The following is a 72089-nucleotide window of genomic DNA, read 5'->3' as shown; positions in this document are numbered from 1 at the left end:
TTGTATCAGCCTTCATCTTCTGAATGATGGGCCGGATCACATTGCTCCCCACGATGAGCTCATCTTTTTGCCCAGGAACCACAAATGTTGGTACAAGAAACCTAGTCCCATATACTTCAATGTCCAAATCATAGATGCATTTCGGTTGTGTGAGAAGGCCACCGCAACCAACCAGCACCACATTTTCAGGGATATGCTGCGGAATCAGAGCAACACCAGCGGCTCTTAGCTTGCTATCAGCCTCTTCACTTAGTGTGCATGACATACTTCCTGAATCAAGCATGCTTGTCAGGGAACACCGGCCACTGACCGACACTGGAGTGTAAAACAACTCACTAGCCTTGCCAACTCTTTGTGAACCCATAATAACAGTCTTCTCATCAGAGAGGCTACTACAGCAGTTAACATATATGGCTTCTGGGTCTGTTGCATTTCTGAGGGTTTCATCAACACTGCCCATGCTACCCCTCTCGTTACATGGGCTGGCTAGTTTAAAGCAGCATCGGTGGGAGGAGGGACTGAAACGCTTGGTTTCTGGTGCAACTGTGGGCATTCACGCCTCATGTGTCCAGGGTCAAAGCAGCTGTGGCATAGCTTGTACAGCCTACAATGCACATGGGTTGTGTGTTCATGTGAGCCACACACTCTGCACGAAGCACGATGAGCATTGCGGTGCCCATCGGAATGACCTGTGGGTTGTGGGCACCTAGGACCAGTGGCTAGTGATGCAGTGCACATGGACAGAACCTTGTCAAACAGTGCTACCATCTGTTGAACACCTGGCTCAGCTGGAGGAGGGCCAGAAACTGGCAAAGATGGGGGCATGACATGTAGAGTCAAAGGAGGACAAGCAGAGGGCTGCTGCACACTTACCATGCCATCAGAAGAGAGAGGCTGACATGTGGCTGCAGAGGGAACAGAGGGCATAGGATACGAGGCTGGCTCATGTGTTACTGGGACTGCTTGAGCACCGCTGGAGTGGGGCTGGCTGTTAACAGCGACAGGGCTCTGATGCGGGATGGACAGACTTGCTGTATTATGAGACAAAACACTAGACTGTCTCATTTTCCTCACATAGTTGTCCAGACGGCTCTGAACCTCAGCTGCAGTCCACTCCTCAGGGGCCTTCAGTTGAAAAGACAACGTAAGACTGTGGTCAGGACAGTGATTAATGAACATCGAAACAACCTCACTACTGGGGTCCTCTACCATCTTGCCGCGCCTGCGGAGACACTCATCAGCAGCATCAATAGACTTGTTCAACCGGATCCAGTAATCCATGGCGTTCTCACCTGGACGTGGCACAGTACTGTAGAAATCTTTCATGGGCAGGCTGGAATATGTCAAGTTGCTGAAGTTAGACCTCAGTATGTCAAACACAGCAGTAATAGGATCATTCCGATTCAACTCAGGGCGGCAACGAAGTGACACCTTGACCACATCTCTGGCTTTGCCAGTTAGTCTAGACATTAATATGGCAAACATTTCTTCATCTGTGTCACAGCTGATTCTGTGCAGATAACATCTCATCATGTCCTCCCATTCACCGATGGGAAATAGATCTGTGTTGTCACCCTTGAAGTATGGTGGAGCTTTGGTGTCTGACTGAACAACAACCTTCAGCTGGGACTGGTCATTGCAGCTCGAGGGCACATTCTGGGGAGACTGTGGCTGGGTGGGGGCTGGCTGGTGCATAGAGTTAAGAGAGGATGTGATATTTTCCCCAATTTGCTTTGCTAAGTCAGTGATCAAGCTGCTCAACATGTCACTAGTGACAGCCTGGGTGTGTGTTTGGCGTTCGCAAGCAGCTGGTGTGGAGCTAGCTGCTGGCATTAATGGTGAGTGCATCACTGGCTGGTCTACAGTGTGGGCACCAATACCCGGGACTACTGGCCTACCCCTCCCAAAAAACTTTGGAGCAATCTGATGACCCCTCCCCAAACCAAAGGTCATATTACTCCCCGTAGAGAACAGATCAGGCAAAGCGCTATCCACAGTTTCCTCACTTAACATGTTGGCCCAAGTGAGATATCACTGTTCAACAGCAAAAAAAAAAACGAGCCTAACCCCCACACACAATTATGCAAAACTTCACAAAACAATAAAATGTGGGGAGAAGAAAAAAAACATCAAAGAATCAAAACACCATAGAAAATAAAATGTTGTTTTCTCCTCTCAATTAAAACAGGCTGTAAAAGCCAATATCAATAGAGAAAAAAAAAATTACAATCCGTGCCTGTATAATTTGAGGCAACAATATGAAACAGTGACAGAAATGATCACCTACGTATTTGCCCTTTAAGTTCACACGTGACAGAGATGCCTGCAAGCCAAATTACGGGGCATCGATCACACACGCGATATAAAAACCTGTGAGTCAAAGCGCAGGGCACAGGATTCTGGCACACAGCTGCAGAGAGGAGGCGGGAAAACAGCGGCAGCAGAAGGAGGAGGGGTGGATCGCGGATTGGCGATGTGACGGGTCACGGCACCAAGTGTAACCGGTGTGATTCTGCGTTGTGTCTGATAAAAAAGGTAAAAGAAAGAAAGACCTCCAAGTAAATAATTTGCCCACTCCAGCTCCTCTCCCACAGGGGAATTGTAGAAAAAGGGGCGTGGCATTTATTTTTACATTAAACATAAAATATGCATTTACACGTAACATATTTGACATAAGATAAAACAAAAACAACATGAAATCTGACATACCTGATAAAAAAGGTAAAAGAAAGAAAGACCTCCAAGTAAATAATTTGCCCACTCCAGCTCCTACGACCAAATACAGACAGTGGGGAAGAGGATTAGCTCAACCCACCACAGCTCCCAAGCTAGCAAGGAATACATATTCATGCTATCATTTATGGCGCCTAAAACACATTTATGACACACATACTACACACTTATAACATCTTACAAAAACAGGCTCAATAATGACAATAACTGAATTAAAATCGCAATCATAAACATCAGGGTGGTTAAATATGAATTATGTGTGCTTTAAGGTGCTGGAAAGAAATGACACCCACCTCTCCCACAGGGGAATTGTAGAAAAAGGGGAGAGGCAAAAGGGGTACACTGTATTTATAGTATTGCACCAAAGAAGAAGAAAAGAATGAGGAGGGGCTCTAACTGATAATGAACACAACTACAGGCTTGGAGGTCCTAAAAGTCAGGTATAAAAGGAGAAGTTTGGGGGTTTAGAACACATTTTGTGTAATTATAACAATGTTATTTATGACTCTGTTACATCAGCTCCTCGGGTGGAGACAGCAGCTGCCCAGCCGTTGACCGTGCCTGTCCCGGCTCCCAGGGTGAGGATGACCGGGAACCAGTTAGCTCCTGCACCCGTACCTTCTCCTCGGGTGGGAGTGGCTGGTGTCCGGCAGGTACCTGCACCTGTTTCTGACCTCGCTGGAGGCTCGGGTGAGCCCGTCCAGCAGTTTTCTGTAGAATCCATAGGCTCAGACAACCTAGCCCAACCATATGCTGATCCACCACCTCACGCACCATTACTACCATCTTTACAACAGTCGATACATATTAGACTTCTCTCCATAGCTCAGACATTAGCTCACCTATCGGCTCAGTCCCCTGCTCAGTCACCGCCTCAGTCGTTTGTTCAGCCACCTGTCTCCGCTGGAGGGTCCGAGGAACCGCTTCAGCCACCTGTCTCCGCTGGAGGGTCCGAGGAATCGCTTCAGCCACCTGTCTCCACTGGAGGGTCCGAGGAATCGCTTCAGCCACCTGTCTCCGCTGGAGGGTCCGAGGAATCGCTTCAGCCACCTGTCTCTGCTGGAGGGTCCGAGGAATCGCTTCAGCTGTCTCTTCCTGCTGGAGGGCCCGTGGAGCCCGTTCAGTCTCACGCCACCTCAGCTGGAGGGCCCGAGGAGCCCATCCAGCCGCCATTAGCCTCTGCCTCGGCTACGCCTGGTCCAGCTTCTGCCTCGGCTTCTGCTACACCTGGTCCGGCCTCCGAGTCTGCAGCTCCGCCTGGTCCGGCCTCTGACTCTGCAGCTCCGCCTGGTCCAGCCTCCGAGGGTTCAGTTTTGTCTGCCCCTGAGGTCTCCAATCTGTCTGTTCCTGCACGTCCTGCCCGGCCTGCCCGGCCTGCACGTCCTGCTCGTCCTGCCCGTCCTGCTCGTCCTGCACGTCCTGCCCGGCCTGCACATCCTGTCCGGCCTGCACATCCTGTCCGGCCTGCTCGTCCTGCTCGTCTTGTCCGGCCTGCTCGTCTTGTCCGGCCTGCACATCCTGTCCGGCCTGCACATCCTGTCCGGCCTGCTCGTCTTGCACGTTCTGTCCGGCCGATGACTGGACGTCGTTGCCGTCATGGACAGCCCTCGGAACTACGCCGCCGTCATGGACGGCCCCCTGAACTACTCCTCCGCCAGTGCCTCCCGCCCGGCCGGCCTCCTGACCTGCTCGGTCGCCGTCGCTGCCTCCCGCCCGGCCGGCCTCCTGATCTGCTCCGTCGCCACCGGTGCCTTCTGCCTGGCCGGCCTCCTGAACTGTTTTCTGGGCTCTTGGACCATCGGCCTCCGGGCCGGCCCCCCTGAACTTTTTTGAGACTATTGCCTGGGCCTCTGCGCCTTTCGTGAGCTCTTTTGTTTGTTTGCTTTTGGACTTTGCCTGGGCCTTGGTGCTGTTGTTTTGGACTTTGTTTCTGTGTTTTGTTCTGTTGCTTTCCGGGCTCCAGTGTTTGCACTTTTTTTTGTTTTGTTGTTTCTGGCTCCTTGTTTTGTTTCGAGCCCTCCATCCTGTTTCCCCTGCCGCCCACCCTGGTTGGGTTGTTTTTGTTTTTTTTTGGTTTTGATGTTTTGGTTTGGGCTGTCTGGAAGCCAGCCCTTAAGGGGGGGGGGGGTACTGTTAGGATGCCTGGGTCGTCGACCCAGGGTTTTTGAGTTTATATTATTTATACTGTCTAGTTTTTGGTTTCTTTGAGTTCTATCTTATGGCTTAGGTCTCTGTCTTCTTTAGTTGCTCTGTCTCCCCTATCACCTGCATCCCCTTGTCTAGTTCGCGTCTATGTGTATCTTTAGTTCCTATATCCCCGTGTTCAGTCAGTGTTTGTGTCTGCCCTGTTCCCACGTCTCTGTTCCCTTTGTTATAGTGCCTGCCCGTGAGTCTGTGTTATGTTTCCTGTTTTACTTTGAAAGTCCATGTCTGATGTTAATGTGTCTGGTTTTGCTTCCCCCTTGTCTCGTTAGGCCTGATTTGCCCCAGCTGTGTTTCCCTCCTGTTACCCATTCCCTGATTGCTCCCTCTGTGTATTTAAGCCCTGTGTTTCTTGGTGTCTGTGTCGCGATCTACCGTTTATTTTGCTGTGTGTTTTGCCTGTCCACCGGTGTTAGTTTATTTTTGACATTTTACAGTTATGTCATGTTTGCGTTCAGCATTAAAGCTGTTTTTGTTTAAGTTCTGTCTCCGGAGTCTGCACCTTGGGTCCTATTCCTGTCTGCACACAGCTACACCTAACAAAAACGCTGCAAAAAGAAAAACGCTGCAAAAGGAAAAACGCTGCAAAAGCACACACAACACAACGGAAATGTTTCTGGGGAGACAATAACCGGACGTTTTAGCAACTATTGTCTCAGGAAGTGCTGTGCTGGACTGGCATCCGCTTCCGACCGATTCACAAAATGCGCCCTGCAACATAGAGGCTGTATCCCAATTCAGGGTCTGCAGCCTTAAAGTACGCAGCCTTAACGGTCGTCAATGGCCGCGTACTCAAAGACCGCTGAGGCCGGAAGTGCGAGGCTTGTAGGCTTGTGAAATGGGATGGTCAAGCCTCCGTCCCGCTGCCCAGGTTGCCTAGCAACCATGATACTAACAGCTGGAAACGTTTCATACAGCTTTGTTTGACAGAAGTGAAGGAGAACATATTTTGTACATTTGTTTCTACAAGAGCTTTGTGTGATTTGATAAGTATCTGAGGCTGAGACCACAGGACTGTAAAACATGACTTTTGGTCTTCATTTCTATACTGAACAGTCATTTAAGATTAGCTAGTAAATAACAATTAGCTAATGTTGTTCATGAGACTAAAGTCATCTCACTTTGGTAATATGGCCAATATTATAGTCATTATATTAATCATTATTAGTTATTACAGCAGTGAACTTGAACTCTGTGCCAAACACTTAGCTTCAGTAAAGATTCAAGTTGCATTTATTTATATTTCCTATCACCCTAAATCTTCACTTAAAGACAAGTATCTGTGACAGTGTATCTATAGATGTATTAACTATGTAAAGCACTTTGTGCTACATTTTCTCTGTATGAAAAGTGCTTTATAAATAAAGATTGAGTGATTATATATAAGAGACAAATATTGTTCTTTTAATATGTTGGCATTACTAAATTTGGTGCAATGTTTATATATGTGTGGAAAAAGCAAATGTACGAGCTGTGAAAACTGTTTCTGATAGAATGAAGAGTAGACTGATGATAGGTTTGTAGCTTGTACCTATCCGCTGGAACATTGAAGACAATATAATTACACCGCAAAGCAAGACACGAAGTAGGCAAAGTTCTTCATGTTACTCGTGCACGGGAGAGAACTGAACAGACGCCGTTCTCTCGTCTGACCCCAGTTGCTCTCGTCCGTTCTCCCGTACCACTGCCCTTTTATTGAGGTTACATGAATATGCATGGGTTCATTAACATATGACGTCTACATACAAACAAAGAGTACCTTGCCTGTGTGTGTGTGTGTGTGTGTGTGTGTGTGTGTGTGTGAGGTCAAGATGTGACCCTGTGAAGACTCCCTAAAGCTGGTGCCAGGATGTCTGAGTCCGTCTAACAAAAGGCTCTTATACTTAAACAGATATACGTATGCTTGCTATACCATAAATCAAAGATAAGCTCTCCTAGGGAGTATGTGATTTATGCCAGAACACACTCTGTACAGAGGAGTGAACGCACCCCCTCTTCAGCTACACAGAGTTCTTACAGACCTCTTTAGGATGAGACATTCTTTCAATCTACAAATGATTATATACTTCTAAGCATATATGAGTAAATATTTCTAAGCATAAATGACAATCAACAATACAAAACCTATCATTCCCCCCTTTTGACCTTTATGCTAGAAAAGTACCCAGTTATGAATACCTCATGTCTGACAGTTTCAATGCAAACATTGTTATATTCAGCATATGTCAAATCACCCTAAATTACTGAAAAAATACACAGTTTAACAAATGTATTAGCAGTTATCCCATTCATTGATCTCATCTCATGGCAAACTGCATCCTACAAGCAAATAAAGAAATTGTTAATTTAATAGTGAAAATAAGAAAGTAACATTTTCAAAAACATCTCAGCTTGGTAATGCTTCCTCCGGGTGTGCAAATCACATGTCTCTCTGCAGAGTGGTTTGAGTTCTGCAGGGCGTCATAAATGTCTCTTCCAGTTGTTTCATTGTCCATAGGACCAGAGTCCAAATGTATGTAGAATATACATTCAAACATACCAGTTGGTTTTGTTGTCTGTCAACATGGGTCTCAGCTATTTCCAAAGCTGCAGACCTCTCAGCACTCTAGTTTTATGGCCTCTACCCATCACCCCATTCAAGCCTTCGTCCTGTGAGGGGGATATTTATGACTCCTTAATTGTCCACGCTCTGCAGAGAAACACCTCTGTGGAAAGGGTGCAGGGTTCAGTTGTCTTACTGCTGTTATGATCCCACCAGCCTTCAGAGTGTCATCGTATGCACAGTATAGTGGCACAGCATTAGGTGATGTTCATAGGAAACTGCTGTCATCACCACCATAGCTTCTGGTTCCTGTGCTTTCACAGAATAATGATGTCATCCTCCAACTCCTTCTGCGCTGTCGATGGAGCTTGGCACGCTCCCCTCATCCCTCGAGTTTTCCTGTCCCAGCGCTGCTGAAGATGATCTCTGATCCTCCTGAAGTCTCTGTCCTGGCCTCAGCTCCCATCCTGTGGACGATCCTCTCAGGCACTCCTTCTCGTCATGCATAGTCCTGATTTTGGGCCTGCTGGATCTGTCTCAAAACACTCAGCTTCTCTGCCTTCCTCCTGGTTCAGCTGATTTCATGATGGGCCCCAACCAGCTTGACCTTTGACCTCAACCACTGCCTGGGCTGTCAGCTATGCCTGGAATGTTTCTCCTCACTGCTGCACCTATATTTCAGAAAGGCTTCTATTTGGAGAGCATGTCAACAATCATCAAACCACATTCTTTAGTTCAGTGAACTTCACTTATAGGCCATCAAAGCCTCATCTGAACATGGATGCACCACTTGCATAGATTTAATACTTGTAAATAAACAGCTAATCACACAAATCACTGCAACAATAATAGTAAACATTGTTTAATATTAATTCTGGACCCCACCTCTTGACGCATGGACAACCATGCGTCAACTCACCAAACCTGGATCCCTGTCTTAAAAGCTGGCTCCACCAGGAGCCTGCATACACACCATCATGGCCTGGAAAACAAGATCTGGAAATAAAATCAAACTTTACACGTATAAACAATTATATCAAAAGAGTAATAAGCATTCAGCACGGGCAAGACAAGTGTCATGTGCAGGTTTTCTCAAATCATTAAATCACTATTATTATCATAATCTGCCTCAGACATGGATCATCCCATGTGCTCAGTTAACATCAATGTAATCTCTTATTTGTTTTACTCATGTCACTTGTCCGCTTCTGCCGAATCCTCCACAGCATTCTCAGAGAAAACAAACATAAGCAATACACATTGACTGTGGTCAGACGGAGGTCAGACACAGGTCAACAGGTTCCAGAGGTGCCATAAAAACACCATAAAATCAACCATCCATTGCTGTGGAAAATATGTTATTCATATCATCAAAGTAACCGTCACATTTTCCCAAAACACAATGTAACAGCATCACCACTCATAACCTGTAAACACAGTTTTCCTCACACATAAACCCAAAAATCCTGTAGTAGGAAAAACATCAACCAGTTGTCCTGGTATAAATCATGTGATCAAACCACATGAAGAACTGTAATGCTGTAGAAAAGAAAATGCAAATGTTAGCGCTGCGCAGATGTATACAATTTCTCACAGTTTCTTTTACCAGTCAGTCAGCTTTCTTTTTTATTTCCATTCATTCATGCATTCATTCATTCTTTCTTTGCTGATAGTGGAACCTGTCGTCGCATTTAGTTTCCACTTCCAGCAAAATGACGTCATTTCAAAAAAGAAAAAGAACTTTTAGATGGGATTACCTCGCTGAATCCTTTTTTAGGCTGGGACATTCATTTAATAATTGTCCCAAATAAGTGGCTTTCTCCTGAGCCCATTTTAATGTGGAGAAAAGTCACTTGCAACGGCTTTCTCGACAGGTCGTATAGCACTTTCAATTCCTGACGTGCAGATCTGCTTAAAGAAAAGAAATAGACAAACAAAATCAGTGCCTGTTCAAAAGATAAAAATGGAAAATAACAGAGATTATCAAACAAAACTCTCAGTGCACTGTAAAAGTATCAAAATAAAAAGGCCTTGTTAAGTCATGACACAAACTTCTCATCAACTTCACAACAGGAGAAGAATCATCAGCTAGATTCACTCCAAACCAACCATCAGCTGCACAACACACAACAGTCTAACCCTAATGTCATATTAGCTATGAATTTAATCACCAGGTCTGTGCTCTTCACTCATTTAGGCCACAGATCTATTGTATTCAATTTTCCTTTTTTCCCTTCATCATAAAACATGTGACATGCTGTCATGCACTTCACAAAAGACGTTTGTTCTGACGTATTCAGAGTTGTGTATCTAAATACAGGATTCACTCGCACATCAAACAGGAAACTCAGTGTTTTAGAGTTTCCACTTGTTAGGGAAAATGTTCTAAAACACTTCTTCAGTAAAGACTCAGAGAAGAGAAACACACAGAACTTCTTGCTAGCAAGGGCAGCCTCCACTCTAAGAGACTCCAGTGAGAGAACTGCCCCGGTCTTTATTTATACTCCATTGAGCGTATGTGTGTGTGTGTGTGTGTGTGTGTGTGTGTGTGTGTGTGTGTGTGTGTGTGTGTGTGTGTGTGTGTGTGTGTTGATCAAAGGGTCATATAACATGAAAGCACAAAAGGTACATCCTTGGTCATAAAGAGGGTAGTCTCCCCCACCCTAGATGGCACGGTGAGGAAGTCCAGCAGTTAAAGCACTTAGACTAAAACAGACATAGCTACGTTAAAACAATAAAACAAGGTACGACCTCTCCCATGCTCCCAGGATGTGGGGGTGAACCAAGCCTGTTAAAAATCACACATCCTGTCACTACCAAATAACTACAAACAGCATCCTACCATAAGCAAACTTATATCACTAAAAGATTATACTGACTACTAAATACAATTTTCCATTGACATTTCCTCCTGTTGTCAGAAAAAACTTTTAAAGTGAGATATCAGTTTGTAACATCTTGTCGTACAAATGAGTGTTGGGTGTAGTTTTTACCACCCAGCCTAGTGTGTATCTCATGCACCCTGTTCTTTTACCCTGTGCCCAACCCTCTTCTTCCGTAGGCGTATATTTATCATTTTCTACTTTTTGCAGGATGTCACCTAATTGGTTCCATTGTGTACTTGTCGTTTTTGCAACTGAGACATGGGGTTTTGTGATCCTATTCAGGTTTTTTATTTGATCTCGTTGTATCACGGAACATACTGCATTTCCGCTTTTTGTAACATATAAGTGTTGCAAAGTCAAATATGGGCTTTTTAGGCTGTGCACCTGTTTATCATACAGAGGGTCTGGGCCTGGGGTTTGTTTATAGCGCAGGGTGTTGTGATACTCAGTTGGCTTCATTTTTTCGGCACTTGCGGGGAGATGTTTTTCAGCTGCTTCTTTGAGCTGCATAAGCGGTGGCAAATCTAATGACCAATAGTAGTTTGGCTCTCCCTTTCCTTCCCTCTGATAGGGGTCTCCCTCTACTAACATTATTTCTGCCGTCATACCTGTTTCTGTGGGGATGACTCCTATCCCTAATTTTGTCATCGCGTCTCTTCCTAGTAAGTTCACTGGGCAGGTTGGGTCTATTATACATGGCATGTTACAGGAGCGTTGACTGGGTTTATGCAAAAATGTCAGTGGCATTGTTAGTGGCTGGGTTTTTACATGCCCTGACGCTGTTTTCACCATTACTACTTCTCTAGAAAAGGTTGTGCATGGGGGCTCTGCTTTAAGCACTGTTTTACAAGCTCCTGTGTCACACAACACTTGCAACTTTTTGCCATTTACATAGATCGTAAGCGTTGGCTTCCCGTCCAGTAAACTTACTAGTTGATGAACATTATATACTTCAGTTTCATCCTGTTCTGAATTATTTTCCGCATTTGTTAAAACTTTTACTTCTTTTTCATCTATGTGGCTCTCTTTTTCAGCCATCTGGGTGTTTACAGCCACAGTGGTTGCAGCTAGTCATTCTGTGTCAAGTGTTTTTTGTCTCTTACAGTCACGTGCAAAGTGTCCCCTTTTCCCACACTCCCAGCATGTAGTGTTAAAATCACTGTTTGGTGTTTGTCGAAACCTGCCTTTACCTCTTGCTTCTCCTCTATGCATTCCTCTCCCTCTCCTTTGACCTCTGAAAAGCCACCCCCACTAAAAGCCGTAAAAACGGTGTCAGTGTCTAGGGCAAAGACTGAGGCCTTCTCTTTGTTTTTCACTACTGTTTGTGCATGATTAGCATATTGAAGCGCCTCATCTACTGTGCCTGTATCTTGTGTTACCCAGTATTTTTCTACGTGAGACCTAATGCTTGGCAGTAATCCTTTAATAAAAGCACGTTTAAATTGTTGCTGGTATGGTGATTGCGGGTCATCAGCATAATTTAGACCTGAGTTCTGTCTGAAAACTGGTCTCAGCCTGTCCATGTATTCATGTGGGTTTTCCGTGTTACTTTGTTTAACTTGGTCTATTTTACCATAATTGGCCTTTGGCGCTAATTGTTGACGGGCCCTATCAAACACAGGTATTAATGCTGCTTGGAGATCAGCATGACCTGGGGGAAACGCTCTACCATCTGGTAGGGAGCCAGTAAAGTCTCCCCTAATTCTTCCCCAGGAGAGCCCTAGGCAGTCTTGAAATAATTGTATCACCTTGTGACCGTTTAAATGCCACTGGGTAATTACTTCACGCACGGCAACTTGCCATGGTTCGTATCCTTCCTGTATTAGTGGAATGCCTTTTATTACATTCTGCCTATCTTTATGTGTCCACAGGCGGTAAACAAGGATCGTGGGTCTGTCATCCCTGCCTCCTCCATGACTATCACCTAGGAGTGTGCCATATCTGGGGTTTGCCACTTCAACTAATGGACACGCTAATGTAGATGATGGTGGTGGTGGGTCTGGGTGTGAACCACGACTGTTGCACCCTTTTTCAGAGCCATGATCAGATCTTCTTGGATGAAAATCTATTTCATGCTCAGCTAACAGCGTTTGTGCATCCCTGTATGCATTGTCAAGTTGAATTTTCCTATGTCTTAGCCACATGGGAGATCGTTCAAAATGAGGTTTTGATGTAATGCTGGCTGTTTCTCCTACAGTTGGTGCGGAAAATTTAACAGAGGGGTCTAAAAGAGAGTTATGTGGGTCTGTTAATGGAGGTCTTTGTTCAGTACATGCTTGTTTTGTAGTTTCATCATCAGGGGTTATTAAAGCTGCTGCTAGTTGTTTTTTCTTTTCCTCTTTTTTTATTTTATTTTCAGTTCTCCTTTCAGTTTCACTTTTCCATGCTTGGAAAAACCTATACTCTTCATTACGTTTTAATTTCTTTTTTGGGTCTTTCGTTAATGTAATCTCTTGTTTTAAGGCAGCTCCCAGCTGGGTAACAGCTGAGGGGCTGCATTTCCCTTTCCAGTTACAGCTTTTTGTTTTTCGTGGATTTCTCCACCTGTTTACACTTATTTGTCCCGCCCCTGTCTTTTCCAGCCACTGCTCGTCAGCAGTGAGTTTAATGGGCTGATTCCCCATTTTCACAGAACTGCAAAGCTTTCTCTGGGACGCTCGACTCAGGAATGGTTTACTGATACGGCCTTCGACTTCACCCTAACGGTGAAGCGGTATCAGTTTTATGAGATGAAACTCAACCTTTTTCCTTTGTCACCAGTACATGGGCTCTTGCAGGATACACAATAATGGAAGTAGTTCAGCAATTTATTGTGCTGTAAAATCAACTTACTTCCAGACACACACACATATGGACATTTGCGCGCTTTTACAATTTGTCACGAAGTAATTTCAGCTACTTCTAAAACTAGTCAAAACACAGTTCCTTTTTGCAAACTTAAACCTAATTTGTCACGAGATAATTTCAGCTACCTCTAAAACTGGTCGAAACACAATTCTTTTTGGCGAACTTAAACCTAATTTGTCACGAGATAATTTCAGCTACCTCTAAAACTAGTCAAATTCGGCTCCTTCCGGCGAACCCAACCTAATTTATCACGTTACTTAAACGTATTTTTAATTTGTCACGTTACTTTAAATCTTTGCGGCCGTCTTTAAATACCAAATAGTGTTTCTCACCCCCGATGTCCCACTGACGGTTCGGATCACCAGACTGAATCCCAGCGCCGTGGACCTGGTCACCGGCCCAGACTCGAATTCACGCTCTGGGACTCTCTCCTCGTCTAAGAGGGCTGTGCACAGACTTCGGTGCCGGCTCCCCACGGCGTCAGGAATCAGTGCTGGATCCTGGAACAGAGTCACAGATAACAGTTCTGATATATTCTGCTCCGGCTACGAAGGACCAAGTAAATGTTAGGGAAAATGTTCTAAAACACTTCTTCAGTAAAGACTCAGAAGAGAAACACACAGAACTTCTTGCTAGCAAGGGCAGCCTCCACTCTAAGAGACTCCAGTGAGAGAACTGCCCCGGTCTTTATTTATACTCCATTGAGCGTATGTGTGTGTGTGGTGTGTGTGTGTGTGTGTGTGTGTGTGTGTGTGTGTGTGTGTTTTGATCAAAGGGTCATATAACATGAAAGCACAAAAGGTACATCCTTGGTCATAAAGAGGGTAGTCTCCCCCACCCTAGATGGCACGGTGAGGAAGTCCAGCAGTTAAAGCACTTAGACTAAAACAGACATAGCTACGTTAAAACAATAAAACAAGGTACGACCTCTCCCATGCTCCCAGGATGTGGGGGTGAACCAAGCCTGCTAAAAATCACACATCCTGTCACTACCAAATAACTACAAACAGCATCCTACCATAAGCAAACTTATATCACTAAAAGATTATACTGACTACTAAATACAATTTTCCATTGACACCACTTAACACACAAACTCCAACACATCTCATTCACTCGTGCTAGAATTCAGTCACCTTTCATTAATCTAAGAACCGATCAACTAATTTGCATATCAGTTATTAACCCACTAAGTTGACAGGACGACAGAAAAGCATGTTCAAAATAGTATCACAAAAGACAATGTCCCTCATACAGTAAATTACTTATGCTGCATTAATCAAGCAGGAAGCTTCTCCCAATTTACCATTTTAACACTAAATTTATTGTCTGATCGCTGGTTAGTCAAACCAGGATTTTTTATTTTATTTTTTTTCCCACAAAAGTTAAATTGTTGTCCTGCAACCTAGAGAGTCAATTTTTTTTTCTTTAGGATAAATTCAGTATTTGATAACAAGTGTCTGCTAAATTGACACTATTTTACACTGATGAAAGATAACAAGCTAATTTTCATTGCATGGGTGTTTGTGTTATTAGGCAGGTCTAATGCATGTCTGTGGAGCTGCATATCCAACAGAGCATGTTCTTAAAGCTGCCTTTCCTACACACTTCTCTGCTATTATTTGATCATTTCTTAACTAATGTGCTATGAGTCTTCATGAGTCATTTTGTGTTTGGAATTGTTAGTAGGGTTAATTCATGTTCTGCTTGTGTGTGATTTTGTATATGTTTCTATTTTCGCAATGTTTCAGACTCCGTCTCAATTTTCCAACTTAAGCAGTCAGTTTCCTTTTCCCAGGTTTGCTAACCCAAATTTTGATTTCCCACATTTAACACTAGGAGTCCCAGGCTTCTACCTTTCTACCTTTAAAACCCGGAGAGCAGCCAAATGGCTTTTAGCTAAGCTTTAGCTTCAGCCAAGTGGAAGCTAAATTGGCTAGTCATTCATATGTATATTAGGTTGTTACCTGGGAATTCTGGAGGGAGGGGAGTGGGGGTGTGTGGATGAGGGGGTGCTGGAGCTGCTAAAAGCTGTGAACTTTCTTTTGTGTTTCATCTTGATGCATTCTCAATCATCCAGGGAAATAAATCTCCAAAAGTCACCAACTTGGAGTGTTTCAGTTTGCCATCTTAGGGAGAAATCAACACACATGGGTGTAGGTCCTTTGTTGCTGAGATTTATTGATAAAAACAGTACAAAAAACCAACCATTTGTACACATATTTACAAATAATAATAAAAAGTGAGTGAGTACATTTCAACATTTTCAGCAATCACTCACAATCCTGGCACTGCCATGGTATCTGTAGTCTGCATTTACCACATGTGTATCTGTAGCAGTGAACACATCGCACAGTGGCATGATTGTTCTTGCATTTGTGTTTGACCTGACACATGGCTCTTTTTCCAGGGCTAGGTGTGGAGGGTTGTGTCCAAAGCAACTGTTCTTTTCTTGCCTTCTTCGCAGCTACATGAGAGTGAGCCAACTCTCTTGCAAGCTCCACCAGGAAGTCCACCCGTCTTTCCTTCGTCCCGGTGCATGCTTGATACAGCACATGTGCATTCAGTGCTGCCATGTCAATCATGTTATAAAACACGGCAACTGGCCAGCGCCGTGTTCCTCTGCGGACAGTGTACTCCCGAACCATCTGGTCCATCACATCCACGTCACACTTTGTTTTGTTGTAAAGGGTGACAGTGTTTGGCTTCCTTTTGGTAGTGTTATCAGTCTGAACCACGCTGTGCATGCTGCTCAGAATATAGACTGTCTTCTTCCGTTTGGCCGCATACGCCGTCAGCGTGGCAGCAGAGGTTGAAAACACCTAAGAAATAAGATAAATTGTTATTTCCATAGCCCTTTTACACACAATGAAACACATAAACATAGAACCACAAAAGACCTGCAACATACCTGAGTGGTGAATTCATTGCGATCTGTCTGTCTAGTGGATTGAGGAATTTCCCTGTGAATCTTGTTGACTGTGTCGAGGATGGATTCTTCACCATGTAGAATAATCCAATCCAATACCTATGTGCTGTCCACTGCCAAACTGAATGCATCAGGGTGTCGATGGGTAGCAGAACTGGCAGATTTCCACTTAACAATTAAATATCGGCCCGGTAAGGAAAATGTGGATGCAGACAGCCTCTCCAGGATGCCGATAGACATGAAAACATTTATCTACACATGTATATTTATTTTCCACAAAGCGCTTTAGAAAAAACTTTCGAATGTCATTAAAGTGGTGCTTATGGCTAGGGATAAGGTTTTAGTTTGGGATAAGGTTAGGGTTAGGTCTCAGCCAGAACCCAGGATAGGAACGCCGGATGTCACCTTTCGCGTACCTAAGGAACGCCTCGGGACTGAGAACTGGCTGATTCTCTGTCCTCTTTTCTCATCCAGGTTCCTTCCTCCTTCATTCTCGCCCCCAGTTTCCCTTCTCACTCACTTTTCCTCTTCCGACATCTCCATCTCCCTCCCCTGTTCTCTGTCCTTCTTCCCTCATCCCGGGTCCACCTTTCCCTATACCCATCCTCCCATCTCCAACTTTCTCATTTATTTTCCCACATTCCTGTCTCACTTCTCTGTCCACCTTTCCTGTCCCCCTGTCCCTATCCCCGATGTTCCCATTAGCTTTCCCCGTTCTCCTTTCCCTGTCCTTTGTCCTCCTTCTTCCATCCTCTATCTCCCTTTCTTTTCTTCTCCTCTTTCCCTAACGCCGGGTCCAACTTCCTCATCCCACTTTTCCATTCACCTTTCCCCCATCTGTGTCTTCCTTCTATGTCCAGCTTTCCTGACAGTGGATATTAAGGTCAGTGCCATGTCATTAATACACTTATAAAGTAGTAACTGACCCTGCATATCCAGAGAGTGTGCTGCAACTTTCTGTCTAAAAACTCCACACTGTTAGAAAGAAAGCATCACTGACAACCAGTCAATATAAATACACACTGAGCTCTAATATTTCTATTTGTATAGATACTAGAAATGTCAGTGGTCTGATGTTGGCCTGTTGACATGATTTAAAATAATGCAATTGTATTGATATAGCCATCAAATCACAACACTGCTTGCCTCAAGGTGCTTTATACTGTAAGGTAACGATTCAAAAATAGTACAAAGAAAATGGAGAAAACCTATGACCCCTTTTGAGCTGGTGCTCTGGAGAGGTGAAAAACACTCGACCACTTTCATGCTCAAGCTGATTTTTAAATATGAACAAATCTGACATAAAAACATCCACAAATAACGTTTTACATCAGTTATCCTGTCTGTAGAACACGTGATGTTAATATTCATTAAAATCAAATTGACGGTACTGATCTTCTTGGACTAAAGTCTGTAACAAAGGGACTCAAATTAAGTTGAATTTAGAGTTTTGTGGTTCCTAGTGAGGCTGTGTGAGAGAAAACAGCTGATCAGATTTTCACTTTTACCTCCACAAATGTCCTGCTCAGAGCTGCTGTTCCTGTTTTTCCACAAAGAACAGAAACAGAAAGTATCTGCAGAATCTTTTTCTACTCAAAACAAACTCATGATTCAACCTTTAAGAATCTAAAGAACATTGTCTGAAGGCAGATTCTGAATGTTAAAAATAAGATAATATTGTTTTTATTCATGTATTTATTTATTCACTCATTTACTTTTTTAATGAATGATTGACTGATTGGTTTTTGTTAATTAACCCTTTCTCTTCTTTTTCTCTATTTTAAATTTCTGAGACAGATGAAAAAAAATCATCATTTGATCAAAATAAACCTGCTGAATAATTAATAAACATGTCTTAAAAAGACAATTTAAAATGTTTAAAATTTCAAGTGTGGAGGTGGTGGACCAGACTCAGTTCCATTTAAATATTCCTGTTTATTTTAGTGGATCACAAATCTGTCTGAGTAACATCAGAATAGTTTTTCTTTGTTTTTAATTCTTTAGTTCTTCACACTGCCTTGAATGAGCCACAGATCCACAGTTAGATGGGTGACATGTGTGGTGTTTTATTTAAACAGTTTATGTCATTGAGATCAACACTTTTCAAGTTAAACCTGTGTACAAACTACAGTTTTTAAACTCTTCTCACCTGTGAGCCATGCTCTGAATAATCCTCATCACTCAGGTCACAGATGAACTCTAAGGTCAGACTTCTGCACTGCTTTCGAGCGCTTTATTCTCCAGTGTGTGCCTTTATGTTTTTTGTGTGGCATGAATTATGTTCCCATTAATTTTTTTCCTCCGTTCTTTGGTTTTTATATGTGTGCACGGTGCATTTTCAGGCTATTATCAGTTCAGAGTGAGAGCAACATTCACAGCAGTCTGTCTGTCAGTTAGAAAGTTTCTAGCATTTATTCAGTGATTTTGAATCTTCTGGTTACATAACGATGTCTACATGTCTCTCTTGGATTAACAGAAAAATGCTGCAGGTTTTCCTTGTTAAAACTGGAGAAAAACAAACAAACAGTTTTTTTACGATAAAAAAGCTCAACAAATTGAAAGTGTTCAAAACTGAAAGGTCTGATTTTAACCCTGTGAGGCTGCTCTGATCAACAACATGGACTTTACTTGCCTTTACTTACCAGTTGACTGACAGGAGGAATCTCTGAATGTGGAAACATTCATCACCTCTGACACACGTGCACGGACTAAAAACATGCTTTATTTGACTGAAATGCAGTTCAGCAGGTTTTGGATGAGCTAGTTTCTGAGAGGTTTCTGAGCTGCAATGACATGTTTTTGTTTTTCAACACCTGATTAGCATCGCTGTCATCATCCTGCCTACCTCTAAATATTTCCTCTTTGCATCATTTTTCTCTGGACAATGAATCACCTGTTTCACTTTTTCTGAGTAAACTTTAATGACATTAGACTTGCACAGCGCTCTATCATGAATGAAACATGCAACTAAAGTCTTTCAGGTCTGTGTTCACTTCGTTAACTTAACTGGGATGTTTGTTTGGAAAAGTGCGACAGAACTGAGCTCAGTACTTACAAACAAAGGCAAACTCACAGTGCTTTTGTGGAACGACTAATAAAATGTTAAATATGTCAATTCTGTAATTGTAAATTTTTCTCAGTTGATTTATTTATTTTTATTTTGCAGTTGGAAACTGTTTTCTCTGACTGAGCTCCATCATGTTTGTCTTCACTGACTCTTCATCCCAGATGTTTTGAACAAGGCCCCACATATTTCTGCCCGTTTCAGGCACTTAATAAAACCAGCATCAGACCTTAATATGAAGCATCAGAGAGAAGGAGACAGCTTCAGTTTATTTCAGTGGATCACAGCCTGTGAGATAAGAGCATGTGTGGATTGAGTGGCATCAGGAATGTTTTTGTCAATTTGTTTTCATACATTTGACTTTGACCGACATAATTAGCTCACTTGCTCATGAGCTCAGGTATAGCTACCGTGAGCAAAAAATGTGATTTATTTATTTTTTACATTACATGATTTATTTCATTAAACAGTTAATGCCATTGGGATTAGAATTTTTTAAGATAAACCTGTGTACAAAACAAGCAAACAAACATTAAGAGTTTTGTTATAAACAACACATCTGTGGTTGATAAACCCAGAGAGCTGACTGACAGGAGTTCAACAGCTTATTAGTAAGTTTGTTTCTCAGAAGCACCTGAAGGTGACATCATATAATTTGGATTTAATCAGCCAACGCTACTTATCGTTTCCCAGCTGTGATAGTGTGAAAAGCAGGAAACATCCTGGACAGGTCATAGGTCTGTTGCAGGGTCAGCACACATTCACAGATATTCAGCTACTTTAGGATGAACGGTTAACACGTGTGCCTTTGGACTGTGGGAGGAAGCTGGAGTGTCCACACAGGGAGAACATGTAAACTCCACATTGAAAGGCTCGATAGATTCAAACCCCAAAACCTGTTGACTGTGAGGTGGGAGTGCTAAACACTAAGCAACAGCAATCTCTGCAGCACCATGTCCCTTATTCTGTGCACACATGTGTATAATATAACATCTTAAACACCCATTCAGAAAGTGGGGATTACAACAGCTACTTCACCTTAAATATCTTAAATCTTAAAGACTTAATTAAGAGAACTTTATCCATCCATCCATCTTCATCCGCTTGATCCGGGGCCGGGTCGCGGGGGCAGCAGCCTAAGCAAAGAGGCCCAGACCTCCCTCTCCCCAGCCACCTCCTCCAGCTTATCCGGGAGAACACCAAGGCGTTCCCAGGCCAGCCGAGAGATATAATCTCTCCAGCATGTCCTGGGTCTGCCCCGGGGCCTCCTCCCGGTGGGACATGCCTGGAACACCTCACCCAGGTGGCGCCCAGGGGGCATTCTTGTCAGATGCCCGAACCACCTCAGCTGGCTCCTTTCGATGTGGAGCAGCAGCTGCTCTACTCTGAGCCCCTCCCGGAACTTCTCACCCTATCTCTAAGGGAGAGGCAGCCACCCTTCGGAGGAAGCTCATTTCTGCCGCTTGTATCCGCGATCTCGTTCTTTCGGTCACTACCCACAGCTCGTGGCCATAGGTGAGGGTAGGGACGTAGATCGACCGGTAAATTAAGAGCTTCGCTTTTACACTCAGCTCCCTTTTCACCACGACGGACCGTTGCAGCGTCCCCCTACAGGGTGTGTTCCCCCTGTAGTTGAAACACACCCTCCGGTCTCCCCTCTTAAAGATGGGGACCACCACCCCGATCTGCCAGTCCAGGGGTACTGCCCCTGATCTCCACGCAACATTGTAGAGGCGTGTCAATCAGGACAGCCCTACAACGTCCAGAGCCTTCAGGAACTCGGGGCGGACCTCATCAACACCAGGGGCTCTGCCACCAAGGAGTTGTTTAACTGCCTCAGTGACCTCGCCCCCGGAAATTGGCGGGTCATTCCCCTCATCCCCAGACTCTGCTTCCTCCTCGGAAGATGTGTCAGTGGGATTAAGGAGGTCCTCGAAGTATTCCTTCCACTGCCTGACAATTTTCTCAGTCGACGTCAACAGCGCTCCGCCAGCACTATACACAGTGCAGGTAGAGCACCGCTTTCCCCTCCTGAGACACCTGACGGTTTGCCAGAATCTCTTCGAGGCAGTCCGAAAATCTTTTTCCATGGCCTCTCCGAACTCCTCCCACACCCGAGTTTTTGCTTCAGCCACTGCCCGAGCCGCATTCCGCTTGGCCTGTCGATACCTGTCGGCTGCCTCCGGAGTCCCACAGGCTAACCAAGCCCGACAGGACTCCTTCTTCAGCCTGGTGGCTCCCTTCACCTCTGGTGTCCACCATTTGGTTCGGGGATTACCACCACGGCAGGCACCAACCACCCTGCGGCCGCAGCTCAATGCAGCAGCTTCGGCAATGGAGACGCTGAACATGGTGCATTTGGACTCAATGTCCCCAGTCTCCCTCGGAATGCTGTTGAAGCTGTGCCAGAGGTGTGCGTTGAAGATCTCGCGGACTGGGGCCTCTGCTAGACGTTCCCAGCACACCCTCACTACCCGTTTAGGTGCACCAGGTCTGTCCAGCGTCCTCCCCCGCCACCTGATCCAACTCACCACCAGGTGGTGATCAGTTGACAGCTCAGCCTCTCTCTTTACCCGAGTGTCCAGAACATATGGTCGCAGGTCTGGTGATACGATTACAAAATCGATCATCGACCTACGGCCTAGAGCGTCCTGGTGTCACGTGCACTTATGGACACTCTTATGTTCGAACAAGGTGTTCGTTATGGCCAAACTGTGGTTAGCACAGAAGTCCAATAACAAAGCACCGCTCGGGTTCAGATCAGGGAGGCCGTTCCTCCCAATCACACCCCTCCAGGTCTCGCTGTCGTTACCCACGTGCGCATTGAAGTCTCCCAGCAGGCCAACAGAGTCTCCAGGTGGAGCACCTGAGTAGAGGTGAGCCCGACTATATCTAGCCGATACCTCTCAACCTCACGCACTAACTCAGGCTCCTTCCCCACCAGAGAGGTGACATTCCATGTCCCTATTGCCAGTCTTGGCAGCCGGGGGTCAGTCCGCCAGGGCCTTCGCTCCTGGCCGCCACCCGGCACACAATGCACCCGACCCCTATGGCGCCTCCTGCGGGTGGTGGGCCTGCGGGAGGATGGGCTCATGTCTCCTCTTCGGGCTGTGCCCGGCCGGGCCCCATGGACTAAGGCCCAGCCACCAGACGCTCGCCCTCAGGCACCCTCCCCGGGCCTGGCTCCAGGGCGGGGCCCCGGTAACCCTATCCAGGGCAGGGTAAACTGTTCCCTCGATGTGCTTTTCATAAGGGTCTTCAGAATCGCTCTTTTCTTGCTCCTCCCCTTTTGTGAGTGTGGACGCTTCATCTCTTTGCTCTTTGCTTCTTTTATTGATTTTTATGCTGATTTTTTTCCCTTTTTTCCTTATGAGCTTACCTGCGATAGCTTCTGGACACTTATAGATCATTAGGACTAAAGTGTTCTTAACAGAAACAGCAACATTTTTATAGTTACCTTATCCTCAGCGCTCCGTGTGTCTGTGGCCTAGACACAGCTGAAGCCTGATTACAGCGTCTGGGCACCGAACAGCCTCAATAGCCTGGAAAGGGGCTAACCGCTAGGCTAACTAGCAACAAGATGCCTTCCCTCTCCACAGATAACTACCACAGCCTCCTGCAGAAGATTGCAGTACTGGAGACAAAAATTCATCGCTTAGAAGTAAACGTGGAGGTAAATGGACTGTGTGGAAATGAAACAACCTTGCCTTTGATTCAAAACAATGGCGATGAGCAAGCTAGTACACAGCTAAGGAGCACAGATAACATGACCAAGAAAGTAGACTCTGTGCATTATTATAAATCCTCAAGTGATAATCCTCCCTTGGACTGTCTTGGTGCAAAACCAAGACATAAATCATGTCTCCTGGAAGGGGGAGGACGTACCACAGGCAGGGCACAGCGAGCTGAAATCTCTGAAACCGACTGGCCTTCACTTCCTACGAGACAGAGAAGCTCTTCTACCCCTGTATACGGGAGGAAACGGGACTGGACAACCGTGAATAGGAAGAATAACAGCAAACCTCCAAAACAACTGAATGTGAAACTGCAGAACAGATTTGCTCCACTATCAAAGGACCCTGGATCTATATCGGACAACCATCCATCTAAAAGCAGCGAAGTAAGGTCTGAAAATCTGTTGAAAAGTGAAAGGCCACAGGGAAAGCTAAAGGCTAGGCCTGAAACTCTGATTGTGGGTGACTCTGCCGTAAAGGATGTACAAAGGATGTGCGGTAAGAACACTAAAGTCCTCTGCTTTCCTAAGGATATGGTCAACAACCTGAAGGAGAGAATTCTTCGAATTGCAGATGAATATCCAACTGTGACAAACATTGTTCTGCATACAGGGTCAAACGATGTGTCCAAACAACAGTCGGAGGTTCTGAAACGGGACTTTACTGGATTATTAAATACTGTAAACTCTCTGAATGCAGCTGTATTCATCAGTGGACCTGTACCGCCGGTCAGAGGAGGAGACGAGAGATTCAGCAGGTTGTTTACACTGAATAAATGGCTTATATCAGCATGTGCCGACCACTCAGTGCATTTTATCGACAACTTTAATATTTTTTGGGAACGCAGGCATCTGTTTAAAGCAAATGGATTTAATTTTAACAAGTCAGGGGTGAAACTGTTCACCTCCAACTTGTTTTATTCCATACGTCATCCATCTGTGCTTGGTGCCAAGGCTGAGATAAACGAGGAGTTATCTCATAAAGAGGAACAAACAGTACTCCAAGAACAGACAAAGCCCAGCAGAAACCTTGAGGAGGAGCTCCATTTGCCCCCACCCGGGAAGAGCCTCAGAAAGGAGAGACACCTAAGGCATCTGAGGAAGAGCCTCAGAAAGGAGAGACATCTAAGGCAAGAAGAGGGGTCCCTATTTGCCTCCAACTCTCTCAACAACACCAACGACCAGGACAAGGGACCACGACCTTCCCCAGTCCCCAAAACCCCTGACAGGCCATCACCCTCCTCCCCCTCCCTTTCTCCCTCCTCCCCACACCTGAAATTCACTGAGGAGATGATGGAGCGGGTCAATGCTGGGCTCAGATCTACCCCCCGTCCCAATCCCTTTTTGTCCCCCATAAACCCCCCACCAGAGCGGCCAAAGGTTCGCCATCGAGCCCCACCCTCAACAGAGCAATCGAAGTCACATTGCCCAGCCTCGCCCCCCTTAGTTCCTCCTTACCATCTTCATGCTCTGTCTCCGCAGTCTGATGTGTGATGTGTGAAGGGTCCGGGCTGTGAGGATTATGGCAGTGGTGACTTTTCCCAGGAGAAGCTGGGACCCTGTTTACTAGAAGGTTTTAAAATCTCTGTACTTTTAAGTGACAGAAGGAGACATGTGGCCTGGTCAAAACACAGAGAGATGCACTCTAAAAGATCTTTAAACATAGTAAACATACCTTGTGTGCCACAGACTGCTCCCAAACACGAGGGGACAAGTAATACCTCTAAAACACTTAAGTTGGCTTTATTAAACGTTAGATCTTTAGCTGGGAAAACAATTTTAATTAATGATTTAATCACTGAGCACAGCCTTGATTTTATGTTTTTAACTGAAACTTGGTTGGACCAAAGTAACAGTGGAGCTGTTCTCATCGAGACGACCCCTCCTAACTACAGTTTTATCAGTGAGGCCAGGGTGAGCAGGAGAGGAGGGGGGGTTGCTGTCTTATTTAATGAATCATTTCAATGTAAGCAGCTATCTCCTGGAAGTTTTCAGTCTTTTGAATATGTGGCTTTACAGCTGAAGGCCCCATCCAAAGTTGTGTTTCTTAATGTTTACAGGTCTCCCAAATACTGCACAGACTTTTTTAATGACCTCAGTGAACTGCTGTCTGTGATCTGTGTTGATGTTGACTGTGTAATTATTGTTGGGGATTTTAACATCCATGTGGACAACCCTCAGGACAAAGGGACTAAAGACCTGAGTAACATTCTGGGCAACTTTGGGCTGACTCAACATGTAACAGAGGCCACACATAATAGAGGACACACTCTTGACCTACTGATCTCCAAAGGCCTGAGCATTTCAAAGGTTACTGTGTCTGATGTGGGCATGTCTGATCATTACTGTGTTTTCTTTGAAAGTAAAATCTCAGCCCACACAAATATATCAACAACAGTGATCACAAAACGGTGTATAACTGAACACAGTAGTGCAATTTTTAACCAGGTCTTCCCATTAACACCTGACCTGTCCAGAGGGTCAGTCAATGAGCTCGTCAATAGCTTCAATGCTAACATGTTAAATGTAATGGACACTATTGCTCCCATTAAGGTGAAGGTTATCTCTGGAAGGAAAAAGTCTCCATGGAGAAACTCCACAAACAGCAAACCTCCACAAAAATGAAAAAAGAGAGTGTAGGAAAGCTGAGCGCAGATGGAGAAAAACAAACCTCCAGGTTCATTATGACATTTATAAAGAGAAACTTCACAATTATAATTTACAACTGAGGAGTGCAAGGAGGTCCTACTTCTCTGACATCATCACTAAAAACAGCCATAATGCTCGGGTCTTATTTTCTACAGTTGACAGGCTAACAAACCCTCCTGTGTCAGTGGCAGCTGAACTTCATTCGACCATGGCCTGCAATGACTTTGCCAAATTCTTCACAGAAAAAATCCAAAAAATTAGACAAGCTATTGGTACATCAACAGCAGATCCAGGATATGTACTGTGTCCACCAAAAAACTGTTTAAACACCATGAAACAGTTTCAACCTATTAACAGCAAAGACCTGGAGGACATCTTAGGTCAACTGAACTCCTACTCCTGCTGTTTAGATGTCCTGCCAACAAGTTTTTTCAAAAAGGTCTCAAAGACTTTAGAGTCAGACATGTTACAGATCGTCAACTTTTCTTTATTATCAGGTGTGTTTCCAGAATCACTAAAAACTGCTGTAATCAAACCTATACTGAAAAAGGACAATCTTGACAAGACACAAATGAACAACTACAGGCCGATCTCAAATCTCCCATTTTTAAGTAAGATCATTGAAAAAGCAGTTTCTCAACAGCTCAATTACTTAAAACAGAATAATTGCTACGATGCCTTCCAGTCAGGTTTTAGACAGAACCACAGCACTGAAACCGCTCTGACCAAAGTGTTTAATGACATATGTCTGAATACAGACAGTGGAAAAATGTCAGTCTTAGTTTTACTGGATCTCAGTGCAGCATTTGATACAGTTGACCACAACATATTACTCAAACGACTGGAGAACTGGACAGGTCTTTCAGGAACTGTACTAAACTGGTTCAAAACATACTTAGAAAACAGGAAATACTTTGTATCAATAGGTAACTTCACATCTGAGCAGACAAGTATCACATGTGGAGTTCCCCAAGGTTCTATCTTGGGACCCCTTCTGTTTAACATTTACATGCTCCCACTGGCACAGATTATAAACAACAACAAAATAAACTATCACAGCTATGCAGATGACACACAAATATATATCACAATGTCACCAGGAGACCAAGGCCCTGTGCAGGCTCTTGGTAAATGCATTGAGGAAATCAATGACTGGTTGTGCCACAATTTTCTCCAGCTAAACAAAAACAAAACTGAGGTAATAGTCTTTGGCGCCAAAGAAAAACGATTACAGGTCACCAGAGAACTTCAATCTATACATCTAAAAACCACAAACCAGGCGAGAAATTTGGGTGTAGTGATGGATGCAGACCTAAACTTAGAAAAACACATTAAGACAATAACAAAGTCAGCATACTATCACCTCAAGAATATTTCAAGGATAAAAGATCTGATGTCTAAACAGGACCTGGAAAAACTAGTCCATGCATTCATCTTTAGTAGGCTTGATTACTGTAACAGCATCTTTACAGGTCTACCTAAAAAATCAGTCAGACAACTACAGCTCATTCAGAACTCTGCTGCTCGAGTCCTCACTAAGACCAAAAAAGTGGACCACATCAGTCCAGCTCTGAGGTCTTTACACTGGCTGCCTGTCCGTCAGAGGATAGACTTTAAAGTTCTGATGCTGGTCTATAAAGCTCTGAATGGTTTAGGACCAAAATACATCAATGACCTCCTGACCCAGTATGAACCTTCCAGATCCCTCAGGTCATCTGGATCCGGTCTTTTATCAGTTCCCAGAGTCAGAACCAGACACGGAGAAGCTGCATTCAGCTTTTATGCTCCTTATATCTGGAACAAACTCCCAGAAAGCCTCAGATCAGCTGAAACACTCAGTTTATTTAAATCCAGGTTGAAGACTCACCTGTTCTCAGCTGCATTTGAATAAAGCACCAAATCCACACTTTTAAGCTTAAATTTCAAAACTTACATTTAACTACTGATTTTATCTACTGTTCTGATTTTATCTGTTTTGATTTTATATACTGTTTTGTTTGTTTGTTTGTTTGTTAATTAGTTAGTTAGTTTATTTGCTTGTTTTAATCAATTTTAAATCATGCTTTTTATTTGTTTTTGTTTCTAATGTCTCTGTAAAGCACTTTGAATCACCTTGTTGTTGAATTGTGCTATACAAATAAACTTGCCTTGCCTTTGTCGGGTCCCTCACCCAGGACCAATTTGCCATGGGAGACCCTACCAGGGGGCAAAAGCCCCCAGACAACATAGCCCCTGGGATCCCTGGGACACACAAACCCCTCCACCACGATAAGGTGGCGATTCAAGGAGGGGATAAAAAGTGTTTGTATCTGTAATAATCAGAAAAATGCATCATTTGTGGCCTACAGCATTTAAACACTGAACCAGCTAATGTGTGTCATATTGTGTAATGTGGTGGGACTGGTGGAAAACTTCAGTGAAGAGTAGCTGACCTCTGGCTCTGATGAAAACTCAGAACACACACACACACACAAGTAATTGTAAGAAGACAGGCCTAAAGTCACAGTCTGGCTTTGCTGCTGGGCATAAGAAATACATACGAATTTCAACTTTATTTATTTCTCTATAAAGATTATAAAGATAAGTAGTTTATGTCATTGTTGGTAAGATTTTTAATGATAAACCTGTGTGCAAAACAAATAAAGGAACATTAACAGTTTAAGTAGCTCCTGTCTTAAACATTTATTTATGTGTTTTGTTCTCTTCCACCCAGAGAGCTGACTGACAGGAGGAATGTCAGGATGGGTGTGTACTAATGGAAAATGTAAAGAGGAACGCGGAAACTTTCATCATCTCTGAAACACAAACACAGTAAACGTATCTGTTTGACTGGCATGCAGTTCAACAGCTTATTAGTGAGTTTGTTTCTCAGAAGCATCTCAGGGTGACGTCACATGATTTGGATTTCCTCAGCCAACGCTACCTATCAACCTATCCCAACTTTGATGTGTGAAAAGCAGGATACATCCTGGATAGGTCACAGGTCTGTTACAGGGTCAGCACATGTACACAGATATGCAGCCACTTTAGGAGTAACATGTGTGTCTTTGGACTGTAGGAGGAAGCTGGAGTGTCCAGAGAGAATTGTCAGGGAAAACATGACAACTCCACACTAAGTGTTAAATATAATGTCCAAGCCTAAATTCAGTGTTTAAATGTGAATGGGATTTGTTATTACATAAACATACAACAATTAGCAGTAACTCACATTTTATCTTTTTTATTTTATACAAGAAATGCATAATAACTGTAAGTTAAAAATCATATTTATAAAAACGAGAAAGGACCATTTTATCTCTTCAACAATTGCTTTTTAATTTTAGTGAACATGTTTTGTAACCAAGGCAGCACTGTGGTTAGCACTGTTGCTGCACAGCAAGAAGGTCCTGAGTTCAATTCCAACATCAGGCCGGGGTCTTTCTGTGTGGAGGTTGCATGTTTGCCGATGGGTCAGTGAGATGTCGTCTTTCTCACCCGATGACACGGTCATGGCTGAAAACTCACTGATTCTGATCCGTTGGCGGGTCCGCGCTTTGTGTTTACGCTCTTCTTGTGATTATGAAGCTGCAGGTTTGATCTCTCTCCAAACAATATTGACTGAACCAACAGCAAAAGAAGATCCAAACTACACTTCACATAAACATCGTCATGAATTCCCTTAGTTTCGCTGTTTTGCTTCCACCACGGTAAAAATCACTTCATGCACAGCTTTCTCTCTCTCTCTCTCTCTCTCTCTCTCTCTGTATACTCCAAGAACAGTTTCCCGTCTAAAAATCTGTTTTCTGCATTATTCACTTGCTTGTTACGCACAAGTTGTTTACAGCTCTGTCAGACACTGTTTTTTTTCCTTTTACTTACTTCCAAAAAAAGCCCCATTTCTGCTGTTCAATGGGCTTCTCAACAAATTTAAACTTTTTAAAATTATGCAAAATTGCAAACGCTCAGCTGTGTCTCTAATAAAACCTTTGTAACTTTGCTCTGCTTCACTTCAGCAGCATCAGGTAATGTTCATATGTTGATTAATGGTTTTCTTTCGTTTTTGATCTACTGCAGAATATTTTTACAAAATCCCAGGCCAGGAAAATCACCTTCATGTTTTTCTCTGTTTTATCCTCTTTGACACAAAGGCATCTGCTGTGATGCTTATACACCTTTGCTGAAGTCTTGCAAGTGTCAGATTTCTATTTATAGATATAAAAATATAGAAATGTACTGAATGTGTCTGAATTATAATATTTCTGACTGTCTGAGGCAAAATTTTCCTGATTCAAATCAAATCGAATTGAATTGAATCCTAGATTGAATCGATTCGGGAACTTGTGAATTGGAATTGAATCGATTCTAGAAATCAGTGACGAAACCCAGCCCTACTTAGGAACACCTTGCTGGTGCTGGCTTGCACCCAGTACAGAGGACAGGTCAGAGCTAAAGAGAAACGACATCCAGATTACCTCAAAGTTTGACATTTAACAAAACAATAGAGAAAAGCAGTAACTTCCAGGACAGACTGATGGGGTTCAAGCAGAGAAAGGAGGAAACAGCTGTCTTGTTTACCTCCTACGCAAACCGGATGTTTGATATAGAGAAACAAGAGAGAGAGGACCATTACAGAGTTCCTATGAGCAGCCACAGCAGACATGATTTCTCCATCATGCTTCTTGTGTTCTTGATCCATTTCTTTTTTTGAACAGTTCAGTCACATCCAGTAAAAGCCCTCATCCTTCTTTCTCTGTGAGCGAGTGTTTTGATTGCCTCCACTGTTCTGCTTCTTATATTTCAATACATGAATAAATAATAAATAAAGCAATCAATTATACTGTAAATGATCATAATTATACTGTATATAAATTTTGTCTATAATTCGTAAAATCTGGATATTTTAGAAATCCCAGTAAGTGCCTTTAAACCTTTTATGGACTCCATCAAACTAACTGAACCTTCAGGGGAGAAAAGTCAATGCAGATAAAAACCTAAAACTGGATTTCAATAAAGATTTAACTTCTGGCAAAGCTGCTAAAGCAAATGAAAACCATCAACAAAACTTCATTGCTGATGAAAAGGAAACATTAAAGAATTGCTCGAAGGAAAACCATCAACTACAGCTGGTACAGTCCTGCACACTTACCAATGAGAGAGTCCGAACAGGTTGAATCTCCCGTGGTAATACTAGGTATGGACCGATCCGATATTACGTATCGGTATCGGTTCGATACTGACCTAAATTACTGGATCGGATATCGGAGAGAAATAAAAAATGTAATCCGATCCATTAAATATCCCATAGCGTAACTCAGCTCATAACCTTAGCAGTATGCCTCACGTGATAGAGCAGCTGTGGCGTGCGAGACCTGTCGGCAGTCGGGTTGAGCATTTGGAGCCTCGCTACCAAACCAATATTTCATCTTCCAGAAAGTTATCCCAAGAACTAAAGCAAGTTTGTCTAGCAAAGTTTTGCCAGGGGGGCAGGTGGGGCATCAACAGGGAAAGGGGGGCACAAAGAAATATCTTTCTTTCTTATTTTCATTTAAAATGTCTAGCTTTTAATAAATAGTTATCTGAATCTTACAACCAAAGTTTTAATCTGATGTAAAATGTATAGAAATCCATTACTGTATATAGTAACTATTAAGTCTAATATACCCTAGTAAGCTGTAGTACTTTTTCCTTTGGGAAGGTGCCATCTGTGCAGTCTGCAGTTCTGTTGTAGAAAGATTTTGAATCTATTTAATTATTGTAGGAATATAATCGATTTCGGTTCAATTTTTTATACATGCATTAAATTAAAGTTGATTACGTTGATTGAGCAGGTTGCTGGTTCGAGTCCCGGCTCCAACAGTCTCGGTCGTTGTGTCGTTGGGCAAGACACTTCACCCGTTGCCTACTGGTGGTGGTCAGAGGGCCCGGTGGCACCAGTGTCCGGCAGCCTCGCCTTTGTCAGTGCGCCCCAGGGTGGCTGTGGCTACAATGTAGCTGCCATCACCAGTGTGTGAATGTGTGTGTGAATGGGTGGATGACAAAATGTAGTGTAAAACGCTTTGTGGTCCATAGTAAAGCGCTATACAAATACAGGCCATTTACCATTTTTTTATACAAAAAGCAGCAAGATTTTAAATAAACTGTTTTATTGATTGAAAAAACACTATATCGGATTCATATCGGTATCCAAATTTATGATATCAGTATCGTCTCGGACATGGTATCGTGCCATCTCTAGTTAGTACTGGAGGGTCGAATGACTGCAGAGTGGACCCAGATCTGTACCATAGAGAGTAAGTGACACATTAAGAAAAAAAAGTTTTATTTTTCTGATTCTCCTTTATAGATGTGCACTAGCTGTACAGGAGAAAAGGGGATGACAGTTGAGTCAGTGTCACAAACACACACAAAGTTGTGTATTTAAGGGAAATGTAAAGAGAAGCGCTGAAACATTCATCTTCTCTGACACACACAAATAACAAAAATGTCTCTGTTTCACTGGCATGCAGTTCAACAGTTTATGGTGAGTTGGTTTCTCACACACACCTGAAGATGAAGTTGAAGTTGATGAAGTCAAATGCATTGATGAGTGCAGCACTCTGACATCCCAAAAGCTGTACAAATGTGAGAAAATGAGCCACATCTTGTCCAGAGAGCACGACTGTGACTTCATGTTAGACCCTCCTCAGCACTCCCTGAAATAAAACAGAGACACAGACTTTATGATCAGTTTATTTGAACATTTGATCAGGGCCTCAGTCGCAACTGTGTACTTATGTAAACCTGTGATTGTATATTCTTACTCTTTTCTCATCAATGCTATGTTGTGTACGTGCTTGGCTCTCTCTCTGTGGATCTTATCATAAATAAGTATGTCTGTGTTTCATTGTGTGTTTTTTTTAAAGGAGGATATATATTTAGTTTCTTTTCTGTGAAAATGTGATAAAGGTTTGCAGCATTACCCATGATCACAGTAAGTTCACTGGAATCCTGCTCATCCAGTTTGTTTTGTTGTTGTTTGTTGATTGTAGCTGATGTTAGAAAAGCTTTAGAAAGGAGTTCCACCTCCACTACATGCTACATCAACACGTTCTCACTCCTAACTAGTCATATACACGTAAAATCTCTGTCTTGTTCCTGTTTCTTTCATTTAAGGAATATTTCTAAACTGCAACATATGGTCTCCTTAGCTGAACTGGAAAAAATTGTCCATGCATTTGTGTCATCGCGTTTAGATTATTATAATTCCCTGTTTACCAGCTTGGATAAATCATCACTTTCTCGCCTCCAAGCTATACAAAACGCAGCAGCCAGACTACTAACTTGCTCTAGCAAGCGAGCTCACATCACTCCTATTTTATGTTCTTTACATTGGCTCCCAATAGATTTTAGAATTCGTTTTAAAATTATTGTTTTAACGTACAGCGCACTAAATGGCCAAGCCCCAGATTATTTATCCAAGCTTCTCACAAAATACACTACTGCTCGCCGTCTCCGCTCACAGACTAAGAGTTTGTTTGTTTCTCCCAGAACACGTCTGAAGACGAAAGGGGTCTGTGGCACCAATGCTGTGGAAAAGTCTACCTCTACAACTACGTTTGGTTGACTCTGTGGAATCTTTTAAAAAGCAGTTAAAAACTTTACTGTTCAAACAAGCTTTCTGTTGACCAATGCTTTTTACATTTTTATATTTTTAATTTACATTTAAACTCTATATTGTGTATATTGTGCAGCTGATTGACTGAGCAATGTCATGACGTGTGTGTACTGATGGAAAATATAAAGAGGAACACGGAAACATTCATCATCTCTGACACAGTAGAAATATCTGTTTGACCGGCAGTTCAACAGCTTATTAGTAAGTTTGTTTCTCATTATTATTTGTAAATATGTATACAAATGGTTGGTTTTTTGTACTGTTTTTATCAATAAATCTCAGCAACAAAGGACAAACACCCATGTGTGTTGATTTCTCCCTAAGATGGCAAACTGAAACACTCCAAGTTGGTGACTTTTGGAGATTTATTTCCCTGGATGATTGAGAATGCATCAAGATGAAACACAAAAGGAAGTTCACAGCTTTTAGCAGCTCCCCCACCCCCTCATCCACACACCCCCACTCCCCTCCCTCCTGAATTCCTTTTTAACTACCTAATATACATATGAATGACTAGCCAATTTAGCTTCCACTTGGCTGAAGCTAAAGCTTAGCTAAAAGCCTACCAGCCATTTGGCTGGTGGCGGGTTTTATAGGTAGAAAGGTAGAAGCCTGGGACTCCTAGTGTTAATAACAGCATTCCTCTGTGTTTCCACTTACTCTCACTCTGTTGTCCTCTCCCACTTTCAACAGTCCCGGCAGTTCTCCTTCAGCTTTGTCCTGTGTTCCACTGTCTCTTCTTGCCATTTTACTCCACAGGTGGCAAATGTCAAACTCCAACAGTCTCCTCAGTTCTCCTCAAAAGTTTTCTTCACATGCATAGTGAAGTTGCAGCTTGTTGTAAACACAGTGCCATTCATCCGATCAGTCAGGATGATGGGTTTGCTCTTCTTCTCTGATGCTGTTTGTCCACATTGCTGCTGCTTTGCTGGGACTCTTTGCTCAGGACTTGCTGCTGTCTCTTTATCTGCCATTTTACTGCTTTGGAGCTGCATTCTTCAGGGAGGAGTGAGCACTTGGTTGTGAGGTTGAGAGACACATACACATTGCGCTGTAAATAAGTCAGCCAGAAACTTGGCCTGCATGTTTCCAATGATGTTTAACTATAAATTTCTTCCGACCGCTGCATGTGGAAAATTGATTCAGGTCTGCTTTTTCACCTGAAAGTGACAAACTAAAACATTTTCATTATTATCATCACTGCTTAATCAACACACATCTCTCTCTCTCTCTCTCTCTGTGTTTTTGTGAACAATCCTTTCTTAAAAGCAGAAAATGACATTGTAGTTGTTTTTCGGCTGATCAACACAAAACCTTTTTCCTATGATTATTTTTCTTCGTCTACAATGTAATTTGTCTCTTTTTCACTCTTTTTTTTTTTTCCTTTACAATAGCTTGTGATCCGCAAAATCACCGCTCTCACTCACAATCAAAGGCAATTACTTTTGCACAGTGCACAAAAACACTGTGATGTCAGACACATTCACACTCAAATTCAACTCTTTTTCATCTGCATAAATAAACCATATGGCTGGAGATATGTGCCATGGTGATCCATAGGCATGATCACACGTTTATTTAATTATTTTCAACCCAACAAACCAAATAAACAAAAACATGATGCTGATGCTATGAACACTCCACACACATGAGTCAAGATGCAGGAAAACTGCTCATGGAAACGCTGCACACTCCAGTTATCATAGTTATCATAACTCTGTTTCTTTCATATTCAACACAGCTTCTCCATCATGGACTTTTAGATGTTTCATACAGGGTTCAGCATATTAGTTGTTTTCACAGGTGTGCTCTATATCTCAACAATGGCTCATAATAAGACGACAGTCTTTCACACAGGTCAAGTGCCTCTATGCACTTCATTAGTTTAAATATTTACCTATATCACTTCACCTCACATGTCATTATACTGAATTTAAGCAACCACAAGCTTAATGTAGATTACTTTTAACAACTATCCACCTCAATTACGTCTATGGTCTGGCACACAAGCTAAAGAGTTAACATTTTGTGTCAGCAAGGGGTGGGGGGAAAGCCACCCACCAGAGCATAGCTGCTGATGTGGGCTGGCCTTTTCCACACACTCCTGGCTGCTTAGGAAACCCATGATAACAACAACAGCTGCTGACGTCACACACCACGCGGTCTGCTCCGCACACACAACAACAACAACGAGACGACGACGAAAATGACAATAACACAAAATAGGCCTACTCCGGACTCACACCGGACCGCTCGGGACCCTGACCCAGTTGTGGGACGCTCACCCAGTCGCGCGACAAAACCCAATGAAGGGACGCTCGGGACACACACCCAGGGCGATTTCAAAACCGGACACACACCGGACGCTTGGGCCCTTGGGCGATTTAACCAAAACTTCTTTTTCGGGACACTAACCCAGTTATCGCTCCACAAAGCAGCGAACTTCTCAACGCCTCACAAAATGGCGGAGACTGCACAACGACACGGTTATAGAGTCGGCCTCTTTAAACTTACTTGGCGTTGCTTAGCGTGTAATATCACCCTCGAATCCCGCCGATCGCCATTCATCGAGGAGAAGGACAGACAGCGAATCCACAGGAACTTCCTGGCTGACGTCAGTCTTTCAGCGTGTCCTCCTCCCCTCGGTGAATGCGATTCCAGGGATCCAGCATTGAAGGACCAATTAATGATAGGTTTGCAGCATAAACCTATTCGCTGGAACGTTGAAGACAATATAATTACACCGCAAAGCAAGACACGAAGTAGGCAAGTTCTTCATGTTTCTCGTGCAGGGGAGAGAAAACCGGACAGAGCGCCGTTCCTTCGCTTGTCCCCAGTTGCTCTCGTCTGTTCTCCCGTACCACTGCCCTTTTATTGAGGTTACATGAATATGCATAGGTTCATTAACATATGACGTCTACATTCACACAAAGAGTACCTTGCCTGTGTGTGTGTGTGTGTGTGTGTGTGTGTGTGTGTGTGTGTGTGTGTGTGTGTGTGTGTGTGTGTGTGTGGGGGGTCGGTCAAGATGTGACCCTGTGAAGACTCCCTAAAGCTGGTGCCAGGACGTCTGAGTCCATCTAACAACAGGCTCTTATACTTAAACAGATATACGTGTGCTTGCTATACCATAAATCAACAAGAAAAGATAAACTCTCCTAGGGAGTATGTGATTTATGCCAAGGACACTCTAGAGGAATGAATTCACTTCCTTCTACACAGAGTTAATACAGACCTCCTTTAAGATAAAACATTCTTTCAATCTACAAATGATTATATACTTCTAAGCATATATGAGTAAATGTTTCTAAGCATAAATGACAATCAACAATACAAAACCTATCAACCGTCCTTATCTCAAAAGTTGACCCTAATGTGACCGCTAAGCAACTTGTGAACTCTGCAGTCTGCATTGAAGGTCATCCTCTGGTTCATCTCTCTACCATCAGGTCTCGGAGTGTCTCATTTTACTGCATTAGCTCAAGTTCAATCGTGACAGCAACAACTGCTGTGAGTGCCTTCTGAAGTCTGCGAACTGGTTCACTTGACAATGTTTGTGCGTTTTTTGCTCTTTACAGCATTTTAGTGCAATTATCTAACAAATGAAATGGATTTATGTTTAATCGACGATACCATCCAAGAAGGTTTTGTTTCAGCTGATGTGTAAAATTCTATTATATTACATGTGTATGCTACATACCACCGGTTATACACAAAGCCTGTCCTTTGTTTAGCTTTAGAATGGCTACACAAGACAAAAACATTAAATGCACTCATCTGCAATCTTTGCTATTTGCCACTCAGTGTCCGAGCAAGGTGTCAATTAGGGATGTGCTGATCATGTTTTTTTGCCCTCGAGTCCAAGTCATTTGATTTTGAGTATCTACCGATACCGAGTCCCGATCCGATACTTCAATAATACATAAAAAAAGAATGAAGCAGAACGAAGAAACAGATCCTGGATGTTCCTCATTTTTTTATTTAATTCACTTTATTTTAACGTTCAACAACTCTGTTAACAAACAAAGCACTTTTGTGAGGTAGCTTGAACAATCAAGTAATAAATAACATAAATTCTTCACTTATGGACTTCAGTGCAACAGTAAATATAAAAAAAGACTAATATAACAACAAATAGCACCTCAACTAAAAATATCCGGCAGGCATGTAAACAAATAAAAAAAATAAAAGTGCCACAGTGTTTGCAAAGCTAGTAATGTGGTTTTAGAAACTGCACTCCTAACTCTTACTGTCATCATAGCAGTAAGTTTCACAGAAGGAAATGTGTGTTTTCTCTTAATGAAAACTAACATCTCTACCTTGTCAGGTTTGAGCCTGTTTCTGTTCTCATCAAGGATGTTTGCAACGGCACTAAAGTCTCTCACTGTCCACAGAGCTACAGGGGGCACTGAGATATTGGGTTGCAGCCATAGAGGGAAACTGGTTAGCATGTTCTTTCCAGTACTGAAGTGGGTCGCTTTTCCAAGTTTACATATCTCACAGTTTGCTATGGCAATGTTGTTATCATCAACTTTATAATACCTCCAGACTGCAGACGAAAAATGTTGGAACACTGAGTTACTAGTTGTTTCGCCGTCATTGTGGATGTTGGATATCGAAGAATCCATAGGTCTCTCATCCTATTCATGTAACCCCTACCTTGTTGATCCGGGCGACGTCCAGCGACGTCCAGGATTAAAAAAAAATGCAGTCAGTACCCATATGGAAAAGATATATATAAATCTTCTAAGGTTTGTATCTGTCTTGTGTGAAACTTGTATGAAAAGCATACAAGAGTGAAAACAGATGTAAGATCCCTTGAAAAGTTATATAAATGAAACTTGTATGTTTTGGATACTTCCTAAAACAATATATGAAAGTAATGAGAAAGTGGCCACTTTCATGAGTACCGTAATTGTCGGGCTATAAGCCGCTACTTTTTGCACCAGCTTTGAACCCTGCGGCTTTTAGTCAGGTGCGGCTTTTCTATGGATTGTCCATGATTTTTGTCATATCGTAAGACGATTTGTTTTGTTTGTTCCGGTGTTGTACGGCACTACGTTGCCTGGCGGAAGGGCATGGTATCAGACACACAGTATCGGGTTCAAGAGTGGTATGTTGGTCACATGTCCATCCGCCAGGCAACATAGTGCCGTACAAGTAGCGCGAAAAACAAACTTCAAAGTAGTGCTATGCGTTCAGCGGGAGGCGTGGATGATGTGCGGCGATAAGCGTGCGAAAAGCAAGTTATGCTCAACTCCACCGGTGGAATCTGACAGCGTGGAAAAGTGTAAAAACATCCATGATCACCAACGGATTTCGAAGGGCTGGACTGCTGCATGATGGAGAGGAGGACACCGCCACGGCCCTTCAGAGGGTGTTCGACTCTGACACTGACAACAAAGGAAAGAAGCTGAGAGTGGATGACGTAGCCATCCTGAGCCTGTTCGTATCCGACACTGGAGAAGAGGACTTTGGTGGTTTTAGTGCGCAGGAAGATGGTGGTGAATGACTGACTTTTCTTCTTGTTAAAGCCATGTCACTGCACCTGAGCCTAAAAGGTAGTCCGAATCTATTTTTCTGGTGTGCCCTAGGTTATTGTTATGTACTACATTTGTTACTCATTTATGAAGCACAGTACGTTTCCCACTTGTAATTACCGCTACTTGTACATATACCTAAAAAGTTATGCAAATATGTACCCATAACTTGTTTTTCAAAATATTAATAAAAGTGATGTCTCCAAACAGCCATCTCTTTCCTGACAATTCGCTTTGTGCATATTCTCTTACATATGATAAGTCAATATTGAAACACCTGCGGCTTTTAGTCAGGTGCGGCTAATGTATGTACAAAACAGGATTTTCCCCTGATTTTAGCTTGTGCGGCTAATATTCAGGTGCGCTTTGTAGTCCGGGAAATACGGTAAATCATATTAAGCCTTATATGAGTTTTCTCTATTTCTTTTCCATATGGGTAGTTTTAATAGTTTGGGAAAAGGTTTACCCTAATTATTGGTGATTGGCACATAAAGGATGATTGTTACTAGCATCGGGATGTTAGTTAATGTCATGAATCGCTGTGCGGCAGGCAGGAGATGTGGACCCAAAATGCAAGACTCACAGACTCAGGGGATGAACTCAAAAACCACGGCTTTATTTGCTGGTAGGACAAACATACAAACTAAACTAAACTGGGAAACAACAAACTAAGAACTCACAGAGCGACACAGGGAGATCCACACAGCATGAGGGACGACGCGGCACTGACTCAGAGAAACACAGGGTTTAAATACACTGGGAAGTAATGAGGGGAATGAGACACAGAAGGAGGGCACAGCTGGGAGAAATCAGGACTGACGAGACAAGCAAAGCAGGACGCATTCACATAAGACACGGACCATCAAAGTAAAACAGGAAGTATCACACAGAGACGCGAACTTGACACAGTGGAGACAGCAACTAAGAAACACAGAGACATAAACCATAAGGCAGAGGTCTAAGAACCAAAATACACAGGGAAATACTCAGCTTGGAACACAAGAGACTAGACTAGAGGGAGTAACAAAAGACCAACCATGAGAACATAACGCACAATGCAGAGTGACAGAAAACAAGAAACTCAAACATGCAAAGACACACAATTACACAGAACAGAGGGGACACAGAGAGACATGAAGGGCAAGGGATCAAAACTAGAAGCCATAGAATAAATCACACACAGAAGTACAATAATACAAAAACCACAAAGAACTAAAAACGCTGGGTCAGGAGACCCAGGACCGTGACAGTTAATGCTAATTACTAGCTTAGGATAACAGTTAGTAGCTATGGGATATTAATCACCAAAAATATGCTTTCATGACATTATTGTGCGTTGGGTGTTGGTCAGGGCTATCCAGACCGACAAGTGGGACATCGAATGGCCAAATTTAAAAATGTGTGCATTGATTTGTGTTTAATCTTTGAGGACTCAAAAACGCGTGCTTCAGTCCACGCACAAATACGAAGCAATTTAACTTTGACTTCTAATCTTTCTTGCTCCCATATTGGGCATGTTTGTCAGGTCAGCAGCTGTCTATGGATCTTGCAATTTTTCTGTAATATTGCCATTGATCCAAGTGCATCCAACAGTTCTTTACAACTGTTTGCAGTGCACTGCACTTAGAAGGGACTCCCACGTCTTTCTTCTCAAGTCTCTTGTTACAATGTAGTCAACAGTTTTGAGATCTTTTTGCTGGTTTTGGAAGAACACTTTTCACCTGTGTCTAGATATCAGAAAAAACAGAGGACAAAATTCCACAATACCAAAACATTTTATCTTCACAGGATTTTCTGTGAATGTTTCAGAAACATTGCCAAAATTCCCAAGTACATTACTTTCTCCACCACTGGGGCCTGACCGTTCCACGATAAAAATGGTGAAATCTGTCTGTGGAAGCATGAAAGATGACCATCAGTATGCTGTTTTACTACATATGTGGGGTGGGGCTATGACATCGCTGTTTGAATAGTTAATGATACAGAAGTGACGCAAGGGATGGGGCCTTAAAATATTACCCAGAGTGAAGGATGATGCCAGTGGACATGGGTAGAGGATGTTGTTGGCCCTTCAGTGCTGCCCTCTGCACTGCCACCTGAGGAATGTTGTGCTTGCCAGTGTCACTTGCAGCGCATTTGATATAGATCTACAGCCTTGAAGCAAAAGTAAACAATTTTTCTCTGTCTGTGTTTCAGGCCACATAGGCTGATAAATGATGGTAGACTCAAATGCAGGAGTCAAGTGGATTCAATTATAATTTTTAATAGTCTTTATTTTACACAAGCAAGAAAAGTAGCAGTTAAAGATGATTCTAAGGAGATCTGGGTTACTCTAACTAAACTAACTAGCTAGAGTATAGTTAGTTAGTCCAAACAGAAAGATAACGCATGGAAAGTCCCGTTGGTGAGTGGTGATGCGATTACTTACTTAGGGGCACTAAGAGTACTTTCTGAGGGAGAAGCCACTGGCTTGCGTTTTCACAGGAGAAAAGGAAGGTGAGCAGGCAGGTGGGTAAATGAATTGAGTGCTCCAGAGAGGACCTACAGGCAAGGTGGACAATCTTAAGTGAGACAGGTAGGTATTTCATACTTCAACTCCAAAGGTTGTGTAGCCAACTGAAATGAGTTTGACATATTCCTATACACATAAATTAAACAAAAGCACTCATAGTTAAAGGATAACTTATATAATGGTCATAACTCAAAATAATTTGGCACTGTTGTTAACACATAAGAAAAAACAAAACAACGTCTCAAAGTCATCACAAAAATGACAGAACAGTTGTTATCTAACTTACATTACTTTAGTGATATAAATGTAAGTTTTTCAGTACCTGTAGATAAATAGAGAGGACACCAAAGTTAGCATCTTTCCCAGGTCAGAGCTCATGTATTTCTGAGCTGTGCATGTCTCTAGTGGTTCCCCAGTAGTACAACACCACCATCCACTGACAAAATGGGTTACAACCTCGGTACATAAACATATAACTGTGTTAGTGTTCACCTCCTTGACATCTGGAGATGTTAATCTATCTCTGCTGCTCTCTCACCGCACCTGTGAGCAATCAGCTTTTCTGGCTCATTGGCTCCTGCCATTCATTTGTGATCAAACTGACTTTTTAATACTGGGACAAACATTCAGTCACTCCCCTCTATGACAGAGACACAGGAGTTGGTGCGTGGATGTTCACTGGTGGTTCACCAGCACTGATCTGGAGGCAGTTTCACTCCAGTCCAAACTCCTGGATCAACCCTCTGTACTGTGTCCAGATGCTGCAGGAAAGGGGAGCTAGAGTAGTTCTGTCAGATGCACAGCACTGAATTCTCACATAGATTGTTATTTTGCATAACATAGCAAAATTCTGTCTCTGGAATGCAGTGAAATGACAATTTTTCTTAATTTTTTAGAAAAACAAAACACTGATATATAAGAATTTTTTTTCTGTCCAAAAAATCTTATCTTGTGAAACTGAAGAGTCGCTCCCATCAGTTCTTTGAAGGAGTGTAGGTTCACATTCTCTTTCATCACTTTGTCTTTATCACACTTCAGTCTAGTGTAGCAGTCGGACTGTTTTCAGAGACAATGGCGTCTATCTTTTCTAACAAAGCTATTGTCTCTCTTCATACATCATACTAATTGTTTACGTGTGTTGTTGTTTTCAGCAAAACATTTCTTAACTTTCAAATCTGTCATTGCACTTTCACATTTTCACCTGGCTCATGAGTCACAACTGTCATTACATAAAGAAAAGATCCTTTCCCAAAAGTTTTATTTTACAGAGATTTATTTTTTATTTGTCCGTGGCATGAATCGTGAAACTCCAAGTCTCAAACTGTACAATGGCTCCATTCCCATGGATCACTCCATTCCCAAATCCTGGCAGGACAAGATGCATAGATTAGTCTGGCAAGCAACACACACACAAAGTCTAAACTCAACGATCCAGCGTTGACGGAAACTCAGAACAGCAGCAAACTGCCCGTGATGATGATCAGCTGCAGCTGGTGATGGTTGAAGAGCAGCAGGTGTGGCTGACTTCAGCGCGGGAACTCTTCCCAGCCTGATTGGAAACCAGCCTTCTGGATACACACACATCCAAACACATAGACGAAACAGGCAAGCTGACCAGTGAGGGCTGTCAGACCATGACAGTCATTGACAGACAGATAGAAACACACTGTAAAGCTGAAAAAGTTTAAAAGCTTAATTTATATTATTAATTTATGCTATTATTATACTATTTATAATAAATAGATTTCTTGTAGCAGGCTCTGAATTGCTAAATTCTAGGTTTTATCTCACACATGTGAGAAGGTGTGCCATTAAATAAATGCAGCTTAACAATAATAACTTGGTGAAAATACTCATTTAAAACTGGAAGCCCTGTAACATGAACTCACTTTTTGTTGTTTTTTTTCATCTGTCTAACCCAAGAGCTGACGTCCTTTTTAACTCTCAGCACCAACAAATTCCTCCCATGTCTTTAATAGATCTGATGGGATGTGAAGAGTCCAATATGTGAAACTCTGCATGCATATTACATATTGCTACTTAATAAAATTCATTGTACTCAAAATGTTTATATTAATTGTAGTTTGGGAACGTGATCTGTAGCACTCATCAAACTTCATGATTTTGTTCCCGACCATCATACAGTGTGAATAAACAGGCCGAGGACTGCCAGCAACAGGATGACATGAAAATAAGAGCGTCTCTCTCACAAGAAATCATCTGCTAAGGTTTATAGGAGATAATTTAATAAAATTTAAAGTTTCATGTTCTGATTGCCTTGGGGTAGATTTAGGGTTGGGCACCCTGGGACAATTACCAGATTTCAAGTGTTAGCCATAATTTTTCAGCAACTGAGTGATGCTCTCAGTATGTACCCAAACTGGAAAAGCTATTTGCTGAATCCCTGCTATACATAACTAAGGCAGTTATGAAGGCTAAAAGCGGGTAGCTGTGAGGTAGCATAACATAAGCACCAAGGAAGGTTATAAGTAAACAGCACCAGCAGACTATTTAAGTTTCTTTTAAGTATACTTTATTTTTGGCATCGCCATTCTACCATAAAACAATCAACCTGGTAGCCAAAAATCCCACTTGCTTTATACAGGACTTTACCCACACCTGAACCTCGTTAGTCGCTACCATTGAAACAAATAGGTCAGACCAAACAATACAATTCTAAACAAAGCTAAATGGTTTGAAAAGTAAAACATTGCATACAATATAACTAAAAAGGCAACTTTAAAGAAAATAAACAATACTATACAAAATGAAAACCCTTCATTTGGTTACACCCAGTGATGCAATCAATGACCTCATGACGCTATATAAACAGGAAGTACTGGGGCGGCCCTTCCCATATACCTGTCTTAAATATAGGACCTGAATAAATGGACAAACCAAAGTAACATAAAGAAACATAATTTACCAGACATTTGCCTGTGAACAGGAGAAAATTCAAATGACAGTTACACCAGCAATGTCTAAATTAAAGCATTATGGCTGAAGGTAAAATAACAAGGAAATAAATTATCAATATGGTTAAGGGACAAGTAGTAAATGAGTTCATGCCTAACCACTTTGTCACATTAGCTTACACCATCAGGTTAAAACGAATAAAGAAGTCACTGTTTCCTGTTGGCTCTCTGCCAAAACTCATGGAGGCTTAAAGCCACTCCTCTATAAGAGGAAATACGTGTCAAGACACCATTTACCATTTGTTCACTTTCAATACAATTTCACACCCATTACAAAGTCATATGCTTATTTATAAAATAAAGGACTGCAATGTTATGATGTAGTTTTTGCAGTTACTGTGGTTTTGGCAACTTGAAGTTAGTCTTTAATTTAGTTAGTTGCACCGGAGGAATACTCTAAAATAATGGAGATTTACTTTTTCCTTAATTCAAAAAATTCTGTTGGACAGTAAATTAAAATACAGTTATTGTAGCTTTAAATTTACATGAAGTCTTATTTTTGAAGATATTTATGTTAAAAAAAAAGTATTTACATGTGTAAAACCAACAACAAACAGGGTGATTGCTGCATATTTGAGGTCTGAAAACTTTCAACTGGTGACATTTAAACATTAAATCTTAGTGTTGAACAGCCAAATAAATTAGATGTGGAAGTCTCTTTCATTTGTTGGCAGTTCAATGTCAAATTAATTTGAATGATTAAACATTCTTGGTGTGTGTTTGGTGTTCTAATAGCTGCAGTTCCAGCAGAATAAAAGAGATTTGGCAGCAGATTAGACTCAAGTATAGAACATCTAGTCTAAGGAGCTCGGAAAGAAAAGCATCTAGACTTCTTTTAGGTCCAGACACTTTTCTTTCTGAACCTTCACAGACATATAGAAAGTGAACTTTTCTGCATGAACTTTGTGGCTTTTGAGTTTAGTTGCATTACACTTGAACTGCTGCCTACTGCCTAACAAAAATATTTTCTTTTTTCTTTATCTCATCTGCCTTTGCGTTTTGCATTTGGGCCATGTTTCTTGCTGCAAACTATGACAGCACCTTTGTACTTGCCCTGCCCCCAGAGATAACTGGGTAACAGTTGAGATTCTTCTTGTGCAACAGATCCAGACTTGCTTGTTTTCTGCAGAGTCACCGCGCAAAGTAAGTAAACCTGATAAACTACCTAAAACTCCAAAGTAAACTGTATAAAAATTATTTTGTCATTGTCAAATAGTTCATTATTTGACAATGACAAATTTCTATGAGTGCTGTGTTAACATGTGTGCTTTGAATCAACAAACAGTGTCAAGCTGAAACTGGTTTTGGTGCGTTTGCTCTGCTGCTGTGCTACTACTCATCCTTTCATATTTGCCACTTCAGTTGGTCCTTGTGCATTTTAGTAAGTTTGTAGTCTTACTGATAGCACTGTCTTATATGCTTTATATTATGGTTATGAGTGCAGTCGGTCCTATTTGATGCTTAAATGGTGTATGAATAGTTTAGCATTAAATATTTTACTATTTTGGATTGAGTTATTTTCACAGTGGTACTTTGTGTTGGGTATACACCCTCTAAAAAACACAGAAACTACAAATAGATTTAAATTTGAAGTAAACTTGCTTTAATAGGAAGGTAAACAAACTTCCTTCTTTTCTTCATTCTTCAGCTGTAAATAAGCAGAGATGGCAGAGCTGATGGAAAATGAGGTAGTGAGGGCTTTCAGTACATATGCAGTTATTGTTGTTGTGAAGATGCTACTGATGGGGCCAATGACTGGATACTACCGCTTCACCAGAGGGGTGAGTTCAAATGCCAGCATGTTCTACATTTTGGGTATTTCTCTGTAAGATTAGCTTAGTTGCTTTTTTGTCCTGGTTTTATAAAACTGCAAGTTCAAAATTTACAAGACTCATGTTGGTTTAAGAAAAATAAAGAATTACATAACTAAAGAATAAAGAAATGCATAACTGCTCCCGAACCATCCTCACTTCTCAGTGTTGATCCTTTCAACCTGATATATTATTGTGATAAGTCCTGGTAGAAACAAACACTTGTATTCTCTATTTTTTAAAGTCTTTCTCTAATGAAGAGGATGTAGCCAGAAAGTCTGCAGAGGAAAAGAAGAAGCTGCTGAAAACTCACCCAGATGTAGAACGAGTTCGAAGGTGAGATAATCTGGCCCTAAAATTCAAATACTACAGAATCCTGATGTGTCTTTAGAACACAGGTGTCGAACTCCAGGACTCGAGGGCCAGTATCCTGCAGGTTTTAGATGTGTCCTTGATCCATCACAGCTGATTTACATGGCTAAATGACCTCCTCAACATGTCTTGAAGTTCTCCAGAGGTAATGAACTAATCAGGACACCAGCCCTCGAGGCCTGGAGTTCGACGCCCCTGCTTTAGAACAACGGTTGATCTAAAGAAGTTAAGAAAATATCATGTTTGTTTGTTTGGGGTTTTTTTTTTTTTGGGGGGGGGGGGGTTGTTTTAGGGTTTTAGGGCGTGTTTGATATTCTTTGGACAGACACTACCAAAAAACATAAATGTGTATAATAAATTGTGTAAATTAGTCGTGCCTACTGTTACTAATAATGTGGCCATCGCAGTTTCTAAACCTCTGTTTGTTTTGTCCTCTAGGTGTCACCAGAATGACCTGGAGAACATTATTCCCTTCGTGATTGTCGGCCTCCTTTATGCTCTGACTGGACCCGAGCTTTCTGTCGCTCTTCTTCACTTTCGCATTTTCGCTGGCGCTCGGATCTTCCACACCATTGCCTACATTGGCGCTCTGCCTCAGCCGAGCAGGGCTCTGTCCTGGGTCGTGGGCATGCTGGTCACCTTCTCAATGGCTTACAGAGTGCTCAACACAGTTCTTTTCCTGTAGAAAACATGCTTGCCCATAGAGCTGACTTTCTTAAAGACATATGCATGTGTTTACTTTTCTCTTGCTGCATCAATCTGTGAGCTTGACAAATAAACATTCTTTGCATAACCTTTTGTTTGTTGGAAATGAACAAAATGTGTGTGGGTTTTCTTAAGGTACTGAAGAATAGGGCTGGGTATCATCACTGATTCCTATAACTGATTTACAAGGTCCCGATTTGATTCGATTTCTGATTCAATTTAATTCACTTTTGACTCAGTCAGAAATATTATAATTATGATCATTTATCTGCACATATCCATATTTTTATATCTATGTATAAAAACAAAGCTTGACTGCGTTCGAGCTGTCTTGTGGGGGGGGGGGTTACAGTACTTGTGTTTACATGTTTTTGTGGAATCTTTTTACATACTATCATTTACTGTTTTAGCTGTTTGGCGGTTGTTGATATAGTTTTGTGTGGCAGACATGTGGTCTCCGGCCTGCTGCAGAGGCGGGGTGAACAGGTGTGCCTGGCGAGGTGATTAACTTTTGCAGTGACATTCGACGAGGCAGTGGTGTGTGAGTGATGGCTGAACGGGAGTGTCTGTGTCCCATGCCAGTGTGCTGAAACCACAGTTGGATTATTGTAACAATAAAAGCGCTGTCACCACATGGACCGTGTTGTGCGTCCTTGGGAGGGTCCGAGATCACATTGGTTCCAAAATCCAACATTCCCGCCTCCCTCCATTGTGGATGTTGCTGCATTGCAACAGCGCTTTGCTGATGTGTTCTACCCCCTACCCGGCCGTACGTCTCTCATGGAGCACCATTTTGATATGCAGCCTGGTGTGATGGTGCATTCATGGCCCTACAGGCTGCCTGAACATAAAAGACAAGTAGTTCAGTGGGAATAGAGCGAAATGCTGAAGTTGTGAGTAATAGACGAGTTGCACAGTGCGTGGTGTAGGCCCATTGTTCTGGTCGTGAAGGAGGATGGTTCTATACTGTTCTGTGTCGATTATCACAAGGTGAACGAGGTGTCACGTTTTGATGCGTACCCAATGCCCAGGGTCGATGAGCCGCTGGACGAGTTGGGCACTGCTCGCTTTTTCACGACACTAGATTTGATCAGTGGCTACTGGCAGATTCCCTTGTCTGCAGTCCAAGGAAAAAACGGCCTTCTCCACTCTTTACAGTTTTTACCAATTCGTTACACTTTCGTTCGGCTTGTTCGGGGCCCCTGCCACCTTCTAGCGTTTCATGGACCGGGTGCTGCGGCCATATGCTGCCGCCTACCTAGATGATGTAATCATCTACAGTGACATGTGGGCGGAGCATGTGTGGTGGGTGGCTGCGATCCTGGAGTCTCTGAGGCAGGCAGGGCTCACGGCCAACCTCAAGAAGTGTGCAGTTGGACGTATAGTATTTGGGGTACCACTTGGGGTGCCCAAGCTGGCCGGCTACTGTTGCCGGTTTGTGTTGAGGACCTCACCAACCCCTTAACTGATTTCACCCGGAAAGGTGCCCCGGACCTGGTCCAGTGGACGAAGCAGTGCCAATGCGGCGTTTGTGCAGGTAAAATGGACTCTCTGTGGGGAGCCGCTGCTGTTCACGCCTAACTTCTCCCTTCCTTTTCTCCTGCAGACAGTTGCCTCGAACAGAGGACCGGGGGCGGGGGGTCTCTGGCCTGCTGCTGAGGATGGGTGGCACAGTGAGCTCCCAGGGTGGCGTGGAGGCCGGGTGAACAGGTGTGCCTGGCGAGTGTTGTGCGTTCTTGGGAGGGGTCCGACGTCACATTTCGTGAGCTTTAACCTGAAATTTTGGCATTCCTGGCAATATACATTTATATTTTAAGAAACTGATTTGAATAGGGAAATCAATTTTTTAAACCCACCCCTACTGAAGAAGTGTTAAGACAGAAGTGCAACTTTTTAAGTGTGCCACACTGTCTTTGAATCATATCAAAGTGAATATGTTAAAAGTGTTGACAGGTAATTCATGTGTTTTAAAATAACACAGCTTTCTAATTCTCTGTGTGATGTATGAGCTGTACTGTGCTACAATAGCAGGGTGAAAGTAGATTACAAAACAATAGAATGCATTCCAAAGATTTGTATCAAATTGACCCTTGGACTGGCTTGTGCTGGTAAATTCAAAGAGAACTTGCTATTATGCTGCACTGAGCTATGAACTAAGTACTTTCTACTGTTTGTACTTTTAACTCTCAGTAAAGTAGAAGTAAATATACTGACCATGCTTTCGTTTTACTACAATTTTAATATAAAGAAAAATACTGTGGGAGTAAGTACAAATTACTAATGCTTCAGATACCTTTTGCATCATGAAAAACACAGAAACTAAACAAAATGACCTAGTAAGCGTCTAAAAGTTTCCTCCAGACTAAGTTGGTGGTGGTCTGAATTGATGGAGGTATCATGTGACGCAGAACGGGAATTTTTCCTTCTCCTGTCCTTAAGATGTGAGTACTCTCAGACTAAGTACTCTCTTCCTTTCAAAAAGAGTCAGTGCAAAGCTTACTATCCTCCTACTCCACTTTAGTGACTGTCAAGAGGCTGCCAGAGAACAGTGGTTAGAGTTAAACATGATGGATGAGTGGAAAGGACTGCTACACTGTCTGCTGTTCTGTGAGAAAATAGCTAAATTAAATTTAGATTAAATGAACATGTCATATGCTGGCCATGTGAAGCAGGCAAGAGAGGACCCAAACGCAGACTCAAGGAGGCAAAACATAAACTCAAAAGGCAGCTTTATTGCTGAACATCAGGAAATAGAAAACTAATTAAATTTGGAATGTACATGAAAAACAGGCAGGAAGGCAGAACACAGGGCAGGGAATGACGGGCCTGAGACATGAGCACCGAGAGGGGGAGACGCAGGATGAGAAATAGACAAACCAGCAATGAACAAGGAAGACGCAGGGCTTAAATACACAAGTAGAAAAAAAAGAGGATGGGGAACAGGTGAGAATACAGCCGGGACGAATCTGACATGACGAGACACGAGGACGCAAAACTCAATACACTGGCTGTCAAAGTAAAATAAAAAATGCGCGACAGAGACGCAGACTAAAAATAACATGGAACTGAGGAAAGGTACATTAACAATACATAAAGACTAGAAATCAGAAGGTGGTAAACAACGTAGGGAGCTGGAAATACAGACACTCCCCCCCCCCCCCCCCCCCCCCCCCCAAACTGAACAAATAAATAAAATAAAAAAAATTCATGTATTAAGCAGTTAGATTATTAAACCTCTTTACTATCATTAATAACACAAGAATAAAATTTCGTGTTGTCACTGATTGACAATTCAATAAATGTGAATGTAAAGAAAAACAATGCAATCATTTGCAGAACTACTAAACTGACAAAATGTTGCATTTTAAGAAAACGATTGGCTTTTTTTTTACCTTTTATGGCAGTAACATGTCTCACAAAATTTGGGAATGGGGCAACAAAGGGTTTAAAATTAATTGGTAGTCAAAATAAACATTTTGCAACTAATTAGATTAACTGACAACAGGTCAGTAGCATGAATAAGACAAGATCATCTAAGAGAGATTCAGACTATAGGCAGACATTCACCAGTTCATCAAAATGTCAATTTTGACAAGATACATCACATAGCAGCTCTTTTCTATATTATCTATGCTTCATATCATAAAATATAAAATCATTCAAACACATAATTGTCACTTTTCTTTAAAAATAATAAATAAACTAAATTCTCCTTTATTAAAACTGTTTCCTCTTCCAGAAATCCTTTGGTAGTGATATCGTTTTAGTAACCTTGATATATTTACCTTTATTTCTCTTCTACTGTAAATTCTCAAAACGACCGTTTTGGTCTGTATAAGCATTCCTTTCAGTAAAGCAGGTTTCTGTGTATTGGTCTAATCACCTATTCACTGCCCACATTATAAATTTAAATCACTAAGATTATGTAACTGTCATTTTACACAGTTTAATTTGTAAAAATGCCGCATGAACATAGCTGCTGTGATTTTCAGCAGAGTTGGAACTGTGCTGATTTATTCATAGTGTGTACTGAACATTTCATCCAGACTTTGAATAGCGTCTTCTTTAGTGTGTGTGTTCCACTCGCTGGGAATCTCACCATGTCCTGTAAATTTTAAAGCATAGTAGTCTTCAAGTTCCTCCTGAAATTGCCACACAAACCATTTCCAGTACTTCAGCTTAGACTCATCTGAGGTTATGCTCCAGTTTGCATATGGTGGTCCAGCACTCCGATACTGTTTAAAAGGAATTAGTTTTGTTGTATTTTTTCCAGCATAAAAATTTCCATCACTTGCAACCTTTGTCGTGCAGAACTCAATACACATTTCCTCACTGTTATGATACTGTGCGCCCTTAACTGCTAAAGATCGATGAAAGGGGACACTGTGGTCTTCAGGACTGTGATCTTTAACAGTGTTGGTACAAACAGCTGCACAGAACGGGCAGGTTTCCCAGCAGCAGTTACACAGCTGATCAATGAGGATTTCATCAGGTCTAAGTCTGAATTCCTTCATCTTATCCAAGGAAAGCTGATTCAGCTCCTCTTTGATGGATATAAGACCTTTCTCAATCTCTTCTTTAAGAAATTCGAAATTGTTTATGTCCATGAAGTTTTGACAAGAGATAGATTCAAGAGTCAGTTTATCTTTAAGGAAACTGGAAAATTCCTTTGCCCACATGTCGATGTCTCCTCTTTGTGTTTTGACGTTATTTGTTGCATCAAATAAAGCTTGATAGGCAAACTCATGCATGTTACCTGCATTTTTCCTGAGTATTTTGAGTGCTTTACTTTTGTGTTCTCCTGACATATGTTCATTTACTTTCTCTTCAATAAAAGCCTCGACTTGCTTCCTCGGATTTTGGATGTAGTTGATGAAAGCATCAAAGTCCTCGTTCTCTGCAAGTGACTTCAACAAATGTTTCTCTAAGTTCAGTCTGTTCCCATTGAATGCTGGGAAAGTGCACCTCATCTCTCCAGCGAGATCAATGGCAGTCTTGTTACAAACAGCCTCAACAATAGAAACCTTCAGTTTTTCACAGATCATTTCTCCAAACACAACAGCAGATGAGTTTCCTTTGCAGAAGCTGCTGAAAATGTTGTAGTATTGTGGTTTTTTACTCTCCAAGTAAGTGTGTGCATCATTGCTTGTTTTGAATTTTTTGTGAGACTGTGAAAGCCAAATGGCTGCCCTGTCAAACACATACAGTAAGAGATCAACGGTGAACTCCTTTTTGAAATCATATTTCTTGTTTGATTTGAACTCTGTCACTTTCTCCAGAACATTTTTGGCCGCTTCTTGTAAGTAAGTTGGACTGTAGCCTCTTGTTGCTACAGGTTTGCTCTTGATTATATCAAGTGATTGTTTTTCAACATTTCTTATGAGGGCTCTGATTAATTGTTTATCTTCAAATCTAAAAGATTCTTTTGTAGCACAATCTTCAAAAAATTGAAGTAGTTTTTTGACTTTCATTTTCTCTTTTGTGTCTTGCTGCTTGCTGAACAAAATATATTCAGAATAATCACCAACGTTGGATATGGTTTTGTATTTGCCGTTGCTTTTGCAGCTAATTATAAGATCCCATTCAAAACCAAGGTTATTAAGAATGTTTGCTTCATCGTCTTCCAGATTAATGTCCTCAATGGGTTGTGTATCTGCAGTTAATTTTTTAACCCAATCACTCCAAAAACTGTTAAACTGTTTTTGAAGTTCCTCTTCATCTTTTGCGTTGTGTGTTAACTGATGAGCGAGCTCTTTGCTCTTTAGCAGCAGTTTGCTCTCAAAGTCTTTTTTCTTATCATCCAGCTTTTTACACGCTTTCTTCTGCTGAATAATTTCATCCAGTTTTTTTATCGCTCCTCTCACCAGATCCTCTTGGAACTCCTTTATTTTGTTTTCAAATTGGCCTCTCCACTGAACCAGTATTTCTTTGTCTCCATCATCCTCAAAGTATGTCACCAAGTCATTTTTAATTGCTTCATATGATTTGCTCATCTCTTTAAAAAGATCACTGCGTTCAACTTTCTCAAGTTCTCCATTTTCAATTCTGGTGTGAAGCTGGTTTTCAATAGTCAGCATGTTGCTCCTCAGGGCCCAGGTCCAGTTCCCATATTCGACCTCAAGTTTTCTGTAAATTGCAATTTCTAATGTGTTTTTGAAGCTGAAAACAAAGTGTTCGTTCATCAGGGCTTTCCACAAGTCATGAATTTTGATTTTGAAATGTGAGAGAGTGATCCCAGTGGACTGTTTAGCCTTAGACAGGATGATGTTCTTCAGCTCTTGGATGCTCTCGCTGTAGCCTGGATTTGGAGGAGCCATCGGTGGACTTCCCTCCCATAACTGAGCAAAGTATTTCACATCTGTTTGCACATCAAAGGCAATGACGTCACTGAAGCACTCAGCATCACATGATTCCTCTTTAGCAGCTAGCTGAGCCATCTGGTCCAGTTTTTCTTGCAGGCGTCTTTTCCCATCCATGTTTTTCTCAGCAGCTGCGATATCTGTCACATTCTGGTGAACAAACACACAACTCGGAGAAAGTTTAACTTTCTTCATCCTCATGAAAGCCTGAACAACAATCTGCAGGACATCCTGCATGTCAGCTGGATTCTCACCAAAGATGTTGATCAGTGTCATGTTTCCCAGACCAACGGTAAATGTTGCTAATTCATTGTCGTGATGAAGAGTATCATTACTTTCCAGCTCAAGAGCTCGCAGTCCTTCAGTGTCCACCACTAGAAAATAGTCAAACTGGAAGTCTTTCTTGATTTCCTCTGACACTTTGACCAGCTGCATGAAGGCACCTTTGGTGCACCTGCCTGCACTCACTGCAAACTGCAATCCAAACATGGCATTCAGCATTGTTGACTTTCCACTGCTTTGTACGCCCAAAACTGACAACACAAAAACTCTCTGGTCGCCTAGTTTCTTGATAACTTCATCTAAAAGACTGGAGATCCATGTTAGAGGCACATGACCTGCATCACCATCCATCAGCTCCACTGGGTGTCCTGAAATCATCAGATCTGCAGCCAGTTCAGGGTATTTAGACCAGTCAGTGTGTTTACTCTCTGCTTGTACTGCTCTGTGGGCTTCATAGATCTGTCCCATTTCTCTGAAGATGTGTTCCAGGCCAAAGGTTGCAGACTGCAGTGTTTTGGAGATTTCTTCAAGCTCTGTTTGTTTGCTTGTTAACAGATCAGATTTGTCGTGTTTCTTTTTCAGAGTCAAGACCTCAGTCCACTTTTCATCATAGCTTTGAAGAATCAAAGAAAGATCATCTGTGGATAGGGCATCTGTTAAGATCTGAGTCCATTTCAGGAAGTACTCCTTCTGTTTTGATGTCTCTTTTGATGACAAGAGGCTTTCTGTGAATGACTTCATCAGTTCACTACATGAAGCTTGGCACTGATTTTGTCTTATTTGCATCAGCTGCTGCTGTTTCTGACTTTTTTCCTGCTCGGTGTTTCCTTTAAGTTTATACAGCTCTTTGTTTATTCTGCACCACTCATGCCACAGATCGCCTTGACAAGGTAGAAATGTAACTTTGATCTTTGAAATTTCCATCCCTTGAAGTATATTAACTGTTTTCATTGCAGCTGATTTCCCTTTTTGACAGACTTCATCATCTTCATCCACTGTGACTCCAAAGACCTCAGCCAAGGATTCAAGCTGGAAGGATGTGTGAGGTTCATGTAAAATCTTTATGATAATTCCTTTCAGTTCTTCAGAAACATCTGACTGGCTTCTGTCTTTCAGACCCATTTTGTATTTTCTCTTTTTCACTTGAACTGCACCACAATCATTATCAGCAATGAGAATAATCAAAGGATTTGGTGACTTGAAAAGGTCTTGGATTACTGTGGTACTTTTCTGGCCTTTTTCCAGAGTTGGCACAAGAACAACAGTGACTGATGATTTTTCTGTCAGTATCTCACGCTGTTTTTGAAATGACAGAGCATCACCATGAAGATTACAAAAGGCAATGCAGTCAGTGAAGGAGTCATTGGGTTTTCCAGCAGGGCAGTACCAGGCAATCTCTGCCACACCATCCATCAGCAGGCGACATTTGGTGCTACCTGGACAATTTCTATGGAAGAAGGTGCTGTGACGGTCATTGATCAAAGTGTTCATGAGCTGAGATTTTGACACTGGAAGTGAACCCAGGCGGAAGAATGACACCATGGGTGTCTCGGCTTTGCAGATGGGCATTGTCTTCATGGTCATGGCATGTGAATTATCCTTGATTTGAGTTTTCTTCCATGTTTTTTGTATCTGCCTGAATGTCCACAAAGGACATTCAATATCCTTTGTGACTGGGTCAGCAACAAGCAAAGGTAAGGCGTACTGACACTGGGATAGCTTTGTAACCAGGTTCTGCTTCAGAAAACTGTCTGAGCAGTGAAATACTGCCATCTGAACATCCATTGGATGCAAATGAAACTGTTTTGATTCATCAGAGTCTACACTTTCACTAAATAGTGCATCAAAGTCATCATCATCTGTGTCTTCACTGTCAGACATTTGCACAGACTGTGAATGGCCCACAGCAGGATTGTCTTGTCTTACAGGAATGTATCTGGCTCTATAGTCTAACATCAACAACCTGTGAAGAAAAGCAAGAGCTAAATCTTTCTCAGATGTGTCATGGCCCTGTTTCACAGGAGGGCCTATTTTAAGAAAGTCTGCTGTTGACATCTTCTGCTGATGTTTGTCTTGAAGGTTGAGTCTTCTGAGTAGTATTTCATCTTCTCGTTGACTGTGTTTCATTGTGTAGTTTTCTTCAGAAACATCTAATAAATCCTGTAGATAAATCAGTGTTTGTATTTACTGTTTGTAAAGAACAATAAATAGCTTCTTGAAGACTTTGTACAATGAATGTGAGTTTCTGACCTTATTCTTGTTTCCACTCTTATTCATTCTGAGGGTACCTGCAGAATAGCAACGATTTAACAGATTAGCAGAGATACACCTTTCTATTCAATTCCGTTTTATTCATACAGCACCAACAAATGACTCAAGGTTGTTTATATTGTAAGGTAAGAGCCCTACAATCATACAAAGAAAACATAGAACACCGTAACAATCATATGACCCCTATAAGCAAGCACTCTGGCAACAGTGAGAAGGACAAACTCATTTTAACAGGAAGAAACCTCCAGCAAAACCAGGCTCAGTGAGGGCAGACATCTGCAGCGACCAAGTAAGGGGAGAAAAACAGGACAAAAGACCCACTGTGGAAGACAGCCAGAGATTAATAATAAATAACAATTTAATGCAGAGAGGTGTATGAACACATAATGGGTGAAAAAGGTGACTGAAGAAAAAAAAAAGTCAGTACATCATGGGAATCCCCCAGCAGCCTAAGGGGCTAATGGAGCATTCAGGGTCACCTGATCCAGCCCTAACGGTATCTTTTATCAAAAAGGAAAGTTTTGAGTCTAATCTGAAAAGTAGAAATAGTGTCTGTCTCACAAATCTAAACTGGAAGCTGTTCCACAGAAGGCTGTGTCTTCAGCCTGAGAGCTGAAGACACAGCCTTTTTTTTCTTTTCTTTTTTTAGTACTGCTTGGACGTTTGTATATACTGTACTGTGCAAAGATCTTGAGCCACATTAATTTCTTTCCATTTTGCTAGGAAAATGGAAAATAGTTGCAACAATTTAGTGAAACAAGGACGAAAATGCCAGAGAATTTATAAGGACACACAGCACACCATTGGAAGATAAGTTTAGACTCACTTTGTTGGTGGAAAAATATTATTATTTGCCTCTTAAACTGTGTTATCTTTGGCATTTTTTGAATGAAAATAAAACAAATATGAACAATTGATGAGTTTTTGCAAAAAGCTGCTAGTAACATTTACAAAAAATTATTTTCTATATTGTCTGTTATGTGCAGATACCGCTCTGGTTCATCCTGTGAGTTAGGTGGGTTTTTATGCTTTGAGTATTCATAGGTCAGTGTTAAATGCCTTAAAATAATCACAAAGAAAAAAAAGTTTCTTTGCAATGGTTAGGTACAAGGACAAGATTAAAAATGAGTGACGAAGCAGCCAGTGTGCACAGAAAACTTTGAAAGACCATCAGAAATCTCAGAAAAGTCTGACTCCTTGGAAGCAAAATAGAAGGAAGTGATAGTAGTTTCAATAGTGCTGTGCCTGCTCATTGAAGGTTTTGTTTTTAATATTTTACTTTAAACCATTAAATATATGGAACAAAGTATAGTACAACACAATAACTCCTAATAAGTAGGACTAAAAGTTTACTGTAATACAGAAGAGCAGTTCATTAGTTACCAGCCTTGCAAATAAACCAAAACCTCAAATGTCAGCCCAGATCAATGCTTCTCAGTTTTTTGGTACAAATGGTTTGGCCCAAACTGCCTAAAGTAGTTTGGGCCACCATTTGTTTACACATTTCAGCAGCACTCTATAATAGTCCTTAGAATAAGGCAAAAGTAGCCTGTAATTAGATGCAATTTGCAGGCAACAAGTCAGATATTTGTAGGAAACAATGAAACAATTACACTGTAAGACCTGCGACTAAGGTGTAAGTATCCTGTAATTACAGTTTGTGCGTAACAAGGCGCATGTACCCTGTATTTACATGCAGTTTGCCGATAACAAGGTGCAAGTACCTGTAATTATGTGCAATGTGCAGGCAACAAGTCAGGTTGTTGCAGGAAACAACTACACTGTAAGTACCCTGTCCTTTATGGGGTGCAGGCCATATTATGGGGTCACCTGTGACACCTGCGACAGGGTACCCTGTAATTACAATGGGGGCAACGATACACAAAATTCACAGGACGGTTCAGTTCGATACTTTGGTGTCACGGTTCAATATTTTTTGATACAAAAAATATTCATGCCTTTTTAATTTGTCATTTATTAAAATTAAAAATATATATTTTAACTCAAAATGACTCTGGTAAATTTTGTAGCATGCATGCTTGTTGTTTTTTGTCTGCTTCCACTTGTCTTTGCACTAGGATGGTGTCGGCATAAATGTGCAGTCATAATCATTGTGTTCCCACTAGTGCTGTCAGCGTTAATCTCGTTTAAATGACATTAACGCCATAACGCTGCAAATCTCCGTTAATGAGTTACCGCGAATCGCCCCGTGCTTGGTGCTGGACGGCGTCAACACGTTAACGAGCTAACTGCGCTAACGCACTAGTTCCCATCCAATGTAATTGAGCATTGCGTGGCACATCCGACATACTGTTTTGCTTTTGTCCATGATGCGCTTACCTTCAGGGTCATACTTCACATGAAAACCAAAATAGTTCCAAACGCCAGATCTGAATGAGGGTGGGGAGGTTCAATTTGCCATGTTGCAATGAGCTTAGCTTCTGTCTCGCTAGCTTGCGCTGCGCTCAGTGGATCTGCGCTCGACAGTGCAACCTAGGCAGAGTAGTCGAACGCAGATCCACTGAGCTCTCAACACAGACAGCATCGTCAGAAGAAAAGTTGATAAAATAAATTAAAAATGTTGTATTGTTCGATACATATGCATACCAAACCGAAAGCACTGTATCGAACGGTTCAATATCGATACGAGTATTGCTGCACCCCTAGTAATTACATATAATTTTGTGTAACAAATCCAGCCTACATTATAACTGCCTGCACTGTATTTAGGCAATTGACATTCAGTGTAGGCAATTGGCTAGAAGGAGAGCTGTAGCTGGAAAGGAATTACAGCAGTTTAGTATGATGAAAGATAGCAATGTTAAAGTGCTGACAAGTAAAGTGTGTGTTGAGAAGGTCAGAAGCAGTTGCACTATTTCTTTGTGAATGTAAACAATGGCTGCTGCAGTACATCTATGAGGACAGGGAGACAGTGGTAAAGTTTGCAGCAGGAGTGAAATTCACTGTTCACAGTGGGGATGGACAGCCTGACAGATGAGGTCAGAGCGAGGTCAGAGCTTTACTTGCAAAAGAAAAGTTACCTCGATAACCTATTAATAACTGTGTGTTAATGGCAAATACATAAGTTGTTGTACATGAATTACAATTCAAACTTAATTCTGTGAGAAGTCTGTGGCTGAGGTGTGGTCTTTGGCTCCACTGCAGGGAAGCAGCAGGCAGCAGGCTTGAGGGGAACGGTCAGGGAGGATGGCAGGGCAGGTGCAGCTCATCAGGCAACTACGCCCTTCCCTTTTCAGTCCAGCTGGTTCCAGGTAGAAGAGGTGTGGTGTGGTGACAACTGGAAAGCTGTCTGGTCATCACAGGAATAATTAAAGTTCTTTACAAGCGTACTGAGTGACTGCAAGTGACTGGGGTTTACAAGTGGTGCCAAAACCCAGCTTGCAATGTTGGATGTGCTGACCACGCAGAGATGGCCGCAGTGCACAGGGAGCATGCAGCAGCGAAAGAAGTGCAGATGCCAGGCTTTAGGACCAGGCCAAATGCCAAACCTGGGTGCTGGAGAGGCTGGTCAGGGCTACTGCTGTCAGGAGAGGCGCAGACAGCAGCTCTGAGCCTGCTGCCAGCCTTACAAGGGAGCTTGACTGACATCAGCTGAGCCATCCTAGACTGATTGGGCCTCTCCGGTTCTGGGGCAGCCGGCACAGTGATTTAGTGATCATTAAAATTGATTCAGAATTTGAAAACGTGTAATTATTCGTGTCATAAATTATGACACACTGCTCTCTTCTACATAAGCTGCCTTTATAGGTTGAAAGTAACAGTATCTGTATTGTTATCTGCAATACTGGCCCTGGCCCTCAAAGCAGCCATGCTCTGTTGGCTGTCTTGATTGACAGCTGTGGTAAAGTTTGCTGTAAAGTCAAACTTTTGAACTTTACAACATCCAAATGTTCAGATAATTAAAAACAAAAATACAACCCTTTGAACCTAAACTTTCATAAAGTGTCAAAATCAATCCGCCACATATTAAAATCTCACCTCTCTTGACCATTTCTTCTTTTTGGTCCAGCTCTTCATGTTCCTCGTGCTTGAGTCTACTGTAGCAGTGGTAATCATTTTCAGAGACCATGACATCTATTTTCTCTAAGAGATCTATTATCTCGTTGGCATCCATCATGCCTCTTGTGCACGTGTGGCATCTTTTTTCACTAAATCTACTGTTAGCTTTCAGGTCTGCCAGTGCACTTTCATATTTTTCACCCGGCCACCGAGTCACAACAGTCATTACATAAGGAAGAGATCCTTTCCCAAAAGCTTTTTCAAGCCACTGAACCCCTGAGGTGTAATGGCTGCTATGCCGACCATATGGTACCAGTAAGAGAAAGGCATGAATTCCCTGGTTTAAAGGAATTTTGTCAATATTTTGCAGACCAAGAATGTTGATGACCGAGATGTGCCGGCCACACAAATCATATAGTTTGGATGAAAATTGTTCAGCATTTCTTTCTTCATCATGGTCAAATAAAATGTTTCTCGGTCCAAAGTCAATGGCATTTCGCTCACCGGTTAGCACAAACGTGAGGTCAGGCAGCACTGAAACAAACAGAAACAAACAAAAGAATTAAAATGACACTATCAGAGAAAAAAATTGTTATATTATTACAAATATTACCTTTGTCACTAACTGCAGTTGATGCAGACATAGTTTCTCTCTGTCTTCTTGTAGTTTTATTGCTCACTGAGTAGCAAACTTCATTACTGGGATTCCAACTAAAAGAGTGGTCATACCTGAAACCACGTAAAGAGCAACCATGCACCAATACGCCATGTCAGAATACACTTGCACTACTGCAGTATTACATATAGAGCTAGATAAAACAAGCATATGGTACCAAAAGGAAGGAGGCAGAAAAAAAATATACAACAAGGCAGAAAAAAAATATACAACAAATTCTCACTTGGATGAAAAACATAAAATCTGTTTGGCAAACCTTTCATATTATGTTAAAATGCTAGACTACCTTTGTTATCTTTCACAGATGTAGTTCAATTGGTTTTGGATTATTTTCCACCTCCAGGTGCTGCATTATCTTTATTCTCTTCCATCCAGCGGCTTTATTACCATTACAGTCACAGGACAAAGTAATTTAAAAAGAAAGAAAGAAAAAAAGATGAAATCACATAGAAAGATTTTTTTGTAAAATGATTAAAATGCAAACATATTTTTGTTTGTTTGTTTTACAAATTAAGAACTTTATTAAAAGTGAACTCTTGCAAGTATAGTAGTTTGCAAACATGCCAACTTTTCTCACTTCTTAGGATGACCCAATTGTGCAACAGACATTTACTGGTAAATTTTAAAGATTCACTGTCTCTTATCGTGGCTATAAAAGATGAATAAAGGTGATAAGAATAAAGTTTTTTAATCTTTATACCATAATAACAAACTGATGGGGGAAGTATCTGTGTGTCAGTAGAAAAAATTCTCTATTCTTCCTGTTGCTATGCAATAACAAATTAAATGGACTGAACAAAGTCCATTTTTAGTGCCTCTCTCTTATGACATGTCTGCAATGAAACGCAGAGACAGTTTCTCAGCAAGCCTAACTACCAGTCAAGAAGTTCTTGAAGCCTTGATGACTTAAAAATGCACAGAGCAAAATTATTTGTTTTGATTAGTTTGTTTGTTGCACATTCTCTGATTTTCCAGCTGACTAAGTTTTCAGTCTCTCATAAAGCTTTAATAAAAATGATCATGTTCTTGTCAGCATGACACTCTTCTACGGCTACCATTACAATGACAGAAATTTGTTGCTTGATCAACTCACCATTTCTGTTTAGATACGGCTGCCCTGTCAGAAATCCTCCTAGTACCCCTGAGATATTTAGAGTAAGATCAGAGGATGATTGTATGTCGCACTATATTTCTGCTTCTGACCAATCCCTCCCACAAAGGTAAAAAGAGAAAACAATGTGGCGCTTTGAAACCTTATCACTTACGGAAAATTTTGGGTTGGGCTTACTGGTAATGATACTGGTAATGAAACTGTTAGCACTGCCCTGTCATGGAGTGAAGTGTACCCAGATGTAGACTCAGATAAGAACTAACACAAAATAAAACACACCTTTATTTCAATTGTGTTAGCAAATATAAATTACAGTAAACGACAGAAGCTGAACAAGTCAAAATGTAGTATGGGAAACCACAAGGGCTGAGAACCAGTACAAACAGTACAACACAGAAAGAAAAACAAGGTTAGAATATGAAAATCTAAAGTACAAGAATAAAGAACAGATTATGCAAAAAATATAATAATGAGCAAAATTCAACTACTGAACTCAAAGCTTGGAGTCAAAGCAGATTAATACATGGCAACTTAAAAAAACAAAATAAATGCAGTGAGGTCATAAAATTTCTTCATTCATTTGATACATTTTTTGGATTTTATGCCAAGTAAAAGCTTTTCTACACCCACGTACTAATAAATTTATTTTACCCTGATCAAAGTATTATGTTGTAAAGATTACAAATAACTGTATTCTTATCAGCATGCTTTTATACAGCCAACATATTATACAGAATAAAATTACTAAATGAACTTTGACACACCATGTGTTGAGCAGTCAGATCATGTTACATGAATGATGATTTAAGATTATGATGTTATTATGATGTCCATGTAGTGCAGACAGACAGTACAAATGGTATGTTTTATTCAGATTCAGTTTATCTTGTCTAATAGGTAAATAGTGAAGGAAGGCATTTTTGTTTGTTTGTGCATTTTGGGGGGATGAGGGTGAGAATCATCTCTGCTTCCCTTCTGTAAAAGTGGCTACACTCCACTGATACAATATATATAATGAATGGGTCAAAACATAAATGAATGCTGTTACCTTGTCAGCTGTTCTCTCCCACAAGTGGACTGCAGAGTCATGTCATGTAAGAAAGGATCATATAGGATCATTTTTATTTTTGATTGAAAATTATTAGGAAGATTTTATTTTAGCAGTTGATTACCTTTGTTATTTGTCATCAGTGAAACAGACTTGGCTTTATACTTTACATCTTTTCAAGATGCTATGCTATTACTATCATTGTTCTCTTCCATTGTTCACTTTTCTGCATTTCATTCTTACAGTAATGATGAAAAATAATTCCCTAAATGAAATATGCCACAAAGAATGTAACTGTAAAATGTAACCTAAAGGCCTAGTGACATTCACCATCTCTCGTAAAACTCAAGAGGTAAAAAGATTATTTTAGACATTTTTTCTGCGTGAATTTCAGGTGCCAGAAACTTAGTGACATAATGACAAAAATAAAAAAGAAAGAAAGACCTTTTTTTTTTACTCAAACTCCTTTCTTTTAAAGCAAATGTAAGTATATCATGAGTATTCAGTGAATACCCTTTATGATTGTCTTCAGTCAGAGTAGGGTTTTTAGTTTGTTTTGTTTGTTTGTTTTTAATTCAGTTCATTTTGATCCTAAGAAATCCAGTGGCAAACTGAAAGGGTGTAGCATGAAACCTTAATGACACATACAAATAATACAACAGTCAACACATAAGGAAAATTTAATCATCAATATTTTTAACCTCTGATTAAAATACAAAAAGAAAAGAAAAGAAGAAAAAAAGAAAGAAGTCATAAATAGTTACAGCACTATAATTTTAGATGATCTTGGATTTTGGTTTGCTTGTGTTTAGAAATGGACTGCAGAGATCTTTATAGCTATTTGGTGCCCTCTAGTGAATGAAAACACTTGCCGATTCCTAGGATGATGATGATTAATGTTTTTAAGTGCTTTCGTGTTTTTCCTTTAACATAAAAACAAACATAAGCACTTGAAAGCTGTTTTAAGTTCGGTGAGTTATATGGGGGGCGCAAAAAGGTGATATTTATCAGACGCGCATGTGTCCCACCCTGGGCAGGCCTAGGACACGCTGGAGAGATATCTCTCACCTGGCCTGGGATCGCCTTGATGTTCCCTCAGACAAGCTTGGTGTTCCAAGCTGGAGGAGGTGGCTGGGGAGAGGGAAGTCTGGATTCCTCTGCTTAGGCTACCACCCCCATGATCCATCCCCGGACAACCGGAAGAAAATGGATGAATGCACAGGTAAATACACAGCCATTGTTCACAGCCATTGACATGTTGAAGAGGTTAACACGTGAGGAGCGGATCGAAATTATTCTGTTATTATATGTTACCTTATATATGTAATCAAAGTAGTTGAATTAGAATACTGCTGTAGATCATATTATACCCTTTAAAATAGAGTGTGTGATCTGTATGTAGTTTAGTTCTCATTATACTTTTGAGTTAACAGAACATATTCACATATTAGTTCATTAGATAAATGTGCATCACTCTGTATCCTTGATCGGCTGGGAATGTGTTACACTGTTTTCTTGACATGCTTAATTGTTGAATCATGAAGAGAAGGTTGTAAGCAGGAGACTCTGTGTCTAAAGACAGGGGAGATAGATAGACCACATTCCACACCCCCACCTTACAGAAAGCAGAGAAACAACTGCCGAGGTCATAACTTAGGCGCTGTAACAGAGAAAAAATGTGATGTTTTGGCTTTTACGACTAGCTGGGGGCCACTAGAGACTATAAAAAGCTGAGCAACCCGTCACCATTTTGAGACATGTGCCTGACCCTCTGGTAGCATCTCTCCCGTCCGGACGTTGTAATGCTCTGACTGTTGAATTGTATGGAAATAAATGATTGTTGATTGAGCATTGATACACCGAGTATTGTCCTTCCTTCAGCCCAAAGATTCAAAGAACTGCGTGTTTTCAACAAATCATTGCAGCAGATATCAATGCAAGACACCCTACGAGACCACCCATCTCCCATGCTACAGTTAGCAAACTGCTTGCTAAGTTTGATGAAACCAGTTCAGTGTTGGATTTGCCAAAATGTGGACGCAAGAAACATCAGTGGCTGTCCTAGCTTCATTCAGCAAGAGCCCACAGTGTAGCACTCGCCGCATGTCACTGGAGAGTGGCATTAGTCGAAGATCCCTTCGGCGGATATTAGCTACTCAGAAATGGCACCCTTACAAACTCCAGCTACTGCAGCATCTCAACGAGGATGACCCAGATCGGCGCGCAGAATTTGCAGAATGGGAAAAACAAAAATTGGAACAGGACCCTCAGTTCACGCAGAAGATTTTGTTGTTGGAACAACAAAAGTGATGGTTTGGTGTGGTATATGGGGTACAACGATAGTGGGTCTATTCTTCATCAATGGAAACCTCAAGGCCACTGGATATTTGAAATTGCTACATGATGATGTGTTTCCCTCTTTATGCACTGAAGCTGGCACGTTCCCTGAGTTTTTCCAGCAAGATGGTGGACCACCACATTATGGGTGCCAGGTCCGAGCATTCCTAGATGAACAGTTTCCTGGAAAGTGGATTGGTCGTCGTGGGCCAGTTGAATGGCGCCCAAGGTCTCCCGATCTGACCCCCTTAGACTTTTATCTTTGGGGTCATCTGAAGGCAATTGTCTATGGTGTGAAGATACGAGATGTGCAGCACCTGAAACTACGGATACTGGATGCCTGTGCTGGCATTTCTCCTGCGGTGTTTCTATCAGTGTGTGAAGAGTGGGAGAAGAGGGTTGCATTGACAATCCAACACAATGGGCAACACATTGAACACATTTTATAAGTGGTCAGAAACTTGTAAATAACTCATGAACGAATAAAGTTACGTTGAAACCAAGCACACCATTGTTTTTCTTGTGACATTACCAATAAGTTTGATGTGTCACATGGCCCTCTTCCTATTGAAAAAACAAAAGTTGTATCCAAGATGGCCGACTTCTAAATGGCCACCATGGTCACCACCCATCTTGAGGAGTTTGCCCCCTCACATACACTAATGTGCCACAAACAGGACTTTAATATCACCAACCATTCCCATGTTATTACGGTGTATCCATATAAATGGGCCACCCTGTATGGGGCAAGAGGGAAGGCAGTCACAACTGCACTACCAGAAGACAATCTTGCAGACACTGAGGACAGCTAAAATTACCTGGGAATCCCACAGGGTCAGCGTTCACCCCAAATCCAGCACTTTGAGATTGCACACTAAGCAAAAGGAAGGAGGCCTGAGGACTGGTGAGAGTTAGAACCACAGGCCAGGAGGAGACAACAAACATCCATGATGTTTGTTGAAGTATTAATGAATGGTCTAAAATGATGGTTTGGAGGAAGTTACCTCAGAAAGAAGAAAAAGTGTCCAAAAAAATCAGTGGTATTGATATTTATCTTAAGATTACCCTATAAAATAAGAAGTCATCTGTAAGTTTTTAATTAAATTGACTAAACAGATAGGCTACATAAAAACACCGTTGGGAGTTCGCCTTGTAATCGGAAGGTTGCCGGTTCGAGCTTGGACAGTCTCGGTCGTTGTGTCCTTGGGCAAGACACTTCACCCGTTGCCTACTGGTGGTGGTCAGAGGGCCCGTGGCGCCAGTGTCCAGCAGCCTCGCTCTGTCAGTGCGCCCCAGGGTGGCTGTGGTTACAATGTAGCTTGCCATCACCAGTGTGTGAATGTGTGTGTGAATGGGTGGATGACTGGATGTGTAAAGCGTTTTGGGGTCCTTAGGGACTAGTAAAGCGCTATACAAATACAGGCCATTTGCCATTTACCATTAATAACATGAGGTCAAATTCCACTTTTTTATTGTCATTGATTAACAATTCCACAAATAATCGAAACAACATTGTTTAAAAATATTCAATAGTTAAAATAAACTCAGATTTGAGTAAAAGGTAAAACATGCTGTGATGATTTAAATGAAGTTAAAGTTCGTATGTCAAATCAGAAACATAAAGAAACATAAACATCAGAAAGATAAAATATTCATTTGTTACACCTTACATCTAAATAAAATTAGAATAGAACACACACATAAACACATTATCGAAAGAAATGTTTCATGAAGCTACAAAAAAGAAAAATATTGTAATTTCTCATTAAAAATAAAACAATAAACTATTCGTTAATGTTCACAACAATATATTTGGTTTTAATTCTCATTATATTCTCAAAATGAATGTTTCTCTCATGTGTGAGCATTTATGTGACCAAAGCAGAAATATATATATACCATTCTGTCACCCACATGTAATGTTTAAATCACTAACATTATGTTTTAAAGTTTATTTGTGAGTAATCATGGTAAAACAGGTCTTGTGATTTTCAGCAAACTAAAAATGTGTAAAACTGAAACTGTTCAATTTGTACTGTACATTTCATCCAGACTTTGAATAGCCTCTTTTTTATCGTGCATTTTCCATTCACTGGGAATCTCACCACGCTGTGTGAATTTTAAACCATGGTGGTTTTCGAGTTTCTCCTGAAACTGACACACAAACCATGTCCAATACTTGAGCTTAGACTCATCAGGGGTAATGCTCCAATTTTCATATGGTGGTCCAGCAGTTCTGTATTTTTTAAAAGGAATGGTATGATTTGAGTCATGGCAAGGGTAAAAACTTCCTTCACTTGCAACTTGGGTTGTACAAAAGTCGACACACAATATCTCAGTGTTTCTGTAGTGCCAACCATTGATTGCTTGAGATCGATGAAAGGGGACACTGTGATCTTCAGGACTGTGATCTTTAATTGTGTTGGTACAAACAGCTGCACAGAACGGGCAGGTTTCCCAGCAGCAGTTACACAGCTGATCGATGAGGATTTGATCAGGTCTCAGTCTGAATTCCTTCATCTTATCCAGCGAAGTCTGGCTTATCGTCTTTGTGATGGCCACAAGGCCTTTCTCAATCGTTTCTTGAAGGAAGTCAAAATTTTTTATGTCCTTGAAGTTTTGACAAGAGATGGCATCAAGGGTCAGTTTATCACTGAGGAGACTAGAAAACTCCTTTGCCCACATGTCTGTGTCTCCTCTATGGGTTTTGACTTTTTTTGTTGTGTCAAATAAAGCATGAATGACAAGTTTGTTGATGTCCTCCACATTTTTCCTGAGTATACTTAGTGCTTTATCTTTGTGCTCTCCAAGCATGTGTGCGTTTACTTTCTCTTTGATAAAAGCTTCTACTTGCTTCCTCGGATTTCGGATGTAGGTGATGAAAGCATCAAAGTCCTCTTTCTCTGCAAGTGACTTCAACAAATGTTTCTCTAAGTTCAGTCTGTTCCCATTAAATGCTGGGAAAGTGCACCTCATCTCTCCAGCGAGATCAATGGCAACTTTGTTACAGACTGCTTCAACAATGGAAACCCTCAGTTTTTCACAGATCATTTCTCCAAACACAACAGCAGATGAGTTTCCTTTGCAAAAGCTGCTGAAAATGTTGTAGTATTGTGTTTTCTTGCTTTCCAAGTAAGTGTGTGCATCATTGCTCGTTTTGTATTGTTTGTGAGACTGTGAAAGCCAACTGCAAGCAGTGTCAAATACATACAGTAACAGGTCAACTCTGAACTCCTTCTTGAAAGCACATTTCTTATTTGATTCAAACTCTGTCACTGTGTACTGAACTGTTTTAGCCACTTCTTGTAAGTAAGTTGAACTGTAGCCTCTTGTTGCTACAGGCTTGCTCATAATGGCATCAAGAGACTGTTTTTCAATACTGTTTATGAGGGATCTTATCATTTCCTGGTCTTCATGCTCAAAAGGTCTCTTTAAGTAATGTATTATTGTTTTAGCACCAGCTTCAAAAAATGTAGCCACTTGGCTGGCAAGCCCTTTTCTTGTTGTATCTTGGTGCTTGCCAAGGACAATATAATCAGAATAATTGCCAACCTCAGATATTTTTTTGTATCTGCCATTCTTTTTGCATTCAAATATGAGATTCCATTCAAAACCAAGGTCATTAAGGATATTTGCCTGATCGTCATCCAGCTTGATGTCCTGAATGGGTTGTGCATCTGCAGTTAACTCTTTTACCCAGTAATCCCAAACTGAGTTGAAACGTTTTTTAAGTTCCTCTTCATTTTTTGCTTTGTCTTTTAACTTATGAGCAAGCTTTTTACTCTTTTGCAGCAGCTTGTTCTCAAATTCGGTCTTCTTATCATCCAGCTTTTTACAAGCTTTCTTCTGCTGAATAACTTCATCCAGTTTTCTTTCCACTCCTCTCACCAGTTCCTCTTGGAATTCCTTTATTTTGTTTTCAAATCGGCCTCTCCACTGAACCAACATTTCTTTGTCTCTGTCATCCTCAAAGTACTTTGACATATCTTTTTCTACTTCTTTATATTTTTCACTCATTGCTTTGAAAAGATCACTACGCTCAACCTTGTCAAGTTCTCCATTTTCAATTCTGGTATGAAGCTGGTTTTCAATCACCAGCATGTTGCTCCTCAGGGCCCAGGTCCAGTTTCCATACTCAACCTCAAGTTTTCTGTAAACTGCAATTTCTAATGTGTTTTTGAAACTGAAAACAAATTGTTCATTCATCAGGGCTTTCCACAGGTCTTGTATCTTTCTGTTAAAATGTGAGAGAGTGATCCCAGGAGAGCATTTAGCCTTAGACAGGATGATGTTCTTCAGCTCTTGGATGCTCTCGCTGTAGCCTGGATTTGGAGGAGCCATCGGTGGACTTCCCTCCCATAGCTGAGCAAAGTATTTCACATCTTTTTGCACATCGAAGTCAATGATATCACTGAAGCACTCAGCATCACACAGCTCCTCTTTAGCAGCTAGCTGAGCCATCTGGTCCAGTTTTTCTTGCAGGCGTCTTTTCCCATCCATGTTTTTCTCAGCAGCTGCGATATCTGTCACATTCTGGTGAACAAACACACAACTCGGAGAAAGTTTAACTTTCTTCATCCTCATGAAAGCCTGAACAACAATCTGCAGGACATCCTGCATCTCAGCTGGATTCTCACCAAAGATGTTGATCAGTGTCAAGCTTCCTAGGCCAACAACAAATGTCGCTAGTGCATTGTCGTGATGAAGAGTAGCATTTCCTGCCAGCTCAAGAGCCCGCAGTCCTTCAGTGTCCACCACTAGAAAATAGTCAAACTGGAAGTCTTTCTTGACTTCCTCTGACACTTTGACCAGCTGCATGAAGGCACCTTTGGTGCACCTGCCTGCACTCACTGCAAACTGCAATCCAAACATGGCATTCAGCATTGTTGACTTTCCACTGCTTTGTAGGCCCAAAACTGACAACACAAAAACTCTCTGGTCACCTAGTTTTTTAATCAGTTCCTTTATAAGACTGGAGATCCATGTTAGAGGCACATGACCTGCATCACCATCCATCAGCTCCACTGGGTGTCCTGAAATCATCAGATCTGCAGCCAACTTTGGATATTTAGACCAGGAAGTCAGTTTATTCTGTGTTTGTACTGCTCTATGGGCTTCATAGATCTGTCCCATTTCTCTGAAGATGTGTTCCAGGCCAAAGGTTGCAGACTGCAGTGTTTTGGAGATTTCTTCAAGCTCTGTTTGTTTGCTTGTTAACAGATCAGATTTGTCGTGTTTCTTCTTCAGAGTCAAGACCTCAGTCCACTTTTCATCATAGCTTTGGAGAATTGAAGAGAGATCATCTGTGGATAGGGCATCTATTAAGATCTGAGTCCATTTCAGGAAGTACTCCTTCTGTTTTGATGGCAAAGACAAGAGGCTTTCTGTGAATGACTTCATCAGTTCACTACATGAAGCTTTGCATTGATTTTGTCTTATTTTATTCAGTTGCTGTTGCTTATGACTTTTTTCCATCTCAATGTTTCCTTTAAGGTGATACAGCTCTTTATTTATTCTGCACCACTCATGCCACAGATCACCTTGACAAGGTAGAAATGTATCTTTGATCTTTGAAATTTCCATCCCTTGAAGCATTTTAACTGTTTTCATTGCAGCTGATTTCCCTTTTTGACAGACTTCATCATCTTCATCCACTGTGACTCCAGGGACTTTAGCCATTGATTCAAGCTGGAAGGATGTGTGAGGTTCATATAAAATCTTTCTGATAATTCCTTTCAGTTCTTCAGAAACATCTGACTGGCTTCTGTCTTTCAGACCCACTTTGTATTTTCCATCTTTGACTTGAACTGCACCACAATCATTATCAGCAACGAGAATAATGAGAGGCTTTGGTGACCTGTAAAGGTCTGAGATGACTGTAGTACCTTTCTGGCCTTTTTCCAGAGTTCTCACAAGAACAACAGTGACTGAAGCTTTTTCAATCAGTATCTCACGCTGTTTTTCAAATGACAGAGCATCACCATGAAGATTACAAAAGGCAATGCAGTCTGTGAAGGAGTCATTGGGTTTTCCGGCTGGACAGTACCAGGCAATCTCTGCCACACCATCCATCAGCAGGCGAGATTTGGTGCTACCTGGGCAGTTCCTGTGGAAGAAGGTGCTGTGACGGTCATTGATCACAGTGTTCATGAGCTGAGATTTTGACACTGGAAGTGAACCCAGGCGGAAGAAAAACACCATGGGTGTCTCAGCTTTGCAAATGGGCATTGTCTTCATGGCGATGGCATTTGAATCACCCTTGATTTTAGTTTTCTTCCATGTTTTTGTTATCTGCCTGAATGTCCACAAAGGACATTCAATATCCTTTGTGACTGGGTCAGGGACAAGCAAAGGTAAGGCGTACTGACACTGGGATAGCTTTGTAATTATGTTCTGCTTCAGAAAACTGTCTGAGCAGTGAAATACTGCCATCTGAACATCCATTGGATGCACATGACACTCTTTTGATTGGGAATCTACACTGGTGCTAAATAGAGCATCTAAGTCATCACTGTCAGAAATCGTAACAGTTTGTGAATAGCTCACATCAGCATCGTCTTGTCTTACAGGAATGTATCTGGCTCGATAGTCCAGCATTGATAACTTCTGAAGAAATGTACGCGCTAGATCTTTCTCAGATGTGTCATGGATCTGTTTCACAGGAGGACATATTTTAAGTAAGTCTGCTGGTGACATCTTTGTTTTTTTGTCTTGAAGGTGAAGCCTGCTGAGAAGTCCTTCAATGTTTCCTGTACATTGTCGTTTTTTTACTTGAGTCACTGACTGCTGCAAGAAATAAAGCACACTTAGGAACTGATAAACTGATAAATTCTTAAGACTGTGTGGAATAAAC

The 72089-nt window shown here is 41.6% G+C and overlaps 4 protein-coding genes across 5 annotated transcripts; 1 reads left to right on the top strand and 3 right to left on the bottom strand.

Moving 5' to 3' along the window:
• The first annotated feature begins 45275 nt into the window (after positions 1–45275).
• On the top strand, positions 45276–47247 carry mgst1.2 (microsomal glutathione S-transferase 1.2). Of its 2 annotated transcripts, XM_085405123.1 has the most exons (5): positions 45322–45387; positions 45530–45625; positions 45893–46025; positions 46300–46391; positions 46866–47247. In XM_085405123.1, exons 3-5 carry the CDS (start codon positions 45909–45911, stop codon positions 47110–47112), a joined length of 456 nt encoding a protein of 151 aa, XP_085261249.1. In that variant the 5' UTR covers positions 45322–45387; positions 45530–45625; positions 45893–45908; the 3' UTR covers positions 47113–47247. The 2 variants fall into 2 exon arrangements, with proteins under 2 accessions (XP_085261250.1, XP_085261249.1); XM_085405124.1 differs by lacking the exon at positions 45530–45625 and having other exon boundaries at positions 45276–45387.
• Positions 47248–51145: 3898 nt separating this feature from the next.
• On the bottom strand, positions 51146–55581 carry LOC146671134 (interferon-induced very large GTPase 1-like). The gene has a single exon (XM_085405041.1). The coding sequence runs from the start codon at positions 55556–55558 to the stop codon at positions 51146–51148; it is 4413 nt and encodes a 1470-aa protein (XP_085261167.1). The 5' UTR covers positions 55559–55581.
• Positions 55582–59157: 3576 nt separating this feature from the next.
• LOC146671133 (uncharacterized) lies at positions 59158–64085 on the bottom strand. Its single transcript, XM_085405040.1, has 4 exons — positions 63968–64085; positions 60044–60598; positions 59554–59691; positions 59158–59354 (listed from the first exon to the last, which is right to left on the bottom strand). The coding sequence occupies exons 1-4, from the start codon at positions 64083–64085 to the stop codon at positions 59158–59160; spliced, it is 1008 nt and encodes a 335-aa protein (XP_085261166.1).
• Positions 64086–67212: 3127 nt separating this feature from the next.
• On the bottom strand, positions 67213–71850 carry LOC146671132 (interferon-induced very large GTPase 1-like). The gene has a single exon (XM_085403319.1). It carries the CDS (start codon positions 71831–71833, stop codon positions 67262–67264), a length of 4572 nt encoding a protein of 1523 aa, XP_085259445.1. The 5' UTR covers positions 71834–71850; the 3' UTR covers positions 67213–67261.
• Positions 71851–72089: the final 239 nt, after the last annotated feature.

This window comes from Rhamphochromis longiceps, linkage group LG4 (genome assembly GCF_057381845.1).
Source record: "Rhamphochromis longiceps isolate RC_006_pf linkage group LG4, R_longiceps_female_GT1.1, whole genome shotgun sequence".
NCBI classification, from domain to species: domain Eukaryota; kingdom Metazoa; phylum Chordata; class Actinopteri; order Cichliformes; family Cichlidae; genus Rhamphochromis; species Rhamphochromis longiceps.
Note: the sequence above shows the minus strand (reverse complement) of the source record. Positions and strands in the feature narration are given on the sequence as shown.

Excerpts from the sequence above, each read along its gene's own strand:
- mgst1.2 (XM_085405124.1), top strand. The coding sequence starts at position 45,909 with ATGGCAGAGCTGATGGAAAATGAGGTAGTGAGGGCTTTCAGTACATAT. Across the intron at positions 46,026-46,299 it reads ACTACCGCTTCACCAGAGGG|TCTTTCTCTAATGAAGAGGA; the intron begins GTGAGTTCAAAT and ends TATTTTTTAAAG. Across the intron at positions 46,392-46,865 it reads GATGTAGAACGAGTTCGAAG|GTGTCACCAGAATGACCTGG; the intron begins GTGAGATAATCT and ends TTTGTCCTCTAG.
- LOC146671134 (XM_085405041.1), bottom strand. The coding sequence starts at position 55,558 with ATGGATGTTCAGATGGCAGTATTTCACTGCTCAGACAGTTTTCTGAAG.
- LOC146671133 (XM_085405040.1), bottom strand. The coding sequence starts at position 64,085 with ATGGATCATGGGGGTGGTAGCCTAAGCAGAGGAATCCAGACTTCCCTC. Across the intron at positions 59,692-60,043 it reads AGAAGAAATGGTCAAGAGAG|AACCGGAGAGGCCCAATCAG; the intron begins GTGAGATTTTAA and ends CGGCTGCCCCAG. Across the intron at positions 59,355-59,553 it reads CCAGCCTCTCCAGCACCCAG|ACAGCTTTCCAGTTGTCACC; the intron begins GTTTGGCATTTG and ends TGTGATGACCAG.
- LOC146671132 (XM_085403319.1), bottom strand. The coding sequence starts at position 71,833 with ATGCTGGACTATCGAGCCAGATACATTCCTGTAAGACAAGACGATGCT.